At 33.3% G+C, this 72,089-nt stretch overlaps 2 protein-coding genes, 1 long non-coding RNA gene, 1 other non-coding gene and 1 pseudogene across 5 annotated transcripts; 4 read left to right on the top strand and 1 right to left on the bottom strand.

The window, feature by feature from the left end:
- The first annotated feature begins 22,484 nt into the window (after nucleotides 1-22,484).
- LOC145051581 (wax ester synthase/diacylglycerol acyltransferase 11-like) lies at nucleotides 22,485-29,556 on the top strand. Its single transcript, XM_078999482.1, has 6 exons — nucleotides 22,485-23,226; nucleotides 27,965-28,037; nucleotides 28,123-28,190; nucleotides 28,365-28,574; nucleotides 28,821-28,958; nucleotides 29,202-29,556. Exons 1-6 carry the CDS (start codon nucleotides 22,489-22,491, stop codon nucleotides 29,391-29,393), a joined length of 1,419 nt encoding a protein of 472 aa, XP_078855608.1. The 5' UTR covers nucleotides 22,485-22,488; the 3' UTR covers nucleotides 29,394-29,556.
- Nucleotides 29,557-30,210: 654 nt separating this feature from the next.
- TRNAD-GUC (transfer RNA aspartic acid (anticodon GUC)) lies at nucleotides 30,211-30,282 on the top strand. Its single transcript has one exon. It is a non-coding gene; the product is annotated as a tRNA-Asp (tRNA).
- Nucleotides 30,283-38,667: 8,385 nt separating this feature from the next.
- LOC145054069 (palmitoyl-acyl carrier protein thioesterase, chloroplastic-like) lies at nucleotides 38,668-44,972 on the top strand. Of its 2 annotated transcripts, XM_079002202.1 has the most exons (6): nucleotides 38,668-39,064; nucleotides 39,189-39,319; nucleotides 43,912-44,025; nucleotides 44,122-44,293; nucleotides 44,412-44,480; nucleotides 44,551-44,972. In XM_079002202.1, exons 1-6 carry the CDS (start codon nucleotides 38,711-38,713, stop codon nucleotides 44,830-44,832), a joined length of 1,122 nt encoding a protein of 373 aa, XP_078858328.1. In that variant the 5' UTR covers nucleotides 38,668-38,710; the 3' UTR covers nucleotides 44,833-44,972. The 2 variants fall into 2 exon arrangements, with proteins under 2 accessions (XP_078858328.1, XP_078858329.1); XM_079002203.1 differs by lacking the exon at nucleotides 44,412-44,480.
- Nucleotides 44,973-47,524: 2,552 nt separating this feature from the next.
- LOC145051580 (uncharacterized) lies at nucleotides 47,525-49,575 on the top strand. Its single transcript, XR_013683713.1, has 3 exons — nucleotides 47,525-48,654; nucleotides 48,730-49,077; nucleotides 49,254-49,575. It is a non-coding gene; the product is annotated as an uncharacterized LOC145051580 (long non-coding RNA).
- An 8,641-nt stretch (nucleotides 49,576-58,216) lies between these two features.
- On the bottom strand, nucleotides 58,217-58,334 carry LOC145056281 (5S ribosomal RNA; annotated as a pseudogene).
- Between the last annotated feature and the right edge of the window lie 13,755 nt (nucleotides 58,335-72,089).

Genomic DNA, 72,089 nt, shown 5'->3' with positions numbered 1-72,089 from the left:
CCGGGTAAGAGTGCCAGCGAGCTTCGTACGAGCCACGTGTTGGATAAGGACCGGAGCTACGCGGCTGCTTGTGGACTGAAGGATACAATTGTACGTTGGGTGTACCGAGCTTCAGATGTTAGGCGTAATGCGAGGCAACGCGGCGCAAATCCAAAGCGATACTGATCTGCGATGGACGGCTGTGGCGCTGCCACGTCATCACTTCTATCCCTAGTTTCGCAAATTCCTCTTCCAACTTTAAAAATTCGTAACTTTCACGCACGAGCTCCGTTTTGGACGTTCTTTATATCCACGCGTAGGCAGGAACGTACTCTACAACTTTCGTTTAGACTCTGTCGGCTAATTTTGACTTTATTTTAAAAGTTATATTATTAACAAGCCAGGATATGATTGGTCCGTTAAAATTTTATAACCTCTTCATCCGACATCTGTTTTCGTCTGTATTTTTATCGTTACGCTACTATTAACGAGATCTTCGATACTCGTTTAGGTTGTGTCGGCTAAAAACCGTTCGATCTAATATTCAAACTTCGGGCTATACACTACTAAGCCGAAACTTCGAAAAATGATAACTTCCTCATACGAAGTCAGATTTGGGCGTTCTTTTTATGGACGCTCACGATTTAACGAATTCTACGAGTTTCGTTTAGATCGCTAAGGCTAAAAGTCGCTCTATCGTAAATTCACTATTTACGCTTTTCGGTATTGTGTCGCTTCTGTCGCGAAACTTTGACGGGTCATAACTTCTTCATTATAACTCGGATTTCGACGTTCTTTATATGTACGGAACCCTTGTAAGATGTATTACAACTTGGTTAAGATTATTTGTTCTAAATAATCTTTTGTCAAATAGTCGTTTTCGACCCCTATTATCTCCAAATTGACTAGCCCGGATCTATGAGCGTTATATATATATATATATATATATATATATATATATATATATATATATATATATATATATATATATTACATTTAAAAAATGATATATTTAATTATTAATGAAATTTGATTTCCATCCATATTCGTAATATTTCGTATCATTGTATTCCTTCCGTATTCGTATGTGACTAATCTGCTTTTGTGGTTTGTTAATAAAAAAAATACATGTCGTTATTTTTAGATATTCACAAATCACAAATGAAGAATACATCCACTTTCTATGAATGTTTTCATATTTTATTTTTATTTGGATGTTATTGACTTTATGAATTTTGTTGAAAACTTTTTTTATGTTAATTACTTTTATCATTTTACGAATTTATGTTGAAAAAACCTCATTTTTAAAATACGTTGCTTATTTATTAAAGGAGTTATATGGGTTGGGTTTAACCCAACTTGTGAACCCGCAAACCCATATACTTAAACGGGTTAAATGGTTTGGGTTGGGTTGAGGTTTCCAACCCACCAACCCGTGACCCGCCAACCCGAACCCAGCCCAATTGTCAGGCCTAAATAAAAATGGTGTTTTTTAGGTTTATTTTTTGTAGAGTTTGGTTTTAGTTTAAGGATTTGCATCTGGTTTGGTTCTAGTGGTCATGTGGAGTCGAACGGTGGTGGTCGTCGGAGGTGAAAGGGTAGGGAATCATCACATCTGTCAGCAGGGAGGGATGGAAAGGACAAAGGGCTAGAGGTGGGTAGGTGGGAAGGACCCACATCTATTAAACAATTTATTTTAGAATTTTTTTAATAATAAATAGAACAATTAAAATAATAGATAAGAGTACATTAGTCATTTTAAGTTGTTGTTTGATGTTTGATAGCTGCTGACTGAGTAAGATCTAACTAGACCTGACTGGTTCTGAAGTCTGACTGAATCTACATCTGAAACCATGTTGTTTGATTATGCGTCTAATAGGCTGTGCTGACTGTTAAAAATTATCATTTTACCCTTCTATCTATTTTTTTAATGGTATGACAAAAGAACTAAAAAAGGAGATTTTCATTTAGTGTAGGTTTTAAAAAGAAACTAACCAACAAAATAAAGTACATTGCTATGTAATCATGTATGAAAAAAGGTACATTGCATTTTTAATAGCTTTTTCCTCCAATTTCTTTGCAACAACCTAAATAATAAAACCATTAGACCATTTGCTCCATAATTCCATCTTTAATAGCCTTTTTGCATCACAATTCCCTCTTTAGATTAATCACTTAATGTTATTGGTTGTATCTACTGATAATTGGTGCGTGGTGATTGTATATTGATTGAATGGTTTCTTTCTTTAGTTGTTGATTTATTGTATCAAATTTTAAGGCTTATTGTTTCAGTTGTTTAAATTCTTACATACTTGTTGTTTCTTTGATTACTTTTTCAACGTGAGGTACAACTTGTATATATACAACAAAAGTGAGGTACAACTTGTATACAATTTTATTTTGAAAAACAAGAAATTTTATTAAAAGAAAACCAGTTTTGTTGGATAAAATGTAGATTAAAATAAAACATGGAAATAAAGAAAAAATAACTACAAACACAACTACACAATAATCAAAAATAAAGATAACACTAACAAGTATGCAACAACCCAAGATAAGAAAGATAACTATAACCCCTCAGAAGACCAATAAAACTCATGAGCTTTGAAGGTACTAGGAGAAGAAAGCAAACACATTGGAGACATTTGGAAGGAACAAACCACCAGCTACACCATTAAACAAATTGCGGGAACAATTTCAAAGTTATGAAACACTAACGTGAGAAGCCAGATCATATATATTAAATGGGGCAAGGGTGAATAGAAATTGTAACAGAAACAATGCAATGAACCACTAATGAGCTTTGTGATTAAAGGAGATGTAAAAGCAAATATAATTTTCAAGTATATTCTTATCAACGTTAGCACAACTGAAACTATTTCATGAATCAATTAAAGAGGAAGATTCCATGAATCGACTAAAAACATCAATAATCCAATCTTCACCAAAAGCATCATCCAATCTTCACCGATTTTTGAAAAATGATTTCAGAACTTACCGGCGCCAGCTAAGCGAAGGTTGGTGGTTGCGCTTGATGCGAAGGTGGTGAACTTTTCTGGCAAGATGAATATCTTGAAGTCAGGGGCGGCTCAACCATTTTAGGGGCTCGAAGCAAATCAAAATTTTGGGGCCCTTTGGTATTTACTATATTTAATTTTATAAACCCTGATTTAATGGTAATGTACTTCCAAACATAATTCAATGGTATATACTACACATTTAGTTCAAAGATAGATATTCCTTCATTGAAAAAGAACATCATGTATATACCATATTATTGAAATTGGAACATATTGCCATACAAACTAGACTAATAGAGAATCCACAAATTATAGCCACATCATAATTCATAAATGAAAAAAAGCTTAACAAATGATCCACTACAATGTTCAATTTTTTGGTATTGACACAATGAATATTAAAAAAAAAATTAACCCTTATTTAGAATTAACCGTAATAGATAATCTATTAATTTGATAATCATATTCAGATATTCAGAATTCAGATAATGGAACTGGAACTGGGGAAGGTCCAAAAATTGATATACAATTATACATATAACATATATCAAACATAAGACTAATAAACTAATGGAAATAAGAATCAACAAGGGAGAATCATATTATCAGAGGAAGAAGTCAAGAAGAACGTACTGTTTCATTGTTTCAGACTTTCAGTTCCCATCTTCTTGTCTTCTTGACCACAGTTGACAGTCTTGAAGTTTTCAGTGAGGAAGAAGAAGAAACGAGAATCAACTAACCAAGAATGAAGAGTCGATCAATATGAAATCGATATTATAGATTGATGATGGTTGCTTCTTCCGATATGGAGAATCAGAGAAAGAGAAGCAGAGAAGGAAGATCGGAAGAAGAAGAGTCGGCAGGCTTGGTTGATGCTTTCTTCTGTGGCGTGTATGAATACCGAATGGAGAATCATTAACAAATATTTGGGTTAAATGGGGCCCCTTAGAATTCGGGGCCCTAAGCCCTTGCTTAATTTTTATTGAAGTAAAGTCGGCCCTGCTTGAAGTAGTTATGTGGAAGCAGGAAGGAGGAATGAGAGGAAGGGTTGTCGACGTGAGAAAGAGAGAAAAGTCAACGAGGTATTTCTCTCAGTTAACTTTATTTTCTTCAAGGACCGAATCAGTGATATTTCACTGATCGAATCTAATATATGGATGAAGTCAGACGATTTTTGGGTTTAGCAAATGAGTTGACTGGTCCGAGTCAGCTAAAATTGTTGACTGGACCAGTCAACTTAATATCAAACAAGCCCTAAGTCGTTTAGGGACCAACAACACAACAAAACCAAACCAAATGGACGACCCAAGTAACAAAAAAATAAATCTAGGGACCAAATACATAAATTACCACAAACCATAGGGACCGTTCCTGTAATTTATTTAATATTATATTTGTATAGAAGAGCTATACAAAACGGAACAAATATTAGCCGAGATATACAACAATACACAATATAAATAATATACGCTAGCAAACTTGTCATTTTCTTCTCCTATCCTGAAACCGAAGAATTTGTGAACAAATTTCCATATTCTTTTTGCTTTTTCTCTTTTTTTCTCATGTTTTTTCTCTTGACACTAAAAATTTGAAATGTAACAAGAATCTTTTAAAATAAATTCTCAATGTTATCGCTAAATGTTAACGATGCAAAGTAATCATAATATTTTTTTTTTTTTGATAATTTAAGGTGTATAATCCTGGATAAGTTTTTGCGCTTCGACATTAATGGAGCTCTCATAGTCTCATTCTATCTCTTTCACTCCATCTCCCTCTTATTAATGGTGTTCCATCGTCCTGTCTTTGCATCATCTTTCTAATCTTTTCCTTCATTGTTGTCGGTAAGGATTTTCAATCAATGGTACGAAGAACCAACAACATTACACGTCGCACTCTGACAAAAAAAAAAATCAAGTAGAAAAATTACAATTTATTTTTGTTTAGTTACTGTTGGACTAAAACGCAAAAAAAAGATAAAGCCCGACCGACAGGTTTAAAAGGAAACCTTTTTAGTGTTCATTATTTAGGGGGTGAATGTATAAGTTACGAATCATTGAGGACATGGTTTGCCATGTAGTTGTTTTTTTGAAATTTTGGTTATGATAAACAATTTGAGACTTAAGTTGAAAAATCTAATAGGAGATAAGCAATTAAGGATTAGGGATAGTTAACCAGCGAACAAAAAGGCTTGTAGCTAAATTGTATCAGGTGAGGTGTATTGAAAATGTGTATATCCCTGAGTTGTATTTAGTGTAGGTGTTTGAGCAACTAGGTGTGACAGATAACATTTTAAAGTGTAAGGACCGAAGTAGGACAGTCAAAAAGTTACCACTAAACTAAAACATTTGAAATCTTAATGCACTAATGTTCAATGTTCAATTGCTTATATATATAATGGCTATTTGTTTTTCGGCTAATCATTCAGTAATGCACTAATGTTACATTCTTTTTTCTAAAATGGATGCAACAAAATCATTTTTTTAAGCCATATTTTAGGATTTTTGCAATATTTTTATCATATGCAAGATTGGGTTTTGTACACAAACAGTCCAATTCACTTTTGGTTTGAAATTTCTATCTACTAATGTTACATTTTTCTTTAGTATTTTGATTTCGATTCAGTCTTTGGTGGGGCTTTCAGGTTCTACTATTTCTACACCGAGATAATGACTTACTTGAATAGTTGAATTGATACGGTGAAGTTGTCCTCAGTTCAAAAATCTTGATTGGAAATTATAGTTTTGATTGCTATTTGTGTGATAAGAATTTCAGAAATGAAGAGTTTTTAGGGATGAGAAGCAAGGAAAATATATTTTATTTGATAGCGTTATGTTTCATTCTTATTGTTGGTTAGTGCCTATAAATTTTAAACATAAAACTAATTGAGTTGTTTGGTTAAAAATCCAAAATATATAATTGTTTATTTTTTAAATTCTTACTATTTTTTTTTTCTGTAATTCAATTGTTAAAGAAACAAAAGACAAACAAAACTTAACTGTATAATTGATAAAAGAATATCATTTTCTTCTTCAATCTTCACCATTCAAACTTAGTTTCCATTGCATAAATAAGTGTTTTGTCCATTTTTTAAATTAATTTTGATTATTATTTTCTTCTTCGCCATTCAAACTTATTTGTATCTTTTAACTGTTTTCTACTTTTATCGGTTAGCATTTATTTTAAACAGTGAACAATAAATACTATGCAAATGAATCATATTATGTTGCTAGTTCGGTACCAACAAATTCATTTGAGACAAAGGTAACATGCTTAGAAGTCTACTATAAGCCATTGAAAAAAAAATGATTTTGAACCATAAAAGGTAAAAACAAATAAAGATATTTTCTACAATTATTTTGTTTTGAATAAATTGCATGTAGATCCCTAATTAAAGTTAATGTTTGTATTTTTGGGAAAAAAAGTTTTCTATTTGATATTTATTTGAAAACAGTTAACTGTTAATGTTTTATAAAAGGTAAACTCTAAATTTGGTTCAAAATAGGATTTTTTTTTTATAATGTGGATTTAGTTGTCAAAATCTTAAAAACTATTTTGCCCTTTTAGTGTGTTTCTTTTATTTTTTAATATTTATTACAATATTTACAATTCAAAATAAATGAAATTTCTCAACTGTTTTTTTCTTATAGAAATTATTAAACCATAGAGTACAAATTCACTCACCTATTGATACACGAAACAATTAAAAATACGTATAAAATTAGTCATTCTTTATGATCCACTTTCAATCTCCTTCCGTATCTCTCATAATTCATAAACCAAATTAGAGTACATTCCTCGACCAACTTATAAGACTAAGGGGAGTGGGTACGGTTTCAACCGCGGTTCCGCCGCATCATCACCCAAAACACCACCCTCTTTCTGCGGTTTCTACCACACTGTCTCTCTCCTCATCCAAATTGTGCCGCACTCCCTATCCTCTCTCTCCTTTTTATTTGCTCTCTCTTCTCTCTCAACCAATCATCTTCTATCTTTTCTTCTTTCTTTTCTTTCTCCTAACCATTTTCCCACTTCCTTGTTGTGGTATCAAATTGATGAAATGAGAAAAAATTTGAGTTGACGTTTACGTGACATAAGAGAGAGTGCGGTTCCAATGACACCACTCCCTCTAGCCTAGCGCATAGATTTAAAATGTGCTAATCATTGATCTCTCTCATATGTCAAGATAGGAAATGACTATAATGTCTTTAATATTTATTGTCCTTAATATTTAATTTAATAAATGGACAAAACACTTATTTAATTTTCTTGTTCATTTTATTGTTTTCTAGTTATTTATAATCTAGAAAAAAACAAGTAGCCTACCCCACCTAAAATAAAACGTCGATCTCCCTCCTCCATGCACATTTTACTCTCTACCTCATAGACAGTTTATGTGGTTTCTCCTTCCCCTATTTTGAAACGTCCGAAAAATATAATCCAAAATTTTCATTTTTAATTTAAGTAAAACAATATTCCAAGAACATTATATATGCAGCCCAAATGAAAATAAGTATATCAAACGTCATAACAATCAGAGTAATATCTTAAAAGCAGAATTCATATGGTGTGTGCGATGCAATCATCCCGAGCTCTTCCCCTTGGAACCGGAAGTACCTAAAACATAAATTGAAAACCGTAAGAACAAAACTTAATGAGTTCCCCAAACTACCCCATACCATACATAACAAATCACATACTAGGCTCCCGCCATACATCGGGCCTTGCCCGGTAGCAAGCCCCGCTCAGTTTACATATCTGTTATTCTCAAGCCTCGCCTGTCATTGGGCATTGCCCGCTATATACATACAATATATATCACATAATCATGCTAACACATATAATGATCATAAACAATAACATATGTTCCAGTCATCGGGCCTCACTCGACATCGTGCCCTGCCTGGTATACATAGCAACACATAACACATGCAAGGGTCACACAGACTCCTATCATCCTAGCATAATCAATAAGGGCTAACATTGGCGCCTTAGACCCGCTAAACCCAGTGAGGAAACTCACCTCGAATGTTGAATCTCACTAAAAGAAATCCCTAGCTGCTGTCCTGACGAACCCCCAAGCTATCAATACCAAATAGCACCCAATTAACACTTGGGTTCCAATCTATAACCAATAATCAATACTGGGGGTAAAATGACCATTTTACCCCTAACCTAGTTTGAACCAACAATGAGGCCCAATTCCATAAACCAAAAGTTCCTCCAAGGCCCACTTATGGACCAATTTTCCAAATTGGGCCCAAACCCTATATGAACCTTACCCTAAGGACTAATAATTTTCCCTAGTCCAAACTCTTAGCCCAAAGCTTGATTTCAGATGGCTCACTAAGGTCTCAAGAAACAAGTCCAAAGAAGTGATCCAACCGAGGCCCAAAAGCTATGAAGCCCAATAGACTGAGTATGTGGGGGCGTACTCAGTTGTACGCTAAGCGTACAGGCTAAACGGCTTGTACGTTGTGTGTACAAACCTGTACACCCAACGTACTCACCTAATAAGCCCATATTCACAATAAGCACTTAATGCTTAAGACCAAAAGCTCAAATCACAGATCCAAGTCATAATCAATGTCTAGAACCATAAAGTCACTAACTTAGTGACTTTGTATTCCCCAAAAGAACACAACTTCGAATTATAACATTTTGCTTTCATAAAAATGGCCATAACTCATACATGGATGGATCTAAACTTCAAAGGTGACAACTTTATGCATCTAGAACCTTAGAAACACCAAGAGTGGCAACTCAAAGCTCTTGGAGTGGTAACACACCACTAGATCTTATATATGGACCAAAAGGGGACAAAAGCACAAACATAATAGATCTTAGCCACCATTGATCAAGTTCGTAGCTTTTCAAATAAGCTAGAAATGAAACAAAAGGTCGAGATCCACAAGCTCTTCCTTGATCTACCACTTTGCACCAAGCTTTTTCTTCTTGAATATGAACCAAAACCACCAAAAGTGAACATAATAAGCTCAAAACACAAGGGGGGGGGGGTTAGGGTTTTGAATATGGGGCTAAAGGTCTGAGGAGGTTGAGAAATGAGGGTTTCAAAACCCATAAGGATGATTATATGGTGTCCAACACGAAGAATTAGGGTTTTTAAATAACCCACGTACGCCCTGCTTACATACGCGTACGCCCAACGTACGTGTTCGGAGTCTCGAGCCCGCCTCACATGAGTACACTAAGTGTACCATGTGGTATGCCCCGCGTACTCGCATTACAGCTTGTACGCTAAGCATACCATGTGGTACGCCCCGCGTAAAACACAAGGACTAAAATGGACTAAATAAATAATACAACGGTAAAAGAGAAACTTACTTGGATTCAAGTGTTACAATTCTCACCCACTTGAATCAGACTCGTCCTCGAAGTCCACTGCCCCGAACAAATCCAAATAGTTCTCTCTCATGTCATCCTCGGGCTCCCAGGTCCACTTCGATCCCTTGCGGTGCTGACACTGCACCTTCACTAGCTCGATAACCTTGTTCCTCAAGGTCTTCGTCTGCCGATCCAAGATCGCCACCGGTTTCCCAATATAGTTTAGGCGGTCATCCACCAGAATATCCTCCAATGGTACCACTGCGAAATCATCCACTAAACACTTCCACATCTGAGAGACATGAAACGTGCTATGAATCAGACTGAGTTTGGTTGGAAGATCTAAACGATAAGCAACCTGGCCACCCAAGCCAAAACCCTAAAGGGACCAATATACCTAGGGCCCAGATTGCCCCGCTTCCTAAACCGAATGACACCTTTCCAAGGTGACACATTTAGGAGAACCGTATCTCCCACCTGAAACTCCAAGTCTGACCGACTCCTGTCAGTATAACTCTTCTGCCGACTCTAAGTTGCCTGGAGCCTACTTCGAACCTGCTGAATCAGTTCAGTGGTCTTAAGTACCACCTCATTGCTCCCAATAACCCATTGACTGACCTCGCCCCAACAAATCGGGGTCTTGTATTTCCTCTTGTAGAGCATCTTAAAAGAAGTTCAAGCGATGTTGGCGTGATGACTGTTGTTATACGAAAAGTCTGCTAACGGAAGATACGTATCCCAACTCCCACCAAAATCCAACATGCACGCACCCAACATATCCTCAAGGCTCTGGATAGTCCGCTCACTCTAACCATTGGTTTGAGGATGAAATGTTGTACTGAAATCAAGACGAGTTCCCAAATCATCATGGAATCTCTTCCAGAACTTGGAAGTGAACCGAACATCTCTATCTGAAACCATTGTTACCGGCACTCCATGGCGTGCTACCACCTCTCTGATGTAAACCTCAGCCAATTTCTCCGCATAACTCTCTAGAACCGGAACGAAATGCGCGCTCTTGGTCAAATGATCCATGATGACCCAAATCAAATCCACTGTATGGGTAGTCCTGGGAAGCTTTGTGATAAAATCCATAGTGATGTCTTCCTGTTTCCATATGGGAATCTCCAACGGTTGTATCTTTTCGTGAGGATGTTGATGTCCGACCTTGACTTTCTGGAAAGTTAAGCACCGTTCCACATACCATGCCACATCTCGCTTCATGCAGGGCCACCAATAATCATGACGAAGATCCATATACATCTTTGTCGCCCCAGGACGAATGGAGAACCTCGACTTGTGAGCCTCCTCCATCAGAATCTGGCGTACACCGCCCCATTAAGGAACCCAAACTCGTCAATGCAGAGTCAACAATCCATGGCTATCATAATCGAAGGAGTCCACCTGACCGACAATGCGCTCACTCTCCCGGTGCTCTTCCTTCATAGCCTCGGCTTATGCCTCATGAATCTGCTCCAACAATGGAGTAATCATGGTCATCCTCAAATATACGTCTCTGATCGGAGCTGTGACCGCCTTGCGGCTAAGAGCATCAGCCACCATATTGGCCATCCCTGGGTGATAAAGGATCTCACAATCATAATCCTTCACCACATCCAACCATCGATGTTGTCTCATGTTCAGATTCGACTGATCCATCAAGTACCTCAAGCTCTTGTGATCCATGTAAATAGTGCAAAGAACCCCATAGAGGTAATTCCACCAAATCTTGAGGTCGAAAACTGATGGGTTTTGGCCATAAGAACATCCTATGTGCTCATACAAACCCTAATGCTTGGATCTAGGTTTCTCTATTGTACATGCAAGTTATCCAAGACTATAAACCCTAGATCTAGCATATGATAATCAATATAACATATAATTAGGGTTTATATCATACCTTGATTGTTATGTAGCAATAACAATCCCAAATCCTTCTTGTATTGACTTTAGAAAGCTTAGAGTCACAAATGTCACTCCTCTAATGGTTTACAAACACCAAATGCAAGAGGATGAAGAGGAGAGAGGATGGAGGTTGCCCAAAACGTGTACTAACCCTAGAAGACCAGTTCCCCACGTTTTTGAGCCTTAAGGGTTCTATATATAGTGAGGCTATTAGGGTTATCTAACAAGGAAACCCTAATTTGGATGCTTAAGCCCTAAGCAACCCATGGACCCCTTTTCTTAAGGCCTTGGATGATTTCTAATGGGGTTCCCCATAGAATTCGTCCACTCCTTAATATAAGGCAATCCATAGTCCAAATTGCAATTATCTTATAATTACAATTCCAGTCCCTTAAGTTTAATTAATCTCTTTTAGTCACAAAACTAATTACCAATTAATTCTTGACTAATATTAATTAAACAATATGATTTCTCCTTTAATATATTATTCTCATAATATATTAATAAATCATATTTAATCCTTTCTCTCTCCATAATTCATCCTATCAAAGTTGCTTTGATGAAGGCAACCCAAAAGGACCATGCACCATCGGGTCAAGTACATACCAAAATAGTTATGGACTTAGACACTAATCCAACAAAAACCATAGCCCCCAACTCCAAATCATGCTTTGGATAATTCGCCTCATGAGGCTTCACCTTCCTCGAAGTGTACGCGATCACGCGAACCCTCTGGATCATCACTGCCCCCCCAGATCGGAGATCGAAGCATCACAATAAACCACAAATCATAAACACCCTTTAGCAGGGTTAGAATCAGCGCCTCACACAACCGCTGTCTAAGTGTCTCAAAAGCTGCCTGCTGCTCAGGCCCCTAACAAAATGTCACCGACTTCTTCGTCAATCGGGTCATAGAAACAACTATCTTTGAGAAATCCTAGATGAATCTCCGATAGTAAACAGCCAAACCAAGCAAACTATAAATCTCAGATGGAGACCTCGGAACCTCCCACTTCATCACGACCTCAACTTTAACCGGATCGACCATTATACCCTTCTGGTTGACAAGGTGCCCTAGAAACTACACCTCGCGCAACCAGAACTCGCACTTAGAGAAATTTCCAAAAAGTCTCTCCCTCCTCAATGTCTCCAGCACTTCCCTCAAGTGCTCCTCGTGCTGCTCATGAGTCTTGGAATAAACCATGATATCATCAATGAATACTATCACAGACCGATCCAACATCAGTCTGCACACGCGGTTCATGAGATCCATGAACGCGGCTGGCACATTGGTGATCCTAAAAGGCATCACCACGAACTGATAATGACCATATCAAGTCCGAAAGGTTGTCTTCTGCACATCCTCATACCTGACCCGCATCTAATGATAACTCGATTGCAAATCAATCTTGGAGAACCAAGATGCACCCTAAAGCTGGTCGAAAAGATCATCAGTTCTCGGGAGGGGATAATGATTCTTCATTGTTACCTTATTCAGAACTTACATTTATTTACACTAGTGATCTACATCTCTTTAATCTCTCAGTGTAATGTGACTTCATAATAACACCTGTGATATAAATAAACTGAGTGGGTCAGGTTGGGAAACCTGGTGAGTACATAGGGTTTTCAACCCACAATAATATAATTATTATGTTCAATCATCAAACAATTAACTCAATTACCCATCCCCATTATCTTCTTTATTCCTAAGTACCCTCCCTAAGGATTTATCCTAAGGGTCATCTCCTACATCATCTTTTACCTCTCATCTCCTTACATCGCATCTCCTTTTATGTTTGTAACTAAGGACTTTCCCTAAGGATCATCGCCTACATCGCCTAGACAGTATTGATTCAGGGATTACTCCCTCAATACGTGCCTACCAAGGGTTAGGATATCATCACATGAATACGTAGTTACAACATCTCCTGAACTCGTAATTCATAGTAAGGGGTTAGAGTATCATCGCATGAATACGTAGTTACAACATCGCTTGAACTTGTAATTCATAGTAAGGGGGTTAGAGTATCATCGCATGAATACGTAGTTACAACATCGCCTAAACTTGTGTTTCAACGGGGTTGTCTATAATAGTCCGTGGTCGCCATCTATACTCTGGTAGATGACTACATCTCCAAATTGTCGGACAAGGTTGTAGTATCCTACATCACCGATTCATCATCACCTATCTATCCTCACCTAATTATCATCACCTATCTCTCATTATTTTATTTCATCACACACCAACTATTTCATCTACCCATGTTTTGTCCCAACATATTTGTAGATATAAAATAAATATACAATTTAACTCATTTAAAACATGTATAAAATTATTCATCCAGCGTAGACAACAAGTATTCAGATAATATGCACACATAGCACGTAATTTATGTAAAATACTTCATATCTATGTGTAATATGAAAGGGACCATGCACTCACTTGAAAGGTGGTGACTCAGCACTCACATAACGCTTCGATACTCACAAAACAATTTCCTTTGATAAAACCTAGTATCAATACCACTAGGGTTTAGTCTAACGATAACCGCGACAAATTAATAGTCTGACTATTATTATTATTATTATTATTATTATTATTATTATTATTATTATTATTATTATTATATAAGCGTTAAATAACACTCAATATAACTCATAATAATAGCCCAAATAATTATTTTAAGGTCCTAATAATGTTACTATAATTAATTAGAAGCTATATTAAAAATAGCGTAGGCGTAGCTCACTTACAACGGGTTTTTTTTCGCAAAACCGGGCTTCGCTGGAGCAGCATTCCTAAGCCAAAAGGCTCTTTTCTCGGAAATCCAGGAGCCTCGGGGCTTCCTTCGGGTGATAGGGGGTTTACCTAGGCTTTAGGGGGCTTAAGGGGGGCTAGAGAGAGAGAGAGTTTAAAGAGAGAAAGTGGAAGAGGAAAGGTTTGAGAATGAATGGAACCCGACACATCTATTTATAGTGTGAAATCCTGATGGGCTTGCCGAGTAGGAGGACCTACTCGCCGAGTTGGTGCCACGTGTCATCACCTGATGGCTTTCCTTGGAGAGAAAGCAATGGTTGTGATCGCGCCACGTCACCCAATATCGCGTATCAGCCTCCTGACTTAGAAGAATCATAAATCTCGCATACGAGCTCTGTTTTCGACGTTATTTTTTTCAACGCGTAGGTAAAATCAAGATATACAACTTTCATTTAGACTCCGTTGGCTAATTCTCAAACGATCTCAAATTTAACAGTAGGAGGCGTTTAGACTGTTAAATGACCGCGAAGAATTCGTAACTCCTTCATATGGAATCCTTTTTCGTCTACATTTTTACCGTTGAGTTCCTATTAATGAGATCTTCAACTCTCATTTAGGTCACGTAAACCAAAAACCGCTCGAACTAAAATTCGAGTTTCGGGTTGTGCACTGCTAAGCCAAATCTTAGAAAATTCATAACTTCCTTATACGAAGTCAGATTTGGGCGTTCTTTTTTTGTATGTTCTCGGTTTAACATATACTACAACTTTGTTTAGATTGCTAAGGCTAAAAGTCGCTCCATTGTAAATTTACTATTTATGCTTCCCGGTGTCGTGCCGGTTTTGCCGTAAAACTTCGACAGGCCATAACTTCTTCGTTATAACTCGGATTTCGGCATTCTTTATATGTACAAAAACCTTGAGACATATTCTACAACTTGGTTAAGACTATTTATTATAAATAATATTTTGCCGAAAATTCGTTTTCGACACTTATTGCCTCTAAATTGACTAGCTTGGATCTGCGGGCATTACAGGTAGCACCTGAATCAAAAAGTACCAATGCTGAAATATCGTTAACAAGGAACGATCCTAAAACAAAACATATAAACACAAGCAAAAAATTCAGTATAAATGAAGAGATAAGGAGAAGATACATACTTGTCACAACATTGGGAGCTACATGTGCCTCCTCTGCAGTCAGTTGGAAGGATCAGCTCTTCACCACAGGCGCGTCTGCCCGGCCCTAGCGGCCGTCAATAATCCGAAGAGTGGCAGGAGCGGGTGCTGAAATCGGTCCTGCTGCTGCCAAACTCAGACAATGAGCTTTCTTGTAGCCCCTCTGATTTAAATAGAAGCAAATTAGATCTGATCCTTGGGTGGTGGTAGCAGTACAATCCCTACTATAATGAAAAGTCTGGCCGAACTTGAAGCAAACAGAACCACCATCCCTACATGGTCCCTCGTGCGTCCTGCCGTACTTGCCACAACGATTGCGGCCCTGATGACCTACTTATCTGGAATCTGATACCTTGGGCCTCTTGCCCGAACTGCCGGATGTCTGAACCTCATCCAACTTCCTCTTCCTCTCCATATCCAGATCAATCTCCTGAAGGTTTTTGAGCATTCTAACACTCCTATGGTGTACATGCAACCCTAAGTACCTTGGATCTATGTTTTCTCTATTATACATGCAAACTTGAACTTTCCAAGGTATTACCCTAACTAGCATACATTCGTTCATACTTGGGTAATATAAAAAAGTTAGAAGACATACCTTTTCATGTAGCTTGATTCCATGGAGCTTAAGAGCCTAGTGCCTCAAGTGTGACACCTCAAATGGTTCACACAACATCACCAACAACTTGGAATAACTTGAGAGAAAAGGTTCCTCTGCTCAAATCGGCTAGCCCTCATGTGTACACACACTAGTGCCAATTTCTTGAGCCATGGGGTCCTTATATATGGTGGCTATTAGGGTTACACCATGTAACTCATGTGTTTCCATATTCTTCATGCTCCATGGGTTAAAACCTCCATGGAGTATCCATGGGTTACTCCATGGGTTTAGCCCAACATGAAGAACTATGGATCATAATCCCACATATATAAGAATGAATGATTTACACAATCAATCCCCATATATTTAATTAGTCTCCTTTTGATCACAATATTAATTCCAAATTAATTCTTGATCAATACTATTAAATAATATGATTTCATATTAATATATTAGAACTTATAATATATTAACAAATCATAAATATCATTTTCTCACAAAAGTCTAACCAAATTGTTCCGATGCCATGCAACCCAAATGGACCATGCCAATCGGGTCAAGTACATACCAATTATAGTTATGGACTTAGACACTAATCCAACAGTATCCCACTTGGATAAGTCTAAAACTATTATTGCGTATGACTTCAAAACTCGACTAGCAATCGTAGCTCTTAAAGGCTGCTGTCGAACTCTGAACAAATCAATGACGCGTCCATTAGATAAGGGATCATATATTCCTCCATTCTAGATATCATATGGACTGAGAGATATATTATAATCATTCTCTCTGTCTATTTGTTGTTTCTCAATTTCCAATTTAGGACGACCGACTAATTGAACAAATCAAATCAGTCTAGGCTTGGCCAAGCACTTTGGGGTGTCATCACTAAATCATCGAGGGGCCCACAGATATCGCTTTTATCCCATTAAGGGTAAAAGGAATGGATAAACTTCAACTCATATGCTTGTTCTACTACTTGTTGAATCATACACAAAGGCACGTTTTATAGCATCGAGTTACCAATGCGTTTTCGTACAATCAATGTATAACCAACTCATAGGCAAAAACTCATATCTCGAGTTTTGAAGAATATAAGATATTATTGACTCGTGATCACTCGTGATAAAATCCATGAAGTGAGTCAAATGAGCATGGGTTTAATCCAATACTCAGACCTTATGAGCACTCATGAATGTTGCAGCAACTCTTGCTATGTCCACTACCTTGGACATCTACAAACCAGCTTCATGACAGTCTTAATTCATATCTACTTCCAACATATGAACGACTGTGGATGGTTTGAATAACTTAGTCATTCAGGAAGAACGACCTAGTTATTTTAGAAGTCAAAACATGCAAAGTGAAATACAAGAATAATCGAATCCAATATGGTCTCAAAACTTATGAATATAAATAGAACACCTTTTATTTATCACCATATTGATTACACATTATTCATTGCATACTGTTTCAAATTATCAACTTTATACTTGAATTAAAACAATAGTTGTCCCATGCTCCAAGCATGTAAACTATGTTTTCTAAACACAAGTCATGCCATACACCAACTATGCACACTATGTTTTTCCAAACATTAGTTATGCCATACACCAAGTATGCACACTAAGTTTGTCTATGATCTTTACTTTATGAAATAGATCGATTGAACATAATTCCAATGATTCTCATTTCACAATCCTAAATCCTTACCGCAAATGCAAGAATTCCAAATTTCTGCCATTTACCTAAATAGTTTGATCAAGTCCAAAGTCTAATCCAACTATGGTTTGTTAGATTCTAAACTTATATGCATTGATCCGCTTGTAATGATTATGCACAAAGCCACAAAGACTTGCCAACAGACATTACAGAGTATTCCAATGGAGATCATTCCATGGAAACGAAGTCTCAAATTCAAAGTACATTGCTTTGAACATCCTTCTTGTAGTAAGTTTCCTAATCTTACACAGATTTAATTAATAACTTCCACCTATGGGAACATTTCCATATTCCCATTTTGACTATCACTCTTGAACAAGAGTTGCCTCTTTTCAGAATATGTCAATATGGTCCTTGCAAAATTAACACTATACTTCCAACTGTCCCTGAGCAACCAATCTGTGGTAAACCTTAGATTGTCCTCGACAATCACTTAATCAAATTAGTCATATCTAGTTCTAGTACTTTTTTCCCTCTTAATGCACTAGGAATTTGGAAAAATTTAGAACATATGAATATTATAGCACATGCAATCGATCCTATATTCGAAGCATATATGACACAATTCATGATGTCTCACATAAAGACATGATTCTAGACCAGTCTTTTGCTATAATATTTCTATTTCTATTTGCCATGTTCTCATAATTCAGATTATGAAAAGGGATGTCGTAATCACAATCGAATTTTAGAACGCAACTAATGTTCCCACATATATATAATTTCCTTATGTTGAACCATTCCAACATAACATTCATATATATATATATATATATATATATATACTTGACTAAATTTGATTAAAATCTCATGATCTAAGCTTTTTGATTTGAAATGAAGTATAATTTCCTCTCCCTTAATTATAGAAAAACAACTTTTTCCCAAGTGAAACCTTTTGTTTTCTATAATTAACATTGCTAACTTGCAACACTTATCATAATTATAATGCTCCCATTAACATGATGATTATTAGCATAACACTTATGCTCCCACTAGCTTTGACAGGTACTCAAAAATCAGCTGGTCTTCTAGAAATCAATACTTTATTGACTTTCTTACCAAAGTTCAGACTTCTGATACGAGATGCTTTGACAAAAACCTTATCAAAATCATACACCTTTCCTTAGATAGCACACATGTGTGTCTAATAAATTTCAGAACTATGAAAAGGGTTGTCGTAATCATAGTCTCAATTGTTTTAGACCTTTGCCATTCCTCACAAGTCCATGTTAGTGTGCTGGTTAACCACACATGCTCCATTAACGACTTTGAGAATGCAAATATCACACTTGCTATCTACCTAAAATCTACTTAGTGAAAGCGTTTCCTCACAATCATTTTCATGAATCAAAGAGACACCTTATGACACTTAGATTTTATGGTTTATGTGTTCCTATCCATGTGAATTTTTCAAAAACATTATCACAAGAAAAGGTTAGTGACAAATCCAAACTCATATGGATTGAACTTGTGCAATCTTAACTTCTTGCCACCTGGCAGCACAAGGGCCTGCCATTGCTTCCAAGTTGTTATGCAACCAATTGAGAACTCTCAGAACTCATATGCAAAGCCAAATTTAACTGGAATGGGCACAAAAATAGGAATATGTCAACACGATAGGTTATAAACCTCACGTCGTGTGCCAGTGATAACTACAGGTTTCATTCTTGATTAAATCTTGAAATTCTTTCAGGATCTTTAAGACTTCCACTGTCCTCTTGACATATAAGACTCTCTTGCCAAGACCCATTCTTTGACAAACAAATATTGAAGAGATAGTGCGGATTCTTATCAAGACAAACACTTCACACAATTTGCCTAAGTTGGTCTCTGTTTTATCCAAAACATCACAACTTACCCATTTCAAATGTACAATAATAGGACACATTTTACTCTTACATTTGACTAGTGTTAATAATCCTTCTTCAAGATGGTCACTCAAATTACAATCTTGGAGTATGACTCTAAGAATTTGTTTTGGAACGAATTATGACTCATCTTCTTGATTCAACCATTTCAACAATTCATGACTCATCTTCTTATCCATTAGAATGCACTAAGATGTCCTTATGATATGGTGTCCAAATCATTAAGATGATCATAAAACATGATACTAAAGTACTCTCCTATCTTTTCAAATTTGAGAAACTTTTATCTTTCTGCCTAATTTGATTCTTCTCATTCATTCTGTCAGACATCGAAACTTTTCCAATGTTTCCGAACTATACTTAAACTTGTAAGTATAACCATATTTACTAAACTTTAGTAAATCATGACGAATAGACTTATCAATCTTTTGTGGTGGACTTGACCAGTGCACACGAAAGTGTACTCGATCCCTTACTCCTTCACTTGACTCACATATACATGTGAACAAGAAATCAGTCTTAATTTTCCAAAGATGAAGATTTTCATTCATCATACTATACAACTTGCATGATTCCAAGTTTTGGTCTAATTGAAACTTGGGTGATGAGAATCTTTCCTTATTTGGTAAATTTAGACACTACAACAAATGAAAGAATCAAATTCATATTTCCATTATTGCTAGAAACATATAAACATCAATTTTCCATAAATGCCATCGCAAGGAGATAAAATAAAATAAAACAAAAATTTTATTTATTTATAAGATGCAGAAAAAATCTTTTTCCTTACAATGCAACTTTAAATGGAAACTATGCTATTACATATTTCCTAGCAATCTATCATAACTCTCTAAGTAGTAGCTCAAGAATCCGATCTCCGAACCATGCGATTGAAATCCATCTTTGCGATCAGATTCATCATACTCTTTCTTTAAGTTCCCTTCCCTTTGCTTAATCCTGCCATACATTAAAAATGTATTAAGAATTTTCAAATAGGAACTTAAGTGAGTTAGATAGTGGACTTACCTGAAGCAGAGTCAAACTTTTTGACTTGACCTTCTCTCAGGTCTTTCAAGTAGTTAGGGCAGCTTCGCACCCAATGCCCCTTCCTTTGGCAACATAAACATATGGACCCTTTGGGAATGGCACACATGACTATCTCAGACTTAGCCTTTCTCTTTACCATTTGGTCGACTGAGTTGATTATGGTCGATCCCTTTCCATTGGGACGAAAAAGATTTTCTAGATATCCAATGTTACCATTGTTAATGTCCATAGTAGTTTGGGAAGTTGATCTACTAATCAAATTTTCTTTACCAGAGCTCCAAATCATTGTTGATTCAGCAGCACCAAACAAATAGATAAGATCATTAAGGGTCATGTCATAGTCTATTTCATAGTAGTCCCAAAGGAAACTCCATATGTGACTTAGAAAGTGATTGAACAACCAACTTTCTCAAGACTTTGACACCTAACTCTCCCGGCCTGTCAATATGTGACTTTATCTCCAAGATGTGAGCACACACATAGACCTTGCTTGCCAATAGGGCTTGAGTGACCTTGAGCTTATTCAAGAACTTGTGGGATAGGGAGAATAATTGGAGGAGGTGGAGGAAGAGAAGAATGATTTCCATGAGTCAACCATGTTTCATAATCTTCATTAGGAAAGCTTGTTCCAAGAGATTTGGGAATATGATAATTGTCTGAACCATATATATATATATATATATATATATATATATATATATATATATATATATCCTCCCTAATAAATAAAGATATTTTTGCCACATGTCATATTCTCATTTATTTTGCCACATGTAACTTTGGTGGTTATTTTAAATTAATTTTTATTATATATTTTATGATTTTTTTCATTTTATTAAGTTGTAGATAATATTTATATTCAATAACAAATGTATATCAATTTCATTAATAAACTTTCCTTCTAATTTCAAAATTATCAAATTAAAGATTCATTAATTTTCTTTATTTATTTATCTAAATTATTTGTTTAAATTTAAAAGAGAAAAAAATGTAATTTTTATAATTAATTATATTTCTCACTTTTCTTATAAATTCTCACTTTTCAAATGTTTAGAATTTTGTATTTAGTTTTTTTTTTAAATAAACTCATGTAATACATGTGTCTCACACCTCTATATATATATATATATATATATATATATATATATATATATATATATATATATATATATATATATATATATATTTGATAATTTACCAAAAAATGTTAAAATAATCTCATAAAAGTACATTATATATCTTATCTTAAATATTTATTGGAAAATAATAGTTATTAAGTTATATATTTATGAGATAGTGAGCATTACAAACTATAAGGTAAATAGTTGAAGTGTATGAAAATTTTAAAGTGTATCTCATTAAATAGTATTTGAAAAACTTAACTATTAACACTTAATAATTTTTTTTTTAATTATATCAGCAAAACTTTATTTTTTGATACATAAGAAGGCAAGGCAGTTGTTTAAGGTTGTCAAAAGTTTGTCACTTTTCAAATGTATGATATGTTGAATCCATTTTTGGTTTTCATATTAATATTCGAAATATTTGCTCTTAATAAGCTTATGTAATTTTAGAAATACAAACGATAAATATAATAAAGACAAAATTAGATAAATTGTCATTTTCAAAAAGTACAATGAAAGGTCCTCAGTATAATATTAATTTATTCAAAAAAAGCTTTATAGTTTCGGTCAATGTATAAAGGGTTATTTTACAAAACACTTAGATTGTTAACCTAAATGACAAAGTTAACTTTTCAAACTATATTACACAATCAAGTATACTAAAAATATAATTTAGTCTATACTTAAAAAGATACAAAGTTGGTGTGTGCATTGATGATTGATCGTACGTATGTTCTTTTTTTCTTTGAAATATTAATAGTTAAGTGAATAACTATAAACGATGAACAGGTATCAAAAAGATGAAATATCTGAACTTGAAGGTATTGACTGCAATTAATTCAAACAAGAAGGTGGGTGGTTGTAACTAATATGCTCATTCACATTTAAAATCTTTATAAAGGATACAAAGTTGAAGCAATAAAGAAAGTCAAGCTACTAAAATGATCATGGAGATAGACGAGCCATTGACGCCGGCCGGCCGGTTGTTTATCCAGCCGGAAACGAACATAGTCGTCCTGTGCTGCTTAGGAACTAAACAACCACTTCGAATAGAGGCCATAAAATCCGTTATAGCAGATTCAATGTTAGTGAAACACCCAAGGTTATCCAGTGTCTTGATCGTCGACAAAAATGGCCGAGAGTACTGGAGAAAAACAGAGATCGACTTGGATCGTCACGTCGTAGTCCGTCATGACCCCATTGAAGAAGCCACTGACGACGAGGATGCAGCAAATCTCTACATGGCTGATCTTGCTGTGTCAACCCCACTTGCCACTGACAAGCCTTTATGGGAAGTCCATCTATTGACTTCTCATAAATGCGCTGTGGTTCGTGCTCATCACGCGCTCGGAGATGGGATCTCCATGTTATCGTTTTTTATGGCAATGTGTCGGAAAGCAGATGATCCAGAGACAATGCCCGATATGAATTCTGTTGTTGACCCAAGAAACAAGCGTAGCGGGGAAGAAGCCATTGGATGGATATTGTGGAGGTTGATGAAGGTGGTATGGTTCACGTTGGTGTTTGTTTTTGATTTCATAGCAAGAGTTTTGTGGGTTCGAGATGAGACAACGGTGATCAGTGGCGGAGCTGGGGTAGAGCTATGGCCAAGGAAATTGGTGACTGCAAAATTTTTGATTGATGATATGAAAGTCGTCAAGAAATCCATACCTAAAACAGTAAGTTCGCTACATGAAGCTTTTAGTGTGTTTGATTGATGATATGAAAGTCGTCAAGAAATCCATACCTAAAACAGTAAGTTCGCTACAAGAAGCAGCTTTTAGTGTTTATATATATATATATATATATATATATATATATATATATATATATATATATAGATGCAAATTTATTCTTAAAGAATGTTATTGCTGACATTAACGACGGATTTAATTAGTTTAAAAAAAATTATAATTATGAATATCATTTAATATCTATAATTATTTAATTAAATAATTATTTAATTTACTAAATTTCTATTGATGCATTGGAGCGCGCGCATATATATATATATATATATATATATATATATATATATATATATATATATATATATATATATATATATATATATATATATATATATATATATATATATATATATATATCTTCATGAACGTTGAAACGATTTAAAGGTGTTGGATATTGTTTATTTTAAGTTTTTATTAATTTATTTTGCTATGTCAATGGTAATAAAACATTTTTAGAGTTCAGATAAGAAAATTTTATAAGCACTTATTTCATTTTGAAGCCCGGTAAATTAATTCTAACATTTTTTTTTAACTTTCAATTTAACATTGAATAATTAATAAACATTTTTATAAAAAAACATAAGTTATTTTTAAGAAGCAATTCCAAACACCCCTAAAGCCTAAAACATACATTATAAACGTATAAAACAATCAATATGGTTTTTTTAAGGAAAAATAAACGGAATTGTTTTTGTGAATTTTAGGATCCAATTAAGAAAAATGTTTAAGTTGAATATCTTAGATTAAAATATTATTGATATCTTGAATATATGAATATAGTAATATTCTATCAAAGAAAGGTATTATATATAATTATATTATTTTGTATTGTATTTTAAATAGAATATTTTTAAGATTTCTAAAACTATATATATAGTAATATTTGATAAGAATGTCACTTATAATTTATAATTATATTGTTATAAATAATGTTCAAACTATAATACATAACAAGAGATTTAAAAAAAAAAGATTTGGATGTTAAAATTTATATATATATATATATATATATATATATATATATATATATATTTGATACTTTACCAAAAAATGTAAAAATAATCTCATAAAAGTACGTTACATATCTTATCTTTTAGAAAGTTAATTATTTATAAGGAAATAATAGTTACAACTTTATATATTTATGAGATAGTGAGCATTACAATCTATAAGGTAAATAGTCGAAGTCTCTGAAAAGTTTAAATTGTATATCATTAAATAGTATTTAAAATACTTAACTACTAATATATAAAAAAAAAGTGCTGTTAAGTATAGCAGTATAACTTTTTTTTCTTATACATAAGAAGGCAAGGCAGTAGTTTAAGGTTGACAAAAGTATGAAACTTTTCAAATGTATAACATATTTAATCGATTTTTGGTTTTCCTTTTAATATTCAAAAACTTTGCTCTTCATGTACTTGTGTAGTTTTAGAAATACAAAACGATAAATATAACAAAGACAAAATTAGATAAATTGTCATTTTCAAAAAGTACAATGAAAGGTCCTCATTATACTATTTTTGATACAAACAACCTTTATAGTTTCGATTTCTCGTTAGGACTAACTTTATTAGAAAATTAAACAAAAAGATTTTGTTTTATCTTTCTTGATACTTTTATTTATATATTTCTTGTAATTTTTTAGTTGTTATTTATTTAATCCACGGGTACCTAACCCAACATAGTTATACCGTGATAACCAAAAAAATTTAGTCGGACCGGTTCGATCCGATCCAACCAATAAAATTTATATTGATTTTGATTTTTTAATACATGAATCGATATAGTCTAAACTAAATTCAGATTTGATTCTGCTAAATTACAAATCAATTGGGTCGGTTTCAAAAAGCAATACATTTTTTAATCCAGTTCTTGAATTTAAATTGATTTTGGTTTTTTAATACATGACTCGAGCTAGTCTGAACTAAATTCAGATGCGATCCAACTAAATTCCAAATCGGTTGTATTGGTTTTTACAACTCGGTTTTCAAAAGGGAAGACATTTTAAAAAATATATAACTTGATTATTATTTTTTAGAAAGGCTTACACACTACGCTACTCCTAAGTCTACAACTTTTGTCAAAGACGAGACTAAAGTCCTCAACTTTTAGTTGATAGACATTTATCTGTCAACTCTTGATACTGTTAGGCTAAAGGCTTTTTAGTAACTTGATTATTATTATATTAGTTAAATCTATAAAAGAATTTAAAAAATTGTTTAGTTGTGAATTAAATTTTTTAAACAGCTACTAAAAAATATTATAGTTCAATATTTCATAGATAAAAAAAAAACTTTTGATAAGAAGTATATATTGATGTATTGAATTTATTGGAACTCATTAATATATTAAAAAAATTATTTAGTAATTTTATAACTGATTTAAGATGTATATTAAAAATAAATAATATAAACAAACAAATAATTAATTATTATTTGGTTTTTTGAACTATTTGATTTTTAGTTTATAAACCAAAATCAATTCTTAATCCAAAATAATAGTTCCGTTTTTTAAAACTAATCCAAATATTTGGACTAAAGTATCCAATTGTTCAATTTGATTTTATCCAAATAATAAACAACTCTTGCCCGCAACTTCCCTTTTTCGGTTACTCTACCCAACGAGGCTCGCATTTAAAAACTAATTAATTCTACCAATCATAAGATATTTTAATATTTCCCATGGAAAGGTTTTGGTAAGGTCACCAGTTAAACTCTATGTCTGCTGAGGTCAACAGTTGAACTCTATGTTGAACTTACACCCAATTTTAGAGGCGAAATTAAGATACATGAGATGGTAAGGTATGAGATAAGTAAATAAAAAGATGGTAGGGGAAGCAAAGCATATAAAATAGTTTGAAAACGATCTTGAATTATGATCTAGTTAGAATGTAGTTCAAAGTGTTTGAAATCGATCTCTAATAGTTTGAAAACGATCTTGAATTATGATCTAGTTAGAATGTAGTTCAAAGAGTTTGAAATCGATCTCTAATTTTTGAAAGCATATAGTCGTCTTCATTTTTCCAACATTTGACATGAAATAGACATTGATGATCGTTAGATTATACAGTATGTTGGCGACACTAAGGATAGTGTAGAGACATTACATAAACAACTCAACTCCACCATGACCTTGGAGAGGCGGTGTCCTGGGGGGAGAGAAAAAATAAGCAATAGAGGGAGAGAGATAATGAGCAACAAAAAAAGAGAGAGGCCTGGTTAGTCGTAGCTCTACCTAGGACACACCGTGTCAAACACCTTTTATGCACGGTGTTGAAATCTTTCGTGCCTACCATGTCATCACCACACCCTTAGTTTGATGAGAATACTAGATGGTCTTTATAGGGATCTAATGTTATGCTTTGGAGAGGAGCTTGATGCTTCCATTGTTGAGAACCAGAAGAAAATTGGAGGAGTGTTATTTTGTGAGGCTCTGGATATAACTTACGATGATGTTGCATAAGTCTTCATCATAGTGATAGTAGGTTGATACGCACCTAAATTATGGATGGTCAGTGATCTTTAAAGGAGATTGAGTTATGTTGGGTCAGACCACATCCATCGAATCCGTCTAGTAAACAATGTAAAACACTCCCAGTGAACTATATATTAATTTCTTTATGTTTGTTTCGCATTACAAGTCAATGAGAATTGTAGAGGAGTTAGTTGGGTTTTCCAATGAGGTAAAGTGGGTTGGAGATGGTCACAATACATGGAGTTCTAAGGGTGGTCGTGGATGTTTCAAGATTCATCAATGTATTGTATGTGTGAGTGAGTTAGTAATAAAATATAGCCCTAAAATTAGGGTGATTCATTTCATACCTTCATATGTTTATTGTATACTCGTACCCCCCTCCCTCTCTTTATATATATATATATATATATATATATATATATATATATATATATATATATATATATATATATATATATGTTGTGAGTGATTATATGATAGTTAATATGCTTGTCTTAATTATTATTAGACTTAAAAGACTATAAATAATGTATAGATAGCATAGGAGGAGCATATTTAATTGGACCTGAAAATATGTATTAAAAAGGAAAATATTGCCTTTCCAATTCATGGTTGAAGGTCTGTAACATGGGAAGTGATTCGTATACAACATTTTTTTTCCCGTACACAACAAATTATGATTTACATGATTGTATTGTAAAACATTTTAAAACATGAATTGTTGTGTATAGAAAAATATTGTTGTGTATGGATCATGATTGTATTGTAAAACATTTTAAAGCATGAATTGTTGTGTATAGAAAAATATTATTGTGTATGGATCAGCTCCCCTGTAACATATGTGTAATTAGAAGTAGATTAAGTTTGTCAGTTAAAGAAAATCAATAAATAAAATAAACTAAAAGAAGGGTAGTAGGCCAATTCAGAAAAACTTAACCCCTATTTATATTGCTGTTCATCAAAACTAAAAGGGACCAACTATGCATGTTTTTTAAACCACAATGAGTATTTGTGTAAAAAAAAAGCACTCATAAGTCATAAGGACTATTTCTGGTATTTTATCCAACCATTAGAACAAATTATGTAATTTTTTTTATGATAAACATAGTCTAAAACATATCTTATAGCGTATCAATTCTAAACATGTTAATAATTTTTATAATGTTTTTATACACATAATACAATCACGCAGACAATAAATGACGTTTTGTTCGGGGTAATATCATTTGGGCTATCAAAATACCTGGACACGCGATCACCAAAACGTAAGTATCTTTGACTTGCATATGTTTAATCATGCTTTAAAAAAGACGTAAAGATTGATCATAATTTAAAACATATATATTATAGCTTTACATGAAGGTTTGCGAATGACCGGATTAGCCATGGTCAATTTACGACCTCAAGCAGGACATCAGGTTAATCCTCTTAACCTTGTTTTTTTGGATTATTTCATTTCAGCTACTATTTTTAAACTTTAATTTACTTGTTAGATCCATCATGAATGAAATATAATATGGATATATGTACATTACTTAAAATTAACATGAGTATAACATTTTAATTTTATATTGAAAAGTATTTTTCTATAGGATCTGATTAAAATGATGCAAGATAAATCGATGGGTTGGGGGAACAAATTCGGAATGTTGTTGTTACCCGCATACTACTATAGTAGTAGATCGGATCCATTGGAGTATTTGAGGAGGGCAAAAACCATGATTGACCAGAAAAAGTCTTCTTTAGAGAGTTTCTTTTCCTACAAATTTGGGTACTTGATCATGTCCATCATGGGTGCAAAGGTGATTTCTTTTCAGATTTTTTATTAATATAACATAAATTTTTATCTTAAATTCAACTTATATATAAAGTTAAGATAGGCACTTTTTCACTTTTGGATCAGGTAATATGATAGATATAAATCCAAATATTCTTTTATATAGAATATGTAGTACTAATATATTTGCTTTAAGACATGTACCTATGCCAAACTATTTTGCTTAACATTTTTCTTATAACATATTTGTGTTTGTACTTTATTTTTTCAGTATGCAAGTCTACTAAATTACAAAATTCTATGTAACACGACGTTCACAATTTCGAACATGGTTGGTCCAAAAGAGAAAGTTATGTTTGCCGACCATCCAGTGGACTACATGAAAACGACTTCAACAAGTTTACCACATGTATACTTCTTCAACTTTACCTTATCCATATGTGCTTCCATGGCGGATTTACTTTGTAAAAAGTGGGGTGTATCATGTATGGACCCATTTAGAAATGGACCCTACCCGATATTCTAGTAAAAAAGAAATTCTTTTATGAAAAATGTATGCTTTGTCCTACACGATAGACCCAGTTAACTACACTACATTTATTTATAAGCCTGAAAGTTTGACCCATTTTCTTCATTAATATTATGTTGACAGGGGATTACAATGCACATGGTGAGCTACGCAGGAACGGCTTACATGCAGCTTCTAGTGGCAAAAGATCTTGTACCTGACCCTGAAGTATTAGCCAAATGCTTGGAAGATGCATTGCTTGAAATGAAAGATGCTGCGGTGGCCACGATTAAAAATAAGAAACCAAGTAAAGAGGAACAAATTGATAAAATATAAAAGATAATAATCACAAAAGCCATTTTGAGTTTGGAATTATTCATTTGTCATTTTAAACTTCTTTTTCTTTGGTTTGATTTTGTGTGAAGTTATTTGTGGAGGGGCAATGTTCTGATTCAACTTATATGTGAAGTTTTATATGAACTATCTCGAAGTTTTCCTCTATTGTTCCATATAAATTGGTGATTTGTTGTTGTCCTTAGTTTGTTTAATTATATGGGTTACGCGGTATGATCATAAAGCTATTTGGTGATCATACAAATAGGATGAATTTCATACACTGTAATGATAATATCTGGTTATTACATATTAATTGCAAATCTTAAGTCTAGTATGCCTTAGATCTAGAATGGGAGGTAAATCAACTAATCACCAACATCGTTTAAACAATCACCAAGGTTGGCTAGCTAGTGGTGATCATTTAGGGATAAACACTCCAAAAAGGGAGTGTTTATATATTCACATTACACAAACTTCAACCTTAAGGTGGAATTCCGTAAAAAAAATCATCACTTTAGCTTATCAAATGACAAAATGCTATGTCTACGATACATTCAAGTTCCTTCACAAAATGTAGGGAACTAGAAAATTGACTAGTAGTTGTGCAATCAATTACATCGACTGATCTAATTAGAAAAAAAGAACTGCTGGCATTGTTGAGATTAAATGAAGATTAGTTAAGAAAAAACATATGTTTTTCTCATAAACGACGGTAGATTTGGAAGATAAAATATAATTAGGCTTCCAAATCGTTTACCGTTGTTAGACTTCGCAATTCAATCTATTCTAACCTAATGAAGAACGGTGATAAAATATGGTCGTTGTAGTATAGTGGTAAGTATTCCCGCCTGTCACGCGGGTGACCCGGGTTCGATCCCCGGCAACGGCGCCAAAACTTGGTAGAATGTCAAGCCCACCAAGCAAATTACACCCTTTGATTGCTAAATAAACGAAATATAATGGTAAAAACGGGTATCGAACCTCGGGGAAATGGTTGTATTCAATCACTAATACAATTCAATAGAACCAGTGAAATTAAACTAATTAGCTACAATTAAACTAAAAGGGGGGTGTTTAATTACTTGAAAACTAAAATACTTGAATAACTAAAAACCTTGCAATTAAGCAAGTTGATGAGATGCTCAAAGAATTGGAATAATTGGTTAACTAAGGCAATTCAACACAATGAACATTTGTGTGTTTATCATTAGGATCTAATACAAAGCTTATCATTCATCCCAAATTGGTTATAGCAATCATGAAGCATGATATGCCAAGATTCCTCATAGGTAGTATGGAGGTTGGGGAAGCCCACAACACAGATTCTTAATTAAGATCAAGGGTCAATTGAAGCAATTAATCTCAAGAAATCAGTTAGCCTTAAGAATGAAGGAATCCCCAATTCCTAGAGGATGTCAAATGCTTACACATCCATAAAGGAGTTATGATTCATAAGCTAGAGATGATTTCTACCATCATAAAGCCTTTGTTCTAGATAAATTCAATGATCCAATGCAAAATCAATGAAATAAATCAACCATTGCTCAATCAAATACTAAGCTCATGATCAAAGCATCAAATAAGCATAAGAACTGCAAACTAGAATCATAAACATGGAATAAATTGATAATCAACATAAATCCTTCAAAACCCACAAACACTCATTGGTTTTCAGCCAAAGTCAACCAAATAAGAGTATTAGCCATTTATGGCAACAAAGTAACAAGAACAATAATCTAATTGCATAAAGAAACTACCTAAGATTTGGAAAGATGAAAGGAAATGGTTTCTAGCTCCCAAAATCGCCTCTTGCAGGTCTCCAATGGTGGAAAATCGTGAATGAACTTCTAGATCTGATCCCCCTAGGTTATTGTAAGCCAAATGACCAAAATGACCAAACTGGGCAGTTGCGCGGGTACCCGCGCGACAAAAATTCCACCCGCGCAAATGTTGCTGTAATGCTATTGGTTCTTCCTTCCACCACTCCACCCTTTTACTACCAAAGATTCCTTTGGTCCCCCATTGTCCATGTAATTTGAAATGCACCAATCATCATTTAGCCACCAAATGGATGCTCCAAGCCCAAAATTAGAAATTTATGATCAATCTTCACAAGCCCAAATAATCCAAGCCAATAACTTTCAAAGCCCAATTCGTCTTCTTTGATTCCGCCAAGCCCAATAATGCCTCGGGAGCCCACTAAGCCCGTCTCCAATCAACCCGCAACCGCAACAAACACCGAAAAACCTACAAAATATCTCATGCAACATAACAAGCACCCGATACGATCCATATTAAAGAAAAAATAAATAAAATACAATGCATTAATGATAAAAAGATCTAAAAATCTAAAATAAACTAATAAAACTAAGGAAATAAAATAACCTATTAAAATATTTCAATAAAAGTAGTATTAACATCAGAGATTATTAACCTTATTTCATTCCATCTTAACTCATATCATATGCAGCAGCAGATGCAGATAGGGGTGCAAACGAGCCGAGCCGAGTTTGAGCCTGGCCAGGCTCGGCTCGGGCTCATTTAAGTTATATAAGGCTCGAGCTCGAGCTCGGCTCGATTCGATCTTCCTTGTACTATGCTCGGCTCGAGCTCGTAAAGAATTATACAAGCTCGGCGCGGGCTCGGACTCGACTCGTTTTTATCTGACCTGTCTAAATAAGCTTAAGCTCGACTCAAGCTCGTTAAGAAGCTCGTTTACTAATACCCTAAATCCATAATTTCCCTAATATGTTTTTATTGTAATATATTTAAATAATATTAAATTATATTATATAAAGGCTCGTTTAGGCTCGCGAGCCTAATCAAGCTTAATGACATAGGCTTGAGCTCGAGCTCGTTTAATAAACGAGCTTAATATTAAGCTCGAGCTCGGCTCGGGCTCGTTTAAAATCGATTGCGAGTCGAGCTTTTAACGATCCGATCTCGAGTAGCTCACGAGTAGCTTGGCTCGTTTGCACCCCTAGATGCAGATGAGGAACCTTCAACTTCCAGGAGTTCAAAAAAGAGATGAGGAGGTCTTACGTCCCAAAGAGATTGCTGATAGGCCATTATTATTATTATTATTATTATTATTATTATTATTATTGGTTTTTTTTAGATATGATTAGGCATAGAAAGTTGTAAGGTATCAGGTATGATCAATCTTATGATTGGTAGGTATTTACGTATTAGAAATGGTAACCAACTTGTTAGAAATCCAAAGGGGCGAACACGTCTCTTTGCTAATGAGAAAGTTCGATGAGCCAGATCGTAAAGATATTTATATATTGTCAACATTAAAGGACATTTATGGTATTTGACAATATATAAATATCTCTCTAGCTAACAACTCTCAATGACATGTGTGGAATCCACGAGCTAATCAAGAAGGACACTCTCAATCGGTTGTTGAGGTCATGAGAATTATAGATAATTATAGATGAAACTTTTAATTTGATGCCTTTTTAAATGTGGAATATGGATTGAAATTTATGGATTTAGTGTATATTGAATATTGAAACTTTTTTAATTTTATATTTGTTGGTTTTAAAATATGGATTTGATGTATGTTTTAAAAATTTCTTGTGTTGAGTATATAATTATTTTGAACTTTTTCATGAATTTATAAATTTTATTATACTGCCAAAATTTGTCGAAAATCTGTCACAAAAAATCTGTTGGTAAATCCGTTAGTGAGTTATTCCGAGATCCGTCGGTAATCCGTTAGTGAATAATTATGTCGGTGGTAAGCTGTTTCAAACACATTCTGTTTGTATTCCGTTGCAAAAAATATTCTAGTTGGTGATCTGTTACTAATTACCAACGGAAAAATCCTTCGCTAAAATTTGTCATAGCCGTCGGAAATCCGTTACAAACAATTAGCGACAAGAATATACCGATTGATTTTGGTCTGTTACAATTCCATCGGTAAAGAGTATAGCGACGGAGTACTAATGGTCAGGGGTGGAACACGGCCATTAATGTTAGGGGGGCCGAAACCGAAACTAAAATTTGATTGGTAGCTATAACATATCAATAATTCTAATACTTTTGGTTTATGAGTCCATTTTTTTTACATTTATTTACTAAAATCTAAACTAACTATCAATTAACGAGTATGTGTGATCTAAAGGTACGCATGATTTTTTGTCATATTTTTCCAAACATAATTTTAACAACATACCTATTTATCTTCTCAAAACCTTTATACAACTAAGGTAAGTAGAATTACAAAATTTAAAAGAATATGACATCTCTTTAAGTTCTAGCACAAAGACGCATTAAAATAACTAGCAAAAAAATTGTCTCCTAATAACAAATTAATAACAAATTTACAAGAAATTATTTTTATATGGTACTATTATTTAGGCAAAAAAAAAGTCAAAAGCTAGTTTGTAGTCTGCAACATAGTGTACTATCTTTGATAAAAAAGCAATAAACACACTCACCACCATGATTCATGATATCACATTGTCATGTACTCTTCTTTATGATACTATAATATACAAAAAATAGGTAGTTTGGACTTATAAATAACAAGAAGATGTTCATACTTGAGAAGGATGCAGAAGATGTTTATACCGCAGAAGAAACCTAGTGATGGAGAGAACGAGAAAAAGGGTGTTAAGCACGATGATTAAGGGCAATGTTTTCAAATTCATGTTGAAGGCTTTTTAGTTCTTTTTCTTCTTCATCATGTTATTAAAAATAGTTAAAAATTTAAACATTTATTCTTTGTGGATAAAGTTTCCTCCGAATTAGGAACATTAGGTACTAAGAATTTTTATTGGAATATCAGTTTTTCTTCAAAATAGGAATTTTAGGTTTTGTAAAAAGTTCTTTTGTATTTTCGTTGTGCCCTAGCTCCTTTAAAGTGATTCTCTACTAATTAGGCAATCTAAATATATGAACATGTTTATAAACAGGTATTAGAAACTTGAAAAGCAGGGGGGCCATGGCCTCCCCTGACCCCTAAAGGGATCCGCCCCTGCTAATGGTTTGGCCGTGAGTAATGCTCTTTTTTGTAGTTGTGTGATTAGTAAAATAAAAAATATTATGGTTTCATTTTTGTTATCATCAAAAGTAATATGATCGCCATTTATTTCAAGCCACATTCACAAAGTCAAAATGCATCGACCGAAATGTTTAAAGTAAGGAAAACTTGCATTTATGATTAGGCCGGTGTATGAGCCTTGGGGTGAAAATCAAGTGTTCATGGGTTGTCTTCTTGTTAAGGTTTTTGTCTTTGCTGAATTCCTTGGGTTTGATCATGCCATGATCATCTAGGATCGAAGAGGCCCTTGATAATCCTTAATTTTGTATGAATTTTTAGATTTCTGGATGCAATCCAGATCACTAAACTTGTAACACCCACAATTATAGGTCAAATTAAATTTAGGTAAATACGAAGATGACCTTTTTAAGAGACAATTATAAATTTGAAACAATATGTTGTATTATTAATCAACATATATTATGGTGGGTTTATATATATATATATATATATATATATATATATATATATATATATATATATATATATATATATATATACTAGTCGTTACCCGCGCACAGCGGCGGGGACAAATAGCTTATTTCAATGATATTTTTTTAAAGAAATATGTTATGTTCCAAAAGAAAGTTCATGTCGTGGGTGAGAGGAAGGGCGGTAGTCGTGATAGTGGTTGGTTGAAGGCGGAAGGAGGCAGAGCGGGTGTGGTGGTGGTGGTTATACTGTCTTGGTTACTGGTTAGGGTTCTTCGAGAGAGTGTGTGTATATTTCTTACTTTGAAGGGATTACGAAGATAGATATTATCAGATGGTTTGTTACCAATGTGAGAGAAGAGATCCTCTATAAATTGTTGACATTGACCGCTTCAAATGACTGAAGTGTTGAGATTGACGGGTTCAATTTGCAAATGAATTCTTCTATTAATTTGATACGAGATTTCTAAGGGATAAAGGATAGGGTTAAAGTTTTAATATTATTATATTATAAATGTGTTGTATTTCAAGCTTAATAGTTTGGACGTCTTAAAAAAATAATATTATTATATTCAATCTATTTATAGAAATAGTTAGATTTCTTTTATAAGTAGTAAAGATATATATATATATATATATATATATATATATATATATATATAATGCAAATTAATTAATATTCGTGTCTAGTTTAAGAAATTTAAATTAATTTATATACATGAGTTGAATATTTTTAAAATTTTTTTTTTCTTCAAATTGAATTTTTTTAATTACCTTTCTTAATTCAAGGTTTCATACTTTTGGTAAATATTAATGAATTATTTATGTATAATTTATTTGTACAAAAAACTTTCTTTTTATACCTCTTAAAATTCAAAATATAATATATATATATATATATATATATATATATATATATATATATATATATATATATATATATATATATGTCATGTATATAACATTGCATATGAAACCATTCAAAATTAAGTAGATTTGAGATAAAATAACTCAAATTACTTATCCTTAATATTAGGTTTTTAGTTTAGGTTTTTAGTTGTATGATTTTCCATGTCCGCCAATATCTTCATTTTCTATTAGGAATTAAAACTCGAGGAATCGGTAATACAAATAATATGGGTAAATGACACAAAAAAAACACTCTTTTTATACAGAAATTCGATTTTGACACTGTGTTTTTTTTTGTGTCAATTTTGACACTGTGTTTTCCCATTTGTTACAATTCTGACCACTTGACCGGTTAACCATGTTACATGCTGACGTGACATGATGATGTGCCAGTTTTGATGATGTGGCATGCTGACATTATATGCTGACGTGTCAAAATTGAATTTTTTTCTCACAAAAAACACTAAGTTTTTAATTTTTTTCGATTTTGACACTAAGTTTAATTTTTTCTTTCAACTTTGACACTATGTTTTTTTGTTCCAAATCGAACATTATTTTTTCCAATTTTGTTCAATGTTGACAATTTTCTATTTGAAACCGTATAAATATTTTTTTAATACATTAAAACCGTATAAATATGTTTTTTTTTTTCATTTAAAAACCATAGTTTTGTATAAATACATTTTTCATATGTATATGTATGATTCGTATACATTAATTGTTCATGTGATTTTGATTATTTTAATGCACCATCGATCTAGATTTATTTTTAATTTTTGTAAAAGCTTACTTTTAATTTTTGTAAAAACGATTAATACTTGATTGTAATGTAGTTTTGATGGTTATATACCTAACAATCGATATAAAGTAAATTACGTCTCTCGTGCAAGTGTTAAAAAACACGTTCAGTCCTTATTTTTGAAAATTAACTCAGACCGTCCCTTATATTGTAGAAAAATACATGTTTCATTCCTCTTTAGGTTCAATTTACACGCTTCATCGCTTATCGCTTATGACACATGAAATGACCAAAATGTCATTTTCATTTTATTTTTCATTTATCTTTTTACAGTTTTACTTATTTTTATTTATTAAAAGATATTCTAATTAGAATTGTGAATCCTATGAACATTAGGAATACGTGTATTCATATACCACCATCCCTCGCTCCTTAATCTTATTTACCAGTAACCCATTTAATCTAATTTAATCCAAAATTCCATTTCTCATAAATCCATTTCGTTAATACGTTAAACAACGTGTATTTATAACAAGTATGAATAATTTAAGATAATTACAAGGTAAAGTGGCTCATGATCCTCATCACTATGTGTTTTTCAGCCCCAGTTCAAACGGTGGGCAATACGGACGGTCGCCCAGAGCCATTGTTTCTAAAGGGCCCAAAATTTCTAAAGTATACGGTATATATATATATATATATATATATATATATATATATATATATATATATATATATATATATATATATATATATATATATAAAAGAAATTAACCTAACTAAAAATGCTAAGAGAAGTATTTTTCATTAAATTAGTTGTTTTTGTAATGTTGTGACCATATTTATGTTTATTAATATTAATTGTGAATTTTATAATGATGTGTCTATTTTCGATTTAATTTTTATCATATTTATGATTTGGGGGCCCATTTTTTTCTTTTCGCCCAGGACCAACTATATCTATGGACCGGCCCTGTGTTTTTTTATTCAAATTAGAGACGTAAGTATGGTTCCTGGTCGATCTAACAAGCAACGGAAATATGTACCACCATCGGACCTCCATTAATCACCTAACCAATAGCAACATCACCCCCCAACAACCTCCATCGGAAAACCCACCTCATATCTGTTCTTCCTTTTCACCTCTTCATCTTCGCATGCTATTTCATCCACCCAAAAAGATTATTATCACCAAAATCCGACGATTTTGTTTGTTGTTTTCCGATCAAAAGCTCCAGGACACCACCCTGTAACTATAAACATCCCCTTTCGTTGAACATTTAAAGATGACGGGACGTACCTTAGATCTATACAACCACCACCTGAGATCTTTTCTTCCTTTTTTTGTCCGGTGAAGGTGAGGGAGAAGACGGTGATGTAATGACGGTGGTGTGTAGACGATGATGGCGGAGCACAGATAAAGGGTGTTAGTCGGGGTACAGATCCGATGGTTTCTAGAGGAAAGAGGGAGAGTGATGCATCAGAGGTGGTGGTCGGTGGCATTGGAGGCGATGGTTGCTCCAGCGATGGTGGCTCAGCCTCTTTAGCTTCACCCGCTTCAATTTGGAAGATGAAATGATATATAAAAAACTGTTTTTGTTTTATAAATTTAAAATATAAAAATATTTTATTAAATAGATTAAATAGTTTGCATACAAATAATATATATTTGTATATCAAATAACTACTTAATCATTATAGTAAAAAAAAAAAGATAAATTATCACTTAATCATTTTCATTAATTAAAGAAAAAATTAATATACTACAAATAATATATATTTATACCAAATAATTACTTAATCATTATAGTCAAAAAAGATAAATTATTACTTAATCATTTTCATCATTTAAAGAAAAAATTAATATAATTATTAGATACTAAAAAGGGGTATAGATAGCCTATGCCATTATTAGTATATGGTTGTCATGTCCAACTCAATTGTAGGGGCTAAAAGTTCAAGGAAAAGTGGAAACCAAGGAATACTCATGGTTCACTTTTAGCATAAGGCGAGCCGGAGGGAGGCACAAGTGGGACAATAAATGTGCGAACGTGATTGTGCTCTATTGGGCTTGCTAAGTAGCTAGAGAATTGAATGAAAAATTCACTTCAAATGATTGCTATAAATAGCAAAAGAACTAAAACAATATTGCACATTGCAATCCGGCCATAAGAATCCATTAGCTATGAATATGCTTGCCACTGCCTTTATGAACTCTTATCCATTCCATGCAATGCCATCAGGCAAGCTCGGATCACACACAGGGAACTTACTTGCGCACACCATGATTAACACGAAACATGTTTCTAATTGGGGTTTGCAATATAAAGCTCCTACAAAGGTAAATGCTAAAAAACTTGGTGCTTTGGATTCAAACATTCTCGACCAGGAGAAAGAGGGTCCAAACATGGTTTCAGATCTTGGTTTAAGAAAAATGATTCAAGATGGCTTTATATTCCAAGAAAAAGTTTGTATTAGATATTATGAAGTAGGGCCAGATCAAACTGCTTCTGTAGAAACAGTAATGAATCATTTGCTGGTATATATTCTCAATTTGTAATTTAATTCTTATAAAGTTCTTTTTTTTTTAATTTCTCAATATTTTTTTTGAGGTATGTACTAATGTACATGCTATTATTCACAATCTCAAACTGGATTCACAGGAAACTAGCGTTAATCATATGAAGACAATTGGACTGATGCATGATGGCTTTGGGTCAGAAGAGATGTCCAAGAACAACCTAACTTGGGTGGTGGCAAAGACACACGTGGTAGTGGACCGTTATCCAACTTGGTACCACCCTCATCTTCATCTATATATGGTCACTCGGTTATAATCCGTAGGACCAATGGTTATAAAATTAAATGAATTTTAATAGTTAAAAATCATAATTATTGATAAATTATTTTCAAAAAGTTATTACCTAACAAAGTTATGTCATTGTTATGTAGCTTTATAACAATCGATTCAAATATGTGTTTTTAAGATACATGAGATATTATGTAATGTCATTTAATGAAAAAAACAATTATATTATATAATGAAATATAAAATTGATTTAAAAAAACAACCACACTAACCTAAGTAAATGAAAATTGATATATGGAAAATTACAAATTAAGTTATTGTAATAAACATATATAAAACAATATAAAAAAATACAAATAAAAATTAAAAATAAATTGTGTTACAAATAATATAAATTTTATTTTAACGTTAGAAAAATTACAAGGTATATTAATGGAATATATAACAAATGAAATAGTGAAAATAATATTATTATTACAAATCATATAAAATATGTAAAAAAAATAAAAGTTATTTTTATTATTATATTAAAACGATAAAAAAAATTAATTAATTATATTACTAATTGTAATAATATTAGCAATAATTTAAGTGAATAATATCAATGAATAATTATCAAAATGTTATATTATTTCGAACGACTTTGACAATAAATAATATTGTCCTCACCAAAATTTTGATTCCTCACTTAATCATATATATATATATATAAAGAGAGACTACATTGAGATTCAAAATAAAGTAGAGATTTTAAGATTCAACCTTAGGTACATAATACACACCTGCCGCTCTAACCCTTCTGCGTACAAGCGAGATACATAATACACACCTGCCGCTCTAACCCTTCTGCGTACAAGCGTGGCAGGTCGGTTATAATCATAAATGACTATGTTGTGCCGCCCGTTCTTTTCACTTTCGTAACATTCCCCACCACCACAACCATCACCGCCACTACCACCACCTTTGTCATGTCACCAACTGACACAACCATTGTCACATCCATCACTTATACCACTGTCACATTTGCCACCACCATCTCTTTTTCCACTAATCGGTATAATCATATATGATTACTCAATCTGTGAACAAACATATATGTATAATCATTTATGATTACACCTTTTTGTCATAAAATCATTCATGATCCGGCATACTCCACTATTGCCGATACGCCGGAGCATTAGAGCGGCAAATGAGAAATATGTGGTTGAGGTTGAATCTCAAGATCTCTATTTTTTTTTTAATCTCAAATGAATCGTCCCTATATATATATATATATATATATATATATATATATATATATATATATATATATATATATATATATATATATATATATATATATGTTCATGCGAAAACATAAATATCTTGCGAAAACACGCGAAAATAGATTTTATCTTATAAAAATTAAACACATGTACTATAAAAAATAAATTTATTAGCAATAAATTAAAGATAATAAGTTTACATTGGATTGTGTTATAATAATATAGATTTAAAAACATTTTTAATAATTACTTTTTTTCACGTCCTTAACCATTTTTAAATTCACGTTTTCATAAAAAAAATGTCAAAAATCATACTTTGCTAATATGACACAATTTCTCATCTATTATCGATTATCATCATGTATTTCAAAGTTTCGATGAATTATTGTCCAAAAAGATAATGTTGAGGTGACACAATTTCATAAGTTTTTCATGTTTTCGTTTTTTCGCAAATTATTTGCATTTTCACATGAACCCTCCCATATATATATATATATATATATATATATATATATATATATATATATATATATATATATATATATATATATAAAGTAGAAAAAAACACCCCGCTAAATTATGTTTTGTTTACGTGCATAACGTGTAATCGTATCCTTGAGTCCTTATTTTGCTCCATGGATGAGCAATGCATGTGATCACGCTGAATCAATGTATTTTGTTTGATGTTTGTTCCCTTGACGAAATGTGAGATTGTAACAATCGAATCAAAAGTAAAGATTTAAGTCAATGATAATCTTTACGAAACCAAGAGTCTTCTAAAGTATGCACAACTTATAAACTTTATCAATTTTAATCAATAACCTCAACCATGAAAAATATATCAATATAGTGGATTATGCTATGGAGATCCTAGTGAGTATAAATCCTAAGTGTAAGGTATTAGATGGATTCTATATAAATGAACAATCAAAATACAAATGAAAAAACTCAGTATAAATCCTAAGTGTAAGGTATTAGATGGATTCTATATAAATGAACATTCAAAATACAAATGAAAAAACTCGTATCTCATTAAAGTAAACAAAACACCAAAACTCCAACTTGGAGGGGGCACTTAGCATTAGTCAAAGTACATTGTGATTATCAACAAATCACATGATCTCATTTTGAATCATTCTAATATTATCTAACTTTTTATTTATTCTCATTATTTCTCTAAGTCTTTTATCTTTTCTTAATCTTTCTAATTATGTAAACATTCTCAATTTTCTCATCATTCTCAGTCATTCTTTGTTCTCTTTGTTTTCTATCCAATCTATGTAAGATATGGACCTTTCAAGTCTTAACCTAACCCATTACATGAATGCATGCAATCATATTTAACTTTAAAATATATTCCAAAGTCATACTCCAAACATAATCTAAAGTCAAAGTAATAATCAAATAAGAGTATATGAACTCACAATCAAAATCCAAGGTATATAAATCCACAATCCAAGTCAAAATGGAATACAAACACACAACCGATAGTCAAAGCAATCCACCTTCAATAAAATAGTGATTTATGAAAACATGTCCTTAGTTCAATAAAAGATGTCCTCAAATCATAAACTATAACATCAAACAAAGGAAGAAGCATTTTGTACATATAGTATCTAAGAAATATATATACATATAGTATTGTAAAAAAAGGAAACAAAAGTCAAAATACTCTTAGAATGGGGACAATTATTCCAAGGTACAAGTACTCACCTCAATGTAGCAATAACTCATTACTTTTAATTCCAAATTTTATGAGCAACTTAATCCTCGCCCGAACATTTTAATTTTATATATATATATATATATATATATATATATATATATATATATATATATATATATACACACACACACACACATACACAAACACATATTATATGATTAATAAACTTTCTTACGCCGCAATGACTCCAAAACTCTCATTACTCATCACTAGGTAACTAATAGAGATAACTAAAAGCAAGTCCAAAACTGAAAGACCGAGATTCAAATGGATTAATAAAGTGGATCAAATGGACAGATGTCCCATGTGTTTTTATGCCTATATATACACACAACTCGTGGGCATCCTGCATCCAACCCAAAAGTCCAGATTTTCTCTTTTAGGCATTACACTTCGAATGAGGTTCTAATGCTTCAAAGGTGAAACCAAGGAACTTAATGATGATTAAGAAAATTTTAAAATAACCCTTAACATGATTCCAATAATAAATTTGAGATTAGATGATAGAAACTCTAAAAACTCAATAAAAAACAACATTGGAGATATAATCTCAACATTAGCACTTTCATAACTTTTGACTTATGGAATTCAACCAAACTGAAACCAAAACATGATATAAACTTAACACACTGTATATTAAGATGATATTAGGGTCTAGGATTTAATCATTATTTACCGTTAAGTTCCAAGCAATCAATGATACACATAGAGATCAATATTTCAACAAAAGCTCCAATGACAACAATAAAGGCATGTTGTTCAATATATTCTTATATGATGGATATATTAACATAATTTAAGCTATAAAAATTTCCATCACATCAAAGGAACCATATTCATGATAAATAGGATTAGAAAACACCCGAAACAACACAATATAAGCATAATACTCTCCAACACTCAAAGGACACTATGATTTTCAAAACAAAAATTAATCAATGATACGATAATATAATCCAGACTAATTAACATCCAAATAACTCAATTCAAACTAATAAAAATTAAAATCCAACTTTTAGCTCATCAAAATATGTCATGTAGAGCAAATGTCCTTCAGGGTTTCAAAATCTACATCTTGACGCGACATTTAATAGGAAAGAGCTCGTCACGTATATCTGCTTCATCAACCCATCTTTTGTTTCTTTTATTCCAATCTACTTTTTAGTTTTGCTTCTTTTGTCAAAGAGACTCTATAAATTTGCAAAATAGCAATTCTAAGCATTATAAGTACATTTTATCTCTAATTGCATCAAAACACAACTCAAAACACTAAGATAACACACAAAATATATGAATAAAATAAGTGATATTGGTAAGATAAAAAAAATCATGAAAATATATCGATAATGATTTCTAATCGTAAAAGGATAAAGAACTAGTAACTTTGATATGTTTTAAAATAAAAGTTACACAAAAAACAAATAAGAAAAATGATGATGATTAGACTTTAAATAATCGGTTGTCATAGTTTCTAACTTTTTTATGGTTTATATTCGAAACTTACTAGCCTTTAAACCATTGGGGATGTGTCCTATTAAGCTTATTAGTTGGAGCTTGATGTACTGTGCTCAAATCCTTTATAGGGGCGAAATTGTTCAAATTGATACTTGGAAATCTGCACATGGGAAAAATGGTGTGTGTTGTAATTTGACGTTTTGTGATTGCAAAACAGGCGAGATATTAGTAAGAGCTTCAAGGTATAAGTTGATCTTTTGTAAAGTGATTACTTAAAACTTGATTTTGGTATATTAATTTTGTAAACATGACGATTTAATTGTTATATTATCTTGTAGTATTTGGGTGATGTTAAATAAAAACACACGGAAGTTATCCAAAATCCCAAATATGGTTCGAGCTAAACTAGAGCAATGCTTTGTGGATACACTACCTACGGTCAGAGAAGACACTAGAACATGGTCAGGAGAAGCGGAGAACATTTATGAACATATTTGCAAAGGTTTAATGGTGGGTTGCTTTGTCTACTTTATATATATATATATATATATATATATATATATATATATATATATATATATTTGTTATTTACATGAGTTTCTTGATTCTTTTTATACATAAATATTAGCCAAGATGGAGTGATTTGGATATTAACCAACATGTGAACCATGTGAAATATATTGGGTTGGTTATTGAGGTAATTTAACGTTTTTTTGTTATTTTAAGGATGATGGACAATGGATTATGACACTTAATTGTTATTGTAGAGTGTTCCAAAGTCCATTGTGGAGAACTATGAGATACATATCCTGACTCTAGAATATTTTCGAGAATGTACCAAGGACAATGTACTACAATCCCTCACTTCCATATTGGGGAACGACAAGGGCATAATAGCTAAGTTTGACTTTGTTGACTGCCACCATTTGCTTCAAATTGGTGGTGGTAAAGGTAATATCATGAAAGGAAGGACTAGATGGAGACTGAAACACAGAAAGACTCAAGGCTTTGGACCATCAGTTAGTTCTTTAGCTAATGGAAGTGTCTAACACTTAATACAATGAGAGCTTATTTGTGGAATCAACTCTCCTCCTTATATCCACCTAATTAAACGTGTTTTGGTTCTTGATCTAAATGATTGTAACTTTGAATCGAGACTCATGACATGGGTGTCCTTATTTTCTTTAAACCTTTTTCTTATTATAACTTATACACATAAAGTCATCCTTGTGCTTACATATACATGAAAAAATATTATAGGGTTCGAAATTATTTTGGTTCAGAGTCTAAATGAATGGATTATACTTGTCAGCGTGAACTTAGACAAAAGTGGTCTCTGTGGTTTCTCATTTTATGTGGTGACGGTCCAAACGTTTGAAAAGTTGCAGATTTGGTCCTGTTCAACAAGTTTTGTTGTGGTTTTGGTCCCTCGTCGGTTAAGTTCTTTAAAATGACAATTTTACCCCATGGGACCATTTTCATAGTTTTGTCTTTTACTATACTATAAGGACCATTTTTGCATACATTCTTTTTTATTTTAATGAAGTATTATATATTAATAGATATTATTTATAATATATATAATATTATATATTAATAAATATTTTTTATTGGATTATTAATTTGTTTTAGTTGATTTTTTTTTAAAAAAATGTTGGAGTAATTCTCTTTTATTAAATTACTATATATCAATACATATAGTTTTTAATATATAATATTTATATCAGAATAAATATTATATTAATTGATTATTTATTTTTTTAGTTAATTTTTTTAATTTTTAATTAGTTTTTATTGTATTATTACTTTTAATTTATTATTTTCTTCATATACTAAATGTTGTTTTTTGGATTATTAATTTATTTTAGTTAACTATTTTTTTTAATTTTTTTGACGAAGTAATTCTTTTTTATTGAATTATTATATATCAGTACGTATAATTTTTAATATATAATATTTATATCATAATAAATATTATATTATGAGATTATTAATTATTACGAAACATTATTTTATTGGATTATTAATTTCTTTTAGTTGATTCTTTTTATAATTTCTTTTTGTTGGAGCAGTTATTTTTTATTAGATTATTATATATCAACAAATATTATTTTTAATATATAATATTTACATCATAATAAATAATACATTATTGGATTATTAATTTTTGTAATTTGGTTTTTTGAATTATTAATTTATTGAAGTATTACTTTTAATTTATTATTTTTTTAATATAATAAATATTATCTTATTGGATTATTATTTTATTTTTAATGTATACTATTAATATTAGTTTCACCACAAAGTCGCCGAAATACGTAAAAGTGCCGCTTATCATTAGGGGTGTAAACGAGCCGAGTCGAGCCGAATACTACGAAGCTCGAAGCTCGGCTCGACTAAAATACTCGAGCTCGAAACTTGGCTTGAACTCGATTTGAGCCTTGATTTTAAGCCGCGCTCGGGCTCGTGAAATACTCGACAGTCTCGAGCTCGGCTCGACTAATATTTTAAAAAATAAAAATCACTAAATTGAGTAAGAAATATTAAACATTCCACATGTAAATGTCCAAACTACCAAAAAAACCACTATTAATCACCTAATATCAATATAACATCAACCATATATGTCATAAATGAATAATTATAAAGAAATGAAATATATCTTATAAATGAACAATTATAAAGAAATGGCATAAATGTAAATTACACTAAGCTCGACTAAGTTCGCGAGCCTTACGAGCTGATTATTTTTGTACTCGAGCTCGGCTCGATAAGGTACTCGAGTAGCTCGAGCTCGAGCTCGGCTCGATTAAGGTCGAGTCGATTTCGAGTATTTTCCGAGTCGGTCTCGAGTTTCTCGCGAGTTGGCTTGTCTCACTTACACCCCTACTTATCATCGTCAAAAATTCGCAGGATCACCTCCAAACACCTTCATCGGAGGTTCAATAGATACTATACCCTATTCCATCCAACGTTGTTGGTAGCCACCTGCGACAACCTCTTCATAATCCACTGGAATCATTCATATCCCTCATATTGCGCAACAAACCCCGATAACATTTATAAGTGGTGGTGGTGACCTAGTGATGGTGGTGATATTTTCCCAATGGTTTCTCATTATAAGTTAGATGAAATGAAAGTGTTTGGCAGCGATCCTAACGATTTCGATGATGAGAGACGACGATTTTGCGTATCCCATGACTTTGTGGTGGAATCAATAAAATTAACAAGAACTATTATTATAATCGGATAAAATAATATTCAGTATATGAAAAAATAATAAATTAAAAGTATTAATCCAATAAAAATAGTTTAAAAAAAGAAATTACAAAAAATAACTAAAAGATAATAATAATCCAATAATAAAATATTTATTATGATATAAATATTATATATTAAAAACTATATGTATTGATATATAATAATTCAATAAAAAATAATTACTTCAACAATTTTTTTAAAAAAAGAATTAACTAAAATAAATTAATAATCCAATAAAACAATATTTAATATATGAAGAAAATAATAAATTAAAAGAAATAATCCAATAAAAATAATTTAAAAAATAAAGAATTAAAAATACTAACTAAAAGAAATTAATAATCCAATAATATAATATTTATTATTATATAAATATTATATATTAAAAACTATATGTATTGATATATAATAACTCAATAAAAAGAATTACTCTAAGAATTTTTTTTTTTTTTTTAAAAAAAGTCAACTATAATAAATTAATAATCCAATAAAACAATATTTATTAATATATAATAGTTTAATAAAATAAAAAAGAATGTATGCAAAAATGGTCCTTATGGTATGGTAAAAGACAAAACTGCAAAAATGGTCCCTAAGGGTATAATTGTCATTTTAAAAAAGTTAACAGCCAACCAGTTAAACTTAACGAATGAGGGACCAAAACCACAATAAAACTAGTTGAAAAGGACCAAATCTGCAACTTTTCAAACGTTTGGACCATAACCTCATAAAATAAGAAACCACGGGGACCATTTTTGCAATTTTGTCGTGAACTTAAATCAGACATTTATGTAAGGGAGATGATACTTCCAAGACAGTTTTAATACATCCACGGACATTTAAAGGAAATGACATTTATGCCCTTTAAAAGATAATTAATTATTCAAACTTCAAAGAGTTAATCAAACGGTCTCTTGAGATCGCTTCAAAAAGGAAAATGTCGTAAATTCTTTTCTTTGGTCTCTCAATCTTCCATCCAAATTGAAAATTACCAAGAATCTCCCTCCATCCCTCTCTTATCGGGTTTAAAGAAGAAGAAGCGACGACATCCACTTGAGATCACTCTCACTTCACGAGGATGCAACAATCGCTGTTCACTGTTGACACCTTTTGTTTATGCTTAAGGATGCCGCCGTCACAATCGACGGAGAAAATCTTTCTGGTGGTGCAAAATACATTCGTAGATGTAGAAAAGGAAGGAAAGAAGAAAGCGCATAATCAGAAATAAGAGAGCGTGTAACCAGATCGCCGAAGAATTTATTTGCTTCTTCACTTGTAACAACTTCTTAGTGTTAGATAAAGCAAAAATGAAATTTTTTTCTTCTTCACTTGTAACTTCTTAGTGTTAGATAAAGAAAAAATAATCACGTAATCTATCACCAGAAGAAATGAATTCCTTTGAGTGTATGATGGTTTTCCTTTTATTGTATGTTTCGATTTGAGGCAATTTGCAACAGCTTCAAAGGCATGATTGTTCTGAGCAAAGGGAAACGATGTTGCTCACATTTTGCACTTGTACAGCCTTGCAAGTGTGCGGCCCTCATGCTTACTGTCACCATTCCAGACGTCGGCAACAACTGATTCGCCCTCATCATTTTCAACTCATTCGCGTAAGTCTCCCTTTTCCTCTTTATAGATATATTCCTTTTAGTGAACAGACGATCTGAAATGGAGAATTGGAACAGACTAACAGTGGAGCGTATAGTGGAGTGTATTGTGTGAAGCGGGGATTGCGAACAGAGCAGATTACGGTGAAAATAATGGTGGTGGAAGAAGGTACTCTATCGATGATTATGGTTCAAGGGGATGACCAACAAATTGAATACATGAGGAAGGAGGTGCACACTGAATATTGCCGGAAAAAAAATCGGAGATTTGTGAGAGATTGTGGTTCAAGCATTTGCTGAAGATTGCAACATCGGAAATGGACTTAGGCCCCGTTTGATACGCATCTTTCCAGGCCCAAACAGATCTTTCTGGCTGAATGGGCCGGAAAGATTTTTTGATTTACACAAAAGAACGGGTATTTCCTGGTAAGATATGTCTTTCCTAAAAAGCCCCAAAATCATATCTTTCTGGCTGAATGGGCTGGAAAGACAATTATACACCAAACTCCGCCTCTTTCTTTCTTTATTGGATTATTACTTTTTTTAAATAACTTTTTTTAAATATATTTTTTATTGAATTATTACTTTTTTTCATCATTCAGCACAGTCAATCAGATGTACAATCAAACAGCATGGTTTCTTTCTCAGTCAGAAAACTTTCCCAGACAGCACTTTCCCAGACAGAAACTATCAAACATGACCTTAGGTGTGCGTAGTTGTTCGTTTGGTATTTGGTATAATCGTTTTGCTACAAATCAGCCCTACCCTTGAATAATTAATTGCACTCTAAATATAAATGATGGGCAGAATTGTCATTTCACTTTAGATTTTAGTGGATATATCAAAACGATCCGTGGAAGTATCACTTCCCTTTATGTAACCCTTTTAGTTATGAGATTTTTATTCGTTAGGTTTGTAATATTAAATAGCATTTTTGTAAAGGTATTCCTCTCTAGTGTTTCCTAACATCCACAACCACTATGAATTTGCCACCACTTAGGCATCGCATCACGCGCTTTCTCTTTACTACTGTCGGATGAATTTGTGAATTTGCCCCTCATTCGATCCCCAAAATCTACTTTTTAGGCCTCCGTTTTTAGTTTTCCTCAGTTTCAGTCTATTTGTGTGATTTTTAAATTTTCTTTGTTTATTTAGTTGGTTAATTTGAAGAATCTATTGTTAATTTAATTTTCCAATTTTGGTTGTACCCGCCAAATTTATTTTTCATTCAATATATAAAGCCCTTTGTAAGCCTTTGGATGCATTTTGAAATCATCTAATAAATGAAAGTTTTTTTGCAACATGTCATCTTCTCATTAATTTTGACACTTGTCATTTTGTGAGAATTTTAGAAATTTTATTTTCCACTTGTCATTTTTTAGGGATTTCTATTTTCTTAAAATAAAATTCCATAAAATTGTAATGGGCTTTAGAAGGAAATAAAATCATCCTATTAATTTGGTAATAAATTCTCATAAATACTTCAAACGATTTAATTTCTTTTGTAAATTTTCAGAAGATTATATTTTGTTATGTAAAGTATTACATTAGAAAATATTTCATATTTATATATTGATATTAAAATTTTATTTTTAATAAACCTGTGTAATACACGGGTCTCACACCTAGTCATGCAATAAAATCATCTTTGAGTTTTTCTCTTATTGGTGCTTTCTTTGTACGTCATTTTATGTCCTCTGGATCTTACTTCTGTCAAAAACCTTGTTCTAGTGGTGACTAACGCCTTCAAATTTCAAAGCATTGATAAAACAGTATGGAAAAAACTGATCAATTCGATCAAATCTTGTTATAGGGAAAAAATCGATCAAAGCATCGAACAGAGGTGAACAGCCGGAGAAATAAAAGGCTACTAAAAGGAAACTCTATCATTCACGCCTAAAATAAAGCAGTAGTACATCGCACGCCTAAATTGAAATCGGTTATTTACCAGTATCTCAATCACCATTCATCAATTCACCATCACCCCACATAACCATTATCGATTCACTGGTTCTAGTTATTCCTTATCGATCATTGATTTTGTCCCTGATTCTCGAGTGCTTGAGTGAAGTAGGTTAGTCATCTAATTCTCTTCCTATAATCTCAATTAACATCTTCTTTATGCTACTTTTTGATCTTTTAGTGTTTAGTTCCTTTATCAGTTCATGATTGTGTTTGAAAGCAAGCCATATTTGTGTTGCTTAAATTCCACGTACAACCTGCTTTGGAAGGAGAAACTTGGTTTTAGACGCAAATGCATTGGAGATATTAGAATACATAATCATTTTAATTATAATTTTTGTTTGATGTTATTTAATTTATAATTTTTAATGAAAAACATTATTATAAATTTTACGGCATGCCATTTTTGGTCACATATGAAAACAGTTTTTTGCCAAACTAATTAGAAGTGTTTATCAACTTATAGATTTTTGTTACAACATAAAATAATGTAAATGTTTTTTTCTCTTTTTTTTTTTTAAAAAAAAAAAAACTTGGTTTTACTATCAAATAAGGTAATAACCGTTTTCTTTCAAAAAAAAAAAAGGTAATAACCATTTTTACCGGAAAATGCTTAATAGAAAAGGCATTATTAAAACTCTTTGCTGAGGACATTAAAATGGGTATTTTTATTCCTACCCCACTTTCAGTAATCCTATCCCTTTAATTATTATTTTTTTGGTAGTTGACTTTTGTTTATTCCAGTTTTTGAAAATTTCAGAATTATTAACCAATTAATATATACGTGAAAAACAGTGTTCTTGATAGCCTCGATCTTTTCAGTTTTTTTTCATAGAAGACTATTTTTTTTGAAAAAATAAGATTCACTTCTAAAAATAATACAATGTCAATACTGAAACCAACAATTACATTGTAAAAAACAAGGGTGCTGCTAATAAGACACACTTGTAGACACCTTTAGACACCCAATTTAAAAGTCAAATAACTTTTTGCATTGTGATTTCCGTTTGACTACCTTAACATTTAAGGGTGACGTTATCTCACAACTTTTACTTTTTTTTCAACCAATGCATGTTCCGAAAATTTTATGTTCTCAATAGTGTTTGACTATAAGATTTGAGTTTTTTCGCTTTACAAACCACCAACTAACCACCAACAATTAACATTAATACAACAATAAACATGTTATAATTACATCTTATATAAACTAATCAGTAAAAATAAAGTAATTATTATTAATAAAAAATAACAAATTTCTTATGTCCACCAACTACCACCTTCACAACCGTCGGTATATCTCCACCACCGTTAAAAATCACCGGAAATTGCATGAAACATTTGCTGGCCACCATTAACCACCATCAGATAGTGAGATATAGAGAGAAAACCGAAAGAGAAGAAAGAGAAGGAGCAAGTTATCTGAAACCGTACCAGAGAAGGAGAAAGAGCATTGCACACGAGGCATGAACCTCGTCGGAAAACACTTGAAGCTTGCCGGAAGCGTGAAACCTCGCCTGAAATGTCGTCTGAAGCGTGGAACCTTGTCAGGATCGCTTGAACCGCTGGTATCACCGACGAATTAAGAACGAGAGAAATAGAAGTTAAAAAAAAAAAAAAAAACCTTGCTGGAAATCTCTTGAAGACGACGGGAATTGCTCTCTCTTGTTGGACGCGCCTGAATTTTTTCTAGGGTAGAAAGAGAAGTAAGTGTTTTTATACTCTACAATTTTACATTTAAAGCCCACCTATTTTGAACACCAATAATTATTTGTATGAGCTTACTACAGGCGATCCAAATGAGTTGGAGACTCTATTTTTCGTCCATCCAACGTCTTGGAAGATATGGCGTGCATTTCCACATGTGTTGATGATAGATGCCACTTACAAAATGAACAAATACAATAAGCCATTTGTAGAAATTGTTGGTATGACCTCAACTCGAAAGACATTCTCTGTAGGTTTTGCCTTTATACATAGAGAAAAGGAGGCCAACTATACTTGGGTGTTAAACTGTGTAAAGTCAATACTCGATAAGTGTATGCACCCACGTGTAATAATCACAGACAGAGAGTTGACACTCATCAATGCATGTGAAACAGTGTTTTCGGATGTGGCACGATTACTTTGTAGATGACATATTGAGCAAAACATTTTAAAAATTTCCAACAAGATTATCACATGGGATGAAGATCGTGCCTCTTTTAGAATACTATGGAAATTACTAGTTGAGTCTCCAACATTAATGACATACACGGAAAACTACAAACGACTACAATCAATGTTGGTAAATTATCCACGTAAGCTTGTTTATTAACTATATTTCTAAATCATAACATTCACATTACTGTTTATGTACTTATTTGTTAATTTATTTTACTTCACAGGTGTTATGAGATACATAGATGATACATGGTTAAACAAGTACAAGGAAATGTTTGTGTCTGTTTGGGTTGATCAACATCTCAATTTTGGAAACAACACGACCAATAAAGCCGAGAGTCAACATTCCAAGTTAAAGAAAATTTTAAACTCTTCGAATTCTAATCTTGATAAATTCATTCAACAGATTAATCAGGCTATGCAATCACAACTTACTTCGATCAATGAAAGCTTCGAAAATAGCTTGACTGTTCGCTACAATCACCACAACTTGTCGTGTTTCCAATTGTTGTGGGGCTATGTTTCAAACGAAGCTTTAGATATAATATTAGGAGAGATCCAAAGGTTGGGTGATTTAATGTTAGACTCCTCAAATTGTGGTTGCAAACTTCGTAACAGTTGTGGGTTACCATGTGCTTGCATGCTTTCTTTTTACTCGATTTCTGGTTAGTATATTCAACTACAACACACAAATAGATTTTTAAATATTAGATAAATAATTAATTTTTATATTTTAATGCAGGTGAAAATATACCCTTGGATTCAATAGATATCTTTTGGAGGAAGTTTGATATTTCAGATACGACTTCTGTAATAGACGAAGATATTAATTGCGATGATGTAGTGGATAAATTTAAAGAAAACTTCAATAAACAATCAAAAGCCGGGAAAATGTTTTATAGGAAAAAACTAGAAGAGATATATGATCCGCATAAAACTGATGTTGGAGAACCTACGGCTCAAAAAAACACGCATGGACGACAAAGTGTGAAGAAAAAACAGAAAAAGAAAGTCAATCCTCCAAATCACGCTCCTCGTAGATGAATCTTCTCAACCACATCAGAGTTTAATGGGGTGGATTTAAATAAAGAACCTGAAAGACATAGTTTTTCGTGTGGGATTGACTTAAATGGTGAACCCCAAAGGCAAAGCTTTTCGTGTGAGATTGACTTAAATGATGAACCCCAAAAGCATTATCCATTCCAAATGAATGGTATTCCAAATATATTTCATGATTACATCGACGTTATACATGATGTAGAAGGTGATGGAAATTGTGGGTTTCGAGCGGTTGCTGTTTGTTTGGGGTATAATGAAGTCCAGTGGCTTTATATTCGAAAATAGTTGATTGGAGAGTTAGAGAGTCAATATTGCGCATATCATACAGTTTTTACTGACGGGTTCAATGAGGTATACCAATAATTAGTGAAAATATGTCAATCATAATTTAATTATTGAAAATTAATGATTAGAGGGTAGCATTAAGTGGACAGGGGGTATGGATAATTGATGCCCATTAAAATCCAATAGACTACATGAACTTGTAATATAAAACGACTTGATTTAGGTCATGAAATTTATAAAAGACAGAAAAGCCCTTAACTAAAGAGAAATTAAATATCCTTCTACTTTTTATTCCTACATATTCTCATACCCAATAAAATGGTGACATGTGTAACATTTAATGCTCATTTAATGAAATTTAATGATATTTTAGGATACTAGTATGACACATGTCATCATTTAAATAGGTAGGAACAAAATGTAGAAAAATATTTAATTTCTCTTAACTAAATGCTTTACATTTTTAATCCATAATACATAGGCCTAGAAATCTATGTTTGCATGACATGTATACGTGCTAGACACATATTTTTTACACAATACAAATTTTAAAACCTAGAAATCTATGTTTGCATGACATGTATACGTGCTAGACATAGATTTTTTACACGATACAAATTTTAAAATGTGTCTCCGATATTAAACATGAACACGATCGGAAATTTTGGAACATAGTTTCGACTTAATCAAGACATGATGTCTTATGCAATTGTAACGAACCCGTCCCTGAATTGTAACCTATTTTTGTTTTTTGTTTTTTTTTTTCTCCTATACATTTTCACAACGGCAAACCTCATAGTGTTTCTACATATTAAACACAAGTTGTGCGTGATAAATTGCTCCTGCTAACTTCTTACGAAATATATCAGGGTTAAATTTTGTGGATTTCAATATCAAAAAATCTTTATCCATCCGCGATGGAATTTGATATATATCACATGTATCTTTTCTGTCACATCTAATTAAACGGCGTTGTAAGTTACATGTGTTGCGTTTACCGTCAAATTGCTTGATATCCCCACACCATGCGCATTTTACTTTCTTAGTTCCATCTTTTGTGATGACATCAGTTAATATCTCGAATATATTCCATACTTGTTATGTGTGTGTGTTTTTTTTTTCTCTTTTTTGTTTCCTTTGTTTTTCAAATTTTCTTCTCTCACATCATTTACCTCGACATAATTATCATCATCATCCTTAATAAAATATCTCATTGCTATTCTATTGTTGGTATCATCATTCTTCTAAAAAAACAAAAAAAATATTATATTAGATATACTAATGTAGTTTATAAATAGGAAACATATTCGGAAAAATAAATGAAGAATTTCAATGTCAAACTGGTTACACTCCATAAAGAAACAAATTATATATGTAAAGTACATTAGATATATTGATATAGTTATATAAACAGGAAATTATATAATGTAAACATGGAACATAATTTTGACGTAATCAAGGATTTCAATGTTAAACAGGTTTTTACTCAATCGGAAAATTGGGGGAGTTATTTGTCCATAATAGGATGATAAAAAAAAAAACTATTTTTCATTCTAGTGTACTTTTAAAACTATTTACCATATTATTAGTATTATTATATACATATATTAAAAGTTTTAGCGTTTGTGAACAGTGCATTTTGTGCACTTCAAATTTTCGCCTTACAATTTTTAAAGTTTAGAGTTTGGCCATGTACGAATCCTAAGTCGATGAGGACTTGGAGACCAAGCAATCTAGTTTATCACAAGTCTAGTTTATGGTAAGTTAGTCATAAGTTTCCTAGTCTAATACAAGTTGGTATGTTAGAATCTATAAATACCTGTCAATAATCGAGTTTAGAGTTATGAGAACAGATTGTAAAACATCGGTTTTGAGTTAGTTTCCGATTAATCAAAGAGTTATTTTGGTTATTTTGTTTTGCATTCTTGTTTTCTAAACTTTAATTGGTATCAGAGCTTGACTTAAGAAGCTGAGAGATCGAGTTGTTTACCTATTGACGACCTAGGTCAATATGTCAGATGTAGAAGATGGTGCAGGGCCTCCTCCGGTGAGAATGAAGTGTTGGATTAGATGTGTAAGCCCATAAATATGATTGGTATGTACTCGACCCGGGAGTAGCATGGTCCATTTGGGTTGCATATCATCAGGACAATTTGTTAGGATGGACTCTTGAGAGAAAGATTATATATGATTTATTAATATATTATAAGTTATAATATATTAATATGAAATCATATGTTTTAATTAGTATTGATCAAGAATTAATTTGCAATTAATTTAGTGATCAAAAGAGACTAATTAAATATGAGGGGACTAATTATAATAATTAGTTATATTTATATGTGTTGGGCTTATGATCCATGTTGGACCAAGTTTATGTATGGATACATAAAGAGTTGGACCACATGAACCATGGATCATAAACACATGGGTACAGATTTGGGTTATACCCATGACCCTTGAAATCCAACATATAAATACATGCTCTTAACTTAAAAAGCGCCTACATGCTTATTCTTGGAGTTCATGGGTGTTTTTGGGTGCATGTAATTCTCTCTCAAGTTCCACCTTTGTCCATGATGTGTTGTGATTCCATTTGAGGCTTCCACACTATTGGGGCTAAGTTTTTAAAGGCCAAATTCATCAAGTTCTACAAGATACACAAATAGGTAAACTTCTAACTAGTAATTTATGTAGTTTATATCATTTATATGCTAGTTGTAGGTTTAAAGCTTTGGAAACAATATTGAATGTATAATTAGAGAAAACATAGATCCAAAACTTTAAGGGTTGTATGTGCACCATAGGATGTTGTAGTATACAAAAACCCATCATGAAGGAGATTGGGTTAACCACCGTAGCATGTCCCATGCTGAACTCAACAAATTATGGTCACTAAGGATGAAAGTGGTATTGAGAATTCACAAGGTCTGGACCATAATTGATCCAGGAACAGAAGAAAACGAAGAGCTTGATTATTCAAATCGGAGATGTGGATTCTGCAAAAACGCTCTGGGACGCAATAAAAGCTAGGCACATGGGTGCTGACCGCGTGAAGGAAGCTAGTTTACAAACCTTGATGGCATAATTCGACCAATTGAAGATGTCTGACGATTTTGCGGGAAATTTGTCTGAATTAGCCTTAAAATTGGCAACCCTAGGAGAAGTAATTGATGAGACGAAGCTTGTGAAGAAGTTTCTCAAATCATTACCGAGAGCGAAGTTCATTCACATAGTGGCTTCATTGGAACAAGTTTTAGACCTAAAAACTATTGGATTCGACGATGTGGTTGGGCGATTGAAGGCGTACGAAGAGCGGATTAGGGAGAAGGACATCAGCGAGAAGCATCAGACGAAGGTTCTGTTCATCGACCATGGTGGAAGTACAAATCGGAAGTCTCAGAAGGGATCAAATGGGAAGGGTCCTAACGGGTCTAATAATACGAATGGGCTTTGTAACATCCCCCTCTGGCACGTATCACAATATTGTCTGCTTTGGGCCACTCGGCACGAGGACTTCCTAGGGGGTCACCCATCCTGGTACTACTCCCGCCCGAGCACTCTTAACTGCAGAGTTCTTATGGGATCTACTGCCCTCACGGCTTTAAAACGCGTTGTGATAGGGAAGGTATCCACACCCCTTATAAGGAATTCTTAGTTATCCTTCCCAGCCGATGTGGGATCAGATCTAACCCACTTTCACCCCCCATTATAGGGTTCGACGTCCCCGTCGAACACATCGACCCGTGTCCTGGCTCTGATACCATTTGTAACATCCCCTAATGGCACGTATCACAATATTGTCCGCTTTGGGCCACTCGGCATGAGGACTTCCCAGGGGGGTCACCCATCCTGGTAATACTCCCGCCCGAGCACGCTTAACTACAGAGTTCTTATGGGATCTGCTGCCCTCACGGCTTTAAAACGCGTTGTGTTAGGGAAGGTATTCACACCCCTTATAAGGAATGCTTAGTTCTCCTTCCCAGCCGATGTGGGATCAGATCTAACCCACTTTCACCCCCCATTATAGGGTTGCCCTAGCTCTGATACTATTTGTAACATCCCCCTCTGGCACGTATCACAATATTGTCTGCTTTGGGCCACTCGGCACGAGGACTTCCCAGGGGGTCACCCATCCTGGTACTACTCCCGCCCGAGCACGCTTAACTGCAGAGTTCTTATGGGATCTGCTGCTTTCACGGCTTTAAAACGTGTTGTGATAGGGAAGGTATCCACACCCCTTATAAGGAATTCTTAGTTCTCCTTCCCAGCCGATGTGAGATCAGATTTAACCCACTTTCAACCCCCCCCCCCCCCCATTATAGGGTTCGACGTCCCCGTCGAACACATCGACTCGTGCCCTATGATACCAACTGTGACATCCCCAAAATCACGGCCAGAAAAGATCGATTTTGTTTATGCTTTGTTTAAAAATCAGAGTAACATTTTAAATAAAAGTGTTGCGGAATTTGTCCCAAAACAAAATATGATAAAGATTTTTCAAAAGCATTTCCATAGAAATGTATTTCATTAAAAGACTTGGGATGTCATGTTCGTACAGATCAAAAGCATAAACAGTACAATATAAGCCTTACTACATTATTTCATATCTACAGGCCTATATCCGTAATCCCTCGTCCAAAACATCACATCTATGCTCATGCGCCACTACCTGTAATACATAAAACTGAGTGGGTCAGGCTTGGGAGCCTGGTGAGCACATAAGGTTTTCAACCCACAATAAATAAGTTTATTAATTTCATCAATCAACAATAACCCGATTACCCGTTCCCGTTATCCTCACTTTACGTCCCTAAACTGATGGGTTTTGGTCATAAGACATCCTACGTGCTCATACAAACCCTAAAGCTTGGATCTAGGTTTCTCTATTGTACATGCTTTGAATCCAAGACTATAAACCCTAATTCTAGCATATGGAAATCAGAATTCACATGTAAATAGGTTTAAGAACATACCTTGATTGTTATATAGCAATAACAATCTAATTCCTCCTTGAATTGACCTTGGAAAGCTGAGAGTCACAAGTGTCACTCCTCTAATGGCTTACAAACACCATAAGCAAGTGGAGAAGATATAAAGAAAGAGGAGGGAGGTGAGAATTCGTCTCTAAGACTTCTTGGGAAGGGATTATCGAATTCATGACCCTAGGGGTGTTTATATAGGTGTAGAGATAGGGTTTCAGTCATTATCCTTATCTAGTTGCTTATCCACCAAGCAACCAATAAGATAATCCTTGAATCCTTATCATACTCGAATTGTAAGGCTCTTTATCCTTAAATTCGTCCAACCTATCAATAAGATAACCCTTACCTTATTTTGTAACTATCACATAATTACAAATCAGCCCCTCTAGTTTAATTAATTACATTTGATCACAAAACTAATTCTTAATTAATTATTGACCAATATTAATTAAACAAATATGATTTCTCCTTTAATATATTATTCTTATAACATATTAATAAATCATATTATCCTCTCTCTCTATATATTTCTCCAATCAAGTTGCTTTGGTGAAGGCAACCCAAAAGGACCATGCACCATCGGGTCAAGTACATACCAAAATAGTTATGGACTTAGACACTAATCCAACAGTCTCCCACTTGGATAAGTCTAATAACTATTCTACGTATGACTTCGGATCCCGATCTGCAATCGTAGCTTTCCAAAGCCGCTGTCAACTCTGATCATATCAGATACGTGTGTCCTTAGATAAGGGATCATATATTCCTCCATTCTAGATATCGTATGAGATATGATTTCAAATCATTCTCTTTGTACTATATCTCGATTTCTGATTTATGACGACAGACTAACTGAACAAATCAAATTAGCCCTAGCCCGGCCGAGCATTTAAGTTTGTCATCACTAAACCATCAAGGGGCCCAAAAGATATCGCTTTTATCCTACTTTGAATAAAAGGAATGGATAAACTTTGATACAATGCTCGCTTGCACTCACGCACCGAATTACACACAACAATATGTTTTATAACACCAAGTTACTGGTGCGTTTACATATTATCAATGTGCAACCGATTCGCAAGATACAACTCACACATCTCGGTTTCAAGAATATAAGATGTTATCGTCTCACCAATCACTCGTGATACAATTTCATGGAGTGATCCAAGTGAGCGTGGGTTTAATCCAATGCTCAAATCATATTCGTAAGCACTCATGAACGTTGCAGCAAACATTTGCTTATGTCTAATACTCTTTTAGACAATCCACACACCAATTCACGACAGTCTTCATTCATATCTACTTTCAACATATGAGCGACTGTGGCCCGTTCGAATAATTCGATTATTCTTAATAAACTCAATTATTCTGGAAGTCAAAACATGCAAATGTGAAACACAAGAATAATACTAATCCCATATGGCCTCAAACCTTTGAGTATAAATAAAACGCCTTTTATTTATCACCATATTGATTACTCATTATTTGTCGTTTCGGGTAATCAACTTCTTACTTGAATTACAACACTTGTCCCATGCTCCTAGTATGCACACAATGTTTACCTATGGTTCTTACTTTGTGAAATAGATCATATTGAACACATTTCCAATCATTCTCATTTCTCAACTCCAAATCCTTTTTCCATAAGTTAAAGAATATCAAATTCTTGCTACTTATAGAATATGCTAGATTCTAATATTCTATGCAACTTATCCTTTCGTAATGTCACTGCACCAAAGTCACAAAGACTATTGCCAATGATATTACAAAGTCCTCTATCGGAGATTGTTAGAAGACAATTCCATAGACGTGATGTCTCTCACTCAAAGTACATTCTTTGAACATCCTTTTGCATAGAAGTTTCTAATCTAATCATAGATTTCCAATATTCAATTCCCAATATGGGCACACTTCCATATGTTCCATATGACAACTCATTCTTAATAGAATCTTATCTATTCGTAATGATGTCGATATGGTCCATCCAATACCATGCTTCCAACTACTCATAAGCGACCAATCCTCGTCGAACTTTGGATTGTCCTTTGATAGTTGTTTAATTGTTTTAGTCAAAACCAATTCTTGTCTTTTTTCCCTCTAAATGCGCTAGACATTTGGAAAATTTTAGAATGGTCAAACATTAAAACATTTGCAATCGATCCTATACCCGAAGCGTATGGGACACGACGCATAATGTTTTATTTGCTATGTTCTCAAAATTCGAATTGTGAAAAGGGATTCCGTAATCATAATCGAAATTTTAAGAACACACTATGTACCTTTGACTAAATTTTATTAACATTCCACAACCTAAGCCTTTAGATTTGAAATGAAGCATAATATTATCTCCCTTAATTATAGCAAAACAACCTTTCAACTCTTACAACTTTGCAAAGTATGACTCTTGTTTTCTATAATTAATATTGCTAACCTTGCAATACTTTCCTTAATAATCATACAATCATAACATTTATGCTCCCACTATCATGATGATTATTATAAAACATAATACTTATGCTCCCACTAGCTTCGACATGTATTCATAAACATCTTAACTTTCAGAAAACAATACTTATTGAATTTCTTAAGTTCATGTTTCTAATACTTAGTGCTTTGATAATCCTTTATCAATGCTTCTTGAACTTATACACCTTTTCCTTCGATAGTTCATATGTGTGTCTAAACAATTAAGACTAATTGCCAAACCTCACAATTCAAATTTATGGAAAGGGATGCCGTAACCATGATTGAATTTGAGAATGCAATTTTACAATCACTATCTTCTTAAAATCTCTCTTAGTGAAAGCATTTCTTCACAATCATTTTCATGAAGGAGGAAATCTTATGACACTTAGATTTGAGCGGTGTATGTGTTCCTATCCATGTGAATTTGTTAAAACCAAAGTTTATGACAAATTCAAACTCATATGGACCGAGCTTTCTTAATCTTGATTTCTTGCCTTATGGTAGCACAGCTGCCCACCATGTCTTCCAAGTAGTTAAGCGGCTCACCTTTTCTTATCAATGTACCTTTCATTGATTAAGGTGCTTTTCCTTTTATGCGTTCAAAATGAGAACTCATAGAACTCTCATGCATAATTAACTCGATTGGATTGGCACAGAATCAAAATAATGTCAACACGATAGGTTGTAAACCTCAACTCGTGTGCTAGTGATGATCGATAAGGTTTATTTGATTTGTTCTTGAAACCTTTCAAGACAATTAAGACTCCCACTGACTCCTTGACATATAAGGTTCTCTTGTCAATAACCATTTCTTGACAAACAAATATTCAAGAGTTAGTGTAGCTTTTATCAAAACACTTCATAAATTGGTCCTAGTTGGTCTTTGTCTTATCCAAGACATCACAACTTTCCACATTTAATGAAAGTTACAAACCTTCTTAATACCTTTCACTCAATGTCACAATCTTAACTTTAAGACTTGTTATTGGAACGAAGTATGATTGACTTGTTGATTTAACCATTTCTTCAATTCTTGATTCCTCTTCTTAGACATACAATTGTACTAAGACTCACTTAGAGGATCAATTGAGATATGGTTCTTAATCATTAAGACCTATCATAAAGCATAAAAGGTACTCTCCCTTCTTCTTAGAATGGAGAAACTTTTATCTCTCTGCCTATTTGATTCTTGTTATTCGTTCTGCTATTGATCTAAACCCTTTAATCAATTCAAAATTACACTTAATCTTGTAAGTATAATCATATATACTAAACCTTTAGTAAATCATGACGAATATCATTGTTACTCTTATGGTTGACTTGATCAACACGCAACATTGTGTGCTCGATCTTTTAGTCCCTCACTTGACACTTTGTCAATGAATTTGTCTAATTTTCAAATATGAAATTTCTCATTCATCGTGCAACCAAGTTGCGTGATTCCAAATTTCTGTCCAATTGAAACTTTGGGCGATGAGAAACTCTCCCTATTTGGTAAATCCTCAACTTTCCATAAATAACACAATAAGAACCAAATCCATTATTGCTGATAATAGAAACATTTTAACATCAATTTTTCATACACGCCATTGCAAGGATAAATAAATAAAATTTAAAATCAAAATTTATTTTATTGCGGAAAAATTTGTCCTTACAATGTAATTCATTGAAAAACTTATGCTAATACATCTTTCTTAGCAATCTAATTCTAACTCTAAGTAGTAGTTCAAGAATCTAATCTTCGATAAACGTGATCGAAATCCATTCCTTCACGGTTAGATTCTGCTCACTTCTTCCCTTAAGCTCCCATTCTTTTCTTCGATCCTACAAAACATCAATTGTAATCTTATTACATTATGTATTAAGAATCTAGAATAGAAGCTTAAAAGAGTTAGTAAATGGAATTTTCATATATTAGAGCCATACGTTTCGACTCTCCCATCTCTTAGATCTCTTAGGTAAATGGGGCAGCTTCGTCTCCAATGCCCTTTCTCTTGGCAATAAAAGAAAATCGACTCTTTTGGAACAGGACATGGAACTACTTCAGACATCGCCTTTCTCTTATGATCAAACTTTTCGATCATATCATGTCTTTCGTTGCCATTGTCTATATTCATAGACGTCTCGAAGGCAGATTCACCAATCAACTTTGCTTTTCTATTGCGCCAAATCATTGCAGATTCAGCAGCAACAAGCATATAGGTGAGATCTATAAGGGTCACGTCGTAGTTCATCATATAGTACTCTCTTACGAACTCACTATATGAGTTGGGAAGTGACTGAAGAACCCAATCAACAGCCATTTCCTCACAGACAACGGATCCCAACATTCTTAACTTATCAATGTGTGACTTCATCCCTAGGACGTGTGCACACACGGACTTTCCTTCTTTATGTTTACTTGCCAAAAGGGCTTGAGTGATCTTGAACTTTTCAAGCCTTTGAACTTGTGGGTTAGGGAGAATAATTGGAGGAGGTAGAGGAAGTAAAGCATGATTTCTTGTTCCTCGATCGAATCGTGGAATATCATCTTCATGTGGAATGCTTGTTCCACGGGATTTGAGAAGACCATAGTTGTCGAACTTTGACATCTACAAAACGGGAGAAAAACGAATTCAAGTTAGTTGATAGATTGAGTCCTTAGTAAATCACCCAAATGAAATACTAAGGTTAGGACCCAACACAATATTCTACAACCTAGAAAAGGGATGTCGTAATCTAGTTGCAGAATATTTGAAGGTAAGTGAATGACGATTCACTAATTTCCACCATGAAAAACGAAAAAGAAATTTAAGTTTTAAATCTATGAAAACTCCTAGATCCTTTGAGATACATTGAACTTTCAATGGCATGTTTATATCTCGATATGCCTCTCTTGTTTGTGACTGGGATGCCGAGGATCACAAAGCGGGTGTGAATAACCATGCAAACTACATGGTGCCCTCACATGTTACAGTCACCTATTCGATGTGCCGGTAAACCACACACGCTCCACCGAACTATGACAAACATTGAGTCACCCTTTGCTACCTTTGCTTAGACCCATTTAGTGTGCCGGTTAACCACACACGCTCCACTAACGTCTTTGCAAGGGCACAAAGTGTAATTTCATGGAATTGCATCAATTCACTTTTGCCTAAGTAACTAAGATTGGGAATTTCGAAAAACATTTAGTTACTTTAGTAATTCATTATACTTATAATGGAAGGTTTCGTCCTATCCTACCCGTTCGGCTAACGACCCTCCACTAGTCAAGAGTGCGGTGGGTAAGAGTGGATACCCATTCAATAGCCATTTCATAGGCAATTTCCTTAAACACCCCTTATAGACCAGCTTCGTGAATGAGGCTTACTAACGGTAAGACTGACTTTTAGTTATACATATATATATATATATATATATATATATATATATATATATATATATAATGTTAGACTTTTAATGTTATATATAGTATAGGGTGTATTTTATAACTTTTAAAATACTATGTGGTTAACTTTAACAATTACACTTTTAATTCTATTAAATGGTTAACCTAAACTTTTACGGATTTATTAAACCTCTTTTAATTATACACCTTAATTAATTAATAAAACCATAAGGGTGTGATTTGAACTTTTTCAAAACAATACTAGAGTTTTAGAATTTAACATTTCTAATTAAACTTTTAATCAACCTTTAAATTCCAAAACTTGAGGGCAAGTTTTGAAACATTTCAACACATTAGGGTTTAGAATTTAAATATGCATCAAAATTAAACTATTTAATCAAAATTTAAATTCCAAAACTTGAGGGCAAGTTTTGAAACCTTTTTTCAAAATATTAGGGTTTCAACTATTTAAATTTCAAAACAACAAAACTTTTGGGGTTCAAATTTAAACTATAAAACCTAAGGGGCCAAATATGAAACTTTTCACAACAACAAGGATCAAATAAAAAATAATTCAAATTAACATTTAATTACATAATTATCCATATTTGATGATTTCTTGCAAAATAATTTATCAATTTATTTAAAATAATTAATCAATTATCTTATAAGGAAACAATTATCTTATTAATTGATAAATATCTTCAATTAGATTAAAAATATAGTCAAATATATCATATAATCGGATTAATATTAATCTAACATGATAAGGTAATTATCCCAATGCAAAAACAGCAAGAAATCCCGAGATAAGCACTGTCTGACACACCGACTCGCCGAGTCACCCTCTGGAACTCGCCAAGTAGGGCTGACTCGCCGAGTCCATGAGTGACTCGCCGAGTCAGGTCGAACAGTGAGGCCAAAACACGATTTTCAGTTACATCAATCATCAATACAATAGAAACCAATCATGTCTCTGATGCCACTGATGGGTTTTAGTCATAAGACATCCTATGTGCTCATACAAACCCTAAAGCTTGGATCTAGGTTTCTCTATTGTACATGCTTTGAATCCAAGACTATAAACCCTAATTCTAGCATATGGAAATCAGAATTCACATGTAAATAGGTTTAAGAACATACCTTGATTGTTATATAGCAATAACAATCTAATTCCTCCTTGAATTGACCTTGGAAAGCTGAGAGTCACAAGTGTCACTCCTCTAATGGCTTACAAACACCATAAGCAAGTGGAGAAGGTATAAAGAAAGAGGAGGGAGGTGAGAATTCGTCTCTAAGACTTCTTGGGAAGGGATTATCAAATTCATGACCCTAGGGGTGTTTATATAGGTGTAGAGATAGGGTTTCAGTCAGTATCCTTATCTAGTTGCTTATCCACCAAGCAACCAATAAGATAATCCTTGAATCCTTATCATACTCGAATTTGTAAGGCTCTTTATCCTTAAATTCGTCCAACCTATCAATAAGATAACCCTTACCTTATTTTGTAACTATCACATAATTACAAATCAGCCCCTCTAGTTTAATTAATTACATTTGATCACAAAACTAATTCTTAATTAATTATTGACCAATATTAATTAAACAAATATGATTTCTCCTTTAATATATTATTCTTATAACATATTAATAAATCATATTATCCTCTCTCTCTATATATTTCTCCAATCAAGTTGCTTTGGTGAAGGCAACCCAAAAGGACCATGCACCATCGGGTCAAGTACATACCAAAATAATTATGGACTTAGACACTAATCCAACATAAACACCTATCATAAGGGACCTAGCCTAAGGATCATCATCGAGACGGACACTACTGCTAAGGGGATTCCTCAGTAATAAATGTCCTAAAGGCAACCATGTGGGGGATGGAGTACACCGGTGAACACATCGTTCACAAACACCTACAGGTTGCGAGCCTGCTAGTGTTCCACTGGACTGTCTAGAAGAGTTCGTGGTCGTCATCCATACTCCGCTAGATGACAGAATCAACAACATCAACATTGAGGCGTCTCATCATTTTATCACACATCACCTATTGCATCTACCCATGTTTTATCCCAACATTTTCGTAGATATAAAATACATATACAGTTTAAATCATTGAAAACATGTATAACAACGTTCGTCCAGCATAGATAGCAAGTATTCAGATAATATGCACACATAGCACGTAATTTATATAAAATACTTCATATCTATGTGTAAGCTGAAAGTAACTATGCACTCACCTGATTAGGTGGTGACTCAACACTCGGACAGCGCTTCGATACTCTCAAAATGATATTCCTTTGATAAAACCTAGTATCGATACCACTAGGGTTTAGTTTAACGATAACCGCGACAAATTAATTAGTCCGAGTATTATTAAGCGTTAATAATACTCGATATAACTCATAATAATAGCCCAAATAATTATTTTAAGGACCTAATAACATTCTTATAATTATTTGAAAGCTATATTAAAAATTGTGTAAGCGTAGCACACTTAGAGCGAATTTTATCGAGAACCGGGACTTAATTGGAGCAGCGTTTCGAAACCGAAAAACTCCTTTTTCTCGGGACTCCGGGAGCCTCGGGGCTTCCCTAGGGTGCTAAGGGGCTTAACTAGGGCTTAGGGGGGTTTATAGCACTTAGAGAGAGAAAGAAGTTAAAGAGAGAAGTGAAAAAGGTGTGAAAAATGAAGAACCATCGGCCTCCTTTTATAGCCCTGCGAGGCCTCGGTACGCTGGGCGTACCTCGGACCTACGCGGGGCGTAGCCATCGGATAAGAGCGCCAGCGAGCTTCCAGCTGTTAGCCACTTCGGAGTAGATCAGGGCGAGGGTAAGCAGGGGGTACAGACTTCGGACACGGGGCGTATGCGAAGGGCGACGTGTCAAGATCCGAAGCACGTTCCTTCATCAGCGATGGGCGGCCGCAGCCACGTCATCAACCTCGCAACAGACTTCGTAGATTCATGCTTCAACTTTAAAAATTCGTAACTTTCTCATACGAACTCCGTTTTTGACCTTCTTTATATCCACACGAAGGTGGGAACGTACTCTACAACTTTTGTTTAGACTTCGTCGGCTAATTTTGGCTCAATTTTAAATTTTATATTATTAACGGGCCGGGACACGATTGGTCCGTTAAATTCTCATAACTTCTTCATCCGACATCCGTTTTCGCCCATCTTTTTCTCGTTATGCTACTCTTAACGAGATCTTCGATTCTCGTTTAGGTCGTGTCGGCTAAAACCGCTCGATCTAATATTCGAATTTCGGGTTGTACACTGCTAACTCGAAACTTCGAAAAATCATAACTTCTTCATACGAAGTCAGATTTGGGCGTTCTTTTTATCGATGTTCTAAGTTTAACATATTCTACGACTTTCGTTTAGATTGCTAAGGCTAAATCTCGCTCTATCGTAAATTCACTATTCACGCTTCCCGGTATCGTGCCGGTTCTGTCGTGAAACTTCGACGGGTCATAACTTCTTCGTTATAACTCGGATTTCGGCGTTCCTTATATGCACGGAAAACTTTGAGACATATTCTACAACTTTACGTAGAGATATCGGGCTTATTTCACACTTTAATTTTGACGCTCATTTTTATTTTTTATTAGTTATACATTTATAATTAAATCATAAGCACATAAATACACATAATTCACATAATACTCAAATATTTCATCTTTATTACTTCAAAAAGAGTTACAAGAGTTGACCTAGACTATTACATTGACAAAAATGCTTAGCCCCGAAACCCGGACGTTACAGACTTAATGGGTCTGAGGGGTCAACTAGGCCTAAGTCACCTTCTTTTACTGTATCTCAAAGGGGTAAGCCCAATCATCACAAATCCAATTCTGATTTAACTCAACCCAATTCCAACAATTGCAAAAATTGTAATTGTTGTTGTGACAAAAATCGGAAAAATAAGGAAAAAGACCGGTCTAAGGTGATTTGTTTTCGGTGTGACAAATCGGGTCACTTTGTCTCTGAATGTCCGGAAAGACTCCAAAAATTAAAAGAAGGTGATTTTTCGGAATGTGATGACAACGACGAGCCCGTATTTTAAATACAGATCGGGGTTGAAGAATTCTCTAGAAGGACTTAGAGATTCGGGGGTGATTGCTGGAATCCTAAGTCGATAAGGACTTAGAGACCAAGCAATCTAGTTTATGGCAAGTTGGCCGTAAGTTTCCTAGTCTAATACAAGTTAGTATGTTAGAATCTATAAATACCTGTCTGTAATCGAGTTTAGGATAATGAGAACAGATTGTAAAACATCAGTTCTGAGTTAGTTTCCAAGTAATCAAAGAGTAATTTTGGTTATTTTGTTTTGCATTCTTGTTTTCTAATCTTTAGGCCACATTACTTTACATGACATTTTATGGAATTCAAATTTTACCCACAGTTTGTGTACATCAACACCTTTTGTCTTTGTATCTTTGCACCGTCTCTGTTGTCCAATTGAATTCTTGCACCGCCCTTTCAATATCTTTCTCCAAATTCTTTGGTCTCCTCTTTAATTTCTTCATTTCCAAATATTCTCTTTCACTTTTCCACTATGTTTTCGTCCAACCGCTTCGACTCTTGACCACCTCCAACATACAGAAGATGGGATGAGTTACAATTATGGGGAGAGGCACCATAGAAATTGACCACTTTAACCGAGACACACCTTCAATTACAAACTTATAATAGACTATTTAGGTTTTGGACAATATTTGAATGACAATACATGAATCCCATATACCTTCAATTACATCTTATGTGCAGTGAACATCTATATACTAATGACAATGAAAATCATACATAATCGTTGCTTTCTTGTATAATATATCAATATAATTCGGTATGTAATACAATCAAGCACTTTTATGAAAAATCAATTGATCCATAAGATTCGCCCTACCCAAACATCTGGTAGATGCTTCCTCCATCACACCACTCAAGACTGTGCTCCACTCCTTAGTTTCTATGCAAAACAAACTTCAGAGACTCCTTAAAGCCTATTGGTGTTTCAGGCTCAGAACAACCCCCGACATATTGACCTCCAATATCAGGGTCATCTGATTTGACACCCTGCCCCTGAATGTATGAATAATTTTAGGGTAATACTGAAAAAATAAATTTATCATATTATTATTCTAATCCATTCATTACAAACTAATCTTGCAGTTAAAAACAATTTGTATAATATGTAATTGGTCATGAATTCAAACGAAATTGTTTAAAAAATAGAAAATACAACATCATGAACTCCCTGCTATTAACCTACTCCTAAAAAGATGCATCCAATCTCATCTGATTTCATGATTTTCTGGTTTATGCTGGCCCATCTTCTATGCAATGCTCCTTGCATTTTAAGTTGTTTTTGTGTTAAATAAAACTACACATCCAATGAAGAGAATAGCAAGATACTTTACTTTGTAAGGGGATGAGATGGGGGGTAAAAGTGTAATTTTAGTATCATATCAACAACAGTTGCAATTGTTGTAAGCCAAAGAACCCTTACATGTTATTTATCAATAATCACTCTTGTAGTCATTCCCATGTGTAACTCTGTCATATACATTACAATAGAATGAAATTCAATTATATTCATTTTCCTTTGTATTTGGAGTGTAAATAATGAGAGGGATCACTTAATTATATTATTTGTTCAATTTTTACCCTTTTTTCATCAAAGATTCAACAACTAGTTTTATTATTATACAAAGTTAGGTTTAGGAAGGATGTAACAATCATTCACACAGATGAGGGAGAATTGCAATTGAATTTAATGATTTAAAAGAAAAAAAATAAAATTCCTTCATTGGTGAGATGTTTTGAATGTTTTTGATCATTGGAAATCAAATACTATAAGCAAAATCATAAAATGATTATATGCAAAACATTTAAATCAAATGTGACTACTGCTACAACATTCTCAGTCCCAAATTCACTCACAAATTAGTAGGTGCGAAGTAAAGTTGGCTAAATTACAAAGTGTGTGCTTACTTCGGGTTCCTATTTAAAAGCGATAAATACAACATTGTTGAAGCCGGTTAGCCAGACACATACCGGTGATGTTGTAGGCCAGTCGGTGCTCTTCTCCACGTTCGCATTCAATCTTCTTCTCTAATTCGAATTTACTTCTTCGATTTTGAAACCTGTTTCGAAGACATCACATAAAAAATCACAACCAATGTCAACCGAAATACAATTTCAAAATTAAAAAACCAACAATAAAAAACTACAAACAATATACCCTAATCAGAATCCCAAACAACCGAAAATCAATAGAAAAAAAAAAGAACGAAAATCATACCCTCAGAAATTGGAAATGAACAGAACAAAGAACAGGATTTTAGAACAATTTGAACATTTTCAATATGCCAACGCACTAAAAAAACAAAATAAAAAGCAAGTGAACAGAAACTAAAAATCAAATAGAAGCAACACACAACATACCCTAAATCCAAACAGCAACATAGCATAAATCGTTGTCGGCGATGGAAATTAAGAGCCCAAGCGGTTGGACGACAAATCAGTGGAAAAGTGAAAGAAGAATATTTGGAAACGAAGAAATTAACGAGGAGGCCAAATAATTTGGAGAAAGATATCGAAAGGGCGGTGCAAGAATTCGATTAGGCGCCAGAGACGTTGCAAAGATACAAAGACAAAAAGTGTCGATGTACACAAACTATGGGTAAATTTTGAATTCCATAAAATGTCATGTAAAGTAATGTGGCCAAAATCTAAACTTTAAAAAGTGTAAGGAGAAATTTTGAAGTGCACAAAAGGCACTGTTCACAAACGCTAGGACTTTTAATATATGTATATAATTTGTATCTCAATTGTCGTTTGTTGTGATCTTTTATGTGATGTATTCGAAACATGTTTCAAAATCGAAGAAGTAAATTCGAATTGGATAAGAAGATTGAATGCGAACGTGGAGAAGAAAACCGACTAGCCTACAACATCATTGGTATAGGTCTGGCTAACCGGCTTCAAAAATGTTGGATTTATCGCTTTTAAACAGTAAACCAAGTAAGCACAAACTTTGTAATTTAGCCGACTTTACTTTGCATCTACTAAATTGGGACTGAGAATGTTGTAGCAGTAGTTACATTTTATTTAAATGTTTTTCATATAATC

This window comes from Lactuca serriola, chromosome 5 (assembly GCF_051521515.1).
Source record: "Lactuca serriola cultivar US96UC23 chromosome 5, Lser_US96UC23_V15, whole genome shotgun sequence".
NCBI lineage: Eukaryota > Viridiplantae > Streptophyta > Magnoliopsida > Asterales > Asteraceae > Lactuca > Lactuca serriola.
Note: the sequence above shows the minus strand (reverse complement) of the source record. Positions and strands in the feature narration are given on the sequence as shown.

Excerpts from the sequence above, each read along its gene's own strand:
- LOC145051581 (XM_078999482.1), top strand. The coding sequence starts at position 22,489 with ATGATCATGGAGATAGACGAGCCATTGACGCCGGCCGGCCGGTTGTTT. Across the intron at positions 28,038-28,122 it reads GGACACGCGATCACCAAAAC|CTTTACATGAAGGTTTGCGA; the intron begins GTAAGTATCTTT and ends TATATATTATAG. Across the intron at positions 28,191-28,364 it reads GACCTCAAGCAGGACATCAG|GATCTGATTAAAATGATGCA; the intron begins GTTAATCCTCTT and ends ATTTTTCTATAG.
- LOC145054069 (XM_079002202.1), top strand. The coding sequence starts at position 38,711 with ATGAATATGCTTGCCACTGCCTTTATGAACTCTTATCCATTCCATGCA. Across the intron at positions 39,320-43,911 it reads GTGGACCGTTATCCAACTTG|GGGCGAAATTGTTCAAATTG; the intron begins GTACCACCCTCA and ends AATCCTTTATAG. Across the intron at positions 44,026-44,121 it reads ATATTAGTAAGAGCTTCAAG|TATTTGGGTGATGTTAAATA; the intron begins GTATAAGTTGAT and ends ATTATCTTGTAG.